This window comes from Choloepus didactylus, chromosome 8, assembly GCF_015220235.1.
Source record: "Choloepus didactylus isolate mChoDid1 chromosome 8, mChoDid1.pri, whole genome shotgun sequence".
Taxonomy (NCBI): Eukaryota; Metazoa; Chordata; class Mammalia; order Pilosa; family Megalonychidae; genus Choloepus; species Choloepus didactylus.
This window is the reverse complement of record NC_051314.1, coordinates 87,143,424-87,215,512: the sequence shown is the minus strand read 5'-3', so window position 1 is coordinate 87,215,512 and position 72,089 is coordinate 87,143,424. Positions and strand designations below refer to the sequence as shown.

Sequence of the window (72,089 nt, the reverse complement as noted above, 5' to 3'; positions counted from 1 at the left end):
AGAAGCCTGTGAAAAAGAGTAGAGATATGGGGCAAGTTTGGATTCCCCTGAAGTTAGGAGGTTTAGATAGAACTGAAGGCATGAGAAGAGAACTGTCCTTGTCTTCCCTTTGACACCAAGGTGCAAGGAATCAGTTTGAGGCTTGGTACTTGGGTTCTCTGCATGCTTCTCTCCTCTGCCCACTTTGATAAGATTCCTAAGGTCATTGTCAGTATCAGGGAGTAAAGAGATACTCCATTTCAAGGTGCCAGGGTTTCAAGTTTGCAATTCACAGCACTCTTTCTGGCACCTTCCCTTCCTCACCTACCTGACTCAGATGAAAGAATCAGAGTGAGTCTTAGAGCTGCCAGACTATGTCTGGAGTCAGGTTCTAGATGTTATAGGTTTGAAGGGCCAGAGTTCCAGAAAGGTAAGGCATCCATAAAACTGCACGGGGTGTTGCAGAGATTTTTTTGTGGGGTTCCTGTTGTTTCTGCACCACTTACAACTACTGATCTGGAAGATCCCGTACTCAAAACTACATTCTCTGTTTCTGGTCATGTCACTGATTTCATAGTCATTCAAGTGCTCTATCACGCAAATCCCTGAGGAGAGAAGCACAAGCATGTAGAATGGGAAAGAGGTTTTTCAGTGTATGGGGAAAGAGGAAGGAAGATGGAGTGATATCTCAGGACAAGAAGAGGCAGGAGAAAAGGAAAAGAGCATCTTTGATTAATGAGTGGAGGAAGGGAAAAATCCAGAAAAGAAAGGAGGCAGCAGAAATAACTGTCAACTGATTAAGGAGAGGGGAGAGGAGACAGTGGCTGAAGAGGACACAGTTATCCAGGGACTCCTGTACTCTGTTGGCCTGCCCAGCTGGCTTCATACCTCTGTGCATTAGGTCATTGGCCAGCTGACAGTTAACATAGAGTTTGGCCTCATGGGCTGAGAGAAAGCAGCTAAGAAGGAAAAGGATCAGAACGTGCTTCATCTCTGCAGCAGGTGGATTAATACTGGCATTCCCAGGTTGGACTGCCTCTTGTATCATGAATTACAATTGTGGTTTCACATCAACAACCTTAATGCAGACACGTGTGTCAGGGGTGGGGAAGTCACGTTTGCCTCATCCCCTGAACTGGCCCAACCAATGAAAACTTCAGCAAAGGTGGGGAGGACACAGAGAGCTTGAAGAGAGAATGGAGATGCTCCCTGCAAGAAACCTTGGTCAGGTGGGGCAGCTTCAGAAAACATCTAGAGAGAGACTGGAGAAGGAAAAGGATCCATGTTTCTTCAAAGATGAAATGAAATCTATATTAACTCATCATAATTGGAAGTTAATTGTGATATAATGTTTTTCAGTTTATACATCCTGTCATATTTGGAGTGACTGTTACGTGCCAGGCACTGTCTTAGGCACTGGAGATACAGCAGAGAGTAAAGACAAAAACCCATACCCTCATATATGTAATATCTTCTTATATACTTATGAAGAGTCAGTGTCATAAATAGTAGCAGTAGATGGCCAGTAAAAAATTGTTGAATGAATAAATGATAAGTACTGGGTAGTTATGGTAAAGGGACAATTGGGATGATGTTTGAGATGTCAGCACTTCACTATAAAATCTTTGGCAAATTGTACTTTGCTTCTCTGAACCTAGTTTTCAACTGGGCCCAGCTGGTTTCATAGTTTTGGCAGGAATCATGTATCAATGAAGTATTCTAACATTCTGTCCTCTGACTTTACTCAAGGACCCTAAATGGTAATTGCTATGAAGTGGAATGTCCTGGTAGTGTTATTAATTGTACTGAAGATGAGGAAATGGGAGTGGTCATGAAAAGAAGCTTCCAGGAATACTATCAGTCCCACTTTGTGACAAATCAGGGATCCCAGGTGCCAGCTGATGTTTCTTCTAATGTATAAGTTGAACTTGAGCCCAAGCTCTTCAGTAATAATGCGTACTTAGAGAGGACAGAGTCCTCATAGTCCCAGGTTTAATGCCCTGCACATATGGGGACTGTTCTAGTTTGCTAATGCTGCCAGAATGCAAAACACCAGAGATGGATCGGCTTTTATCAAAGGGGGTTTATTTGGTTACACAGTTACAGTCTTAAGGCCATAAAGTGTCCAAAGTAACACATCAGCAATTGGGTACCTTCACTGGAGGATGGCCAATGGTGTCTGGAAAACCTCTGTTAGCTGGGAAGGTACGTGGCTGGCGTCTGCTCCAAAGTTCAGGTTTCAAAATGGCTTTCTCCCTGGATGTTCCTCTCTAGGCTGCAGTTCCTCAAAAACGTCACTCCTGGTTGCATTTGGGGTATTTGTCCTCTCTTAGCTTCTCCAGAGCAAGAGTCTGCTTTCAATGGCAGTCTTGAAAATGTCTCTCATCTGCAGCTCCTGTGCTTTCTTCAAAGTGTCCCTCTTGACTATAGCAGCTTGCTTCTGTCTGATCTTATATAGTGCTCCAGTAATTTAATTCAGACCCATCCAATGGGCAGGCCAACACCTCCATGGAAATTATCCAATCAGAGTCATCACCCACAGTTGGGTGGGGCACATCTCCATGGAAACACTCAAAGAATTACAATCTAATTAACACTGATAGGTCTGCCCACACAAGATTACATCAAAGATAATGGCATTTGGGGGGACATAATACATCCAAACTGGCACAGGAACCATCCTTTTAAAGCCCCAAACCAGAGTTTATTGTCTGAGAAAGGTATCTTTTTCCTTTTTTGTAAATTTATTATGTAAAGTCTTACAGGATTAAAAAAATGAAATTATATTTAGTTGTACATTTAACAAATTATTGTTATTGATAAGAACTAATCCACTTGAAATTGAGATTGCCCCAGACAATCCAAAATATGTCTGTATATAATCTATAGTCTTCAGCTGAGGACATTTCTTAAATCTTGACTGTTGGCTTGGAGACTCCAGGAAGGCTGGTGACCCAGTTATTTGTTTCCTGTATTTGGCTTCTCCTAGTGGACTGCTAGGCAGGGGTCTGCTCTGAGATGGGTGTGAATGAAAGTTCTCCAGATGGTCTCTTCTCATGACATCAAGCCTGGGTTTTCTCCATAGAATTCTTACCCAACTGGCTTTGAATGGCAGATATTGCTGGGGTCTCTCCTGTGTATGATGAATGGCTTCATGTATTCACTGCTCTTTACTGGAATTAGTGAGCTGATGCCTAATCTGCCCTACATCCTCTCTGGCTCCTTTGCAGGCCAGTAGTGGTTCTTTGACAGGTAGTAAGCCTTAGCTAATTTCCTGAGGTTCACATCCTGCCTCCCCGTGGGTGTCTTTCTCCTCTGGAGAAAGTACTCTTTTCTGAGACATAGGAATACTTGGAACCTTTTCTCTTTGCGGCCCTAAAAAGGGACTCATCCAAACTTGGCCTCCCATATTCCTGCTGCTTCTTCTCACTGTCCTGTACCTGACTGGGGGGGGGGGGTCAGAAGTTTGAAGTCACACTTGTGCCCTGGGGAGAACATCAGCCTTTCACTGGGGAACTCCAGTTTGGTGTCACTCATTGAGGTCTAGAAATTACAGATTTATAGCATACTATTTCCTATTAGCATGACATTAAGGGAAGTGTGCCATTAGAGGAGTTGAATTTTAAAACACTAAAAATGCTCAGAAGTGCAAAAATAGAAAAACGCCATCAAGAATTGGTTAAGTCACCAGAGGGATTGAAACCACCCCATCATATGTGAAACTTGTTTGTTGCTAGAAATTTTAGGCAAATGCACATTGATACAAATTAGTGATCTGTCTAAAGGAGAATTGATTTGGGCCAATTTACCCAGAGCAATCTACACCTACTGACTGCTACCTGATGCTCTGATAAATTCTCTTCTTCCATAAATGTGTAAAACTAGTGTCAGTGTTAGTACTGGTGGGTGGAAGCTTGACCCAAGGATGTTAATTAAATAGAAAGATAGAAAATAAAGCATTCGTTTCAGACCACCCTGTGAAAGAGTTTAGCATTAAGAGAACTGAAGAGGAAAGTAAGAAAAAGGCTTGACCATAATAATGGATGCAGAGAGAAGGCAGTAGAGAGGAGCAAATTGAAGATAGAGAATTGAGAGCTCCAAACAGAAAAACTGCTGAGGAAGGACAGTAGTTAGCCTGATTGTCAAATGTCCACTCGTGGACTAATCACTATGGCCAGACTTGGATAGTATGACCCTCTGTATTTAGGTCATGGGCCCATCAGTAGACAGAGAGTTGGCTACTGTGATTAGGGTGCAATAAGTCCAGAGGTTGTGAGGTCATCCCTAAACATGACCTCTTTCACCTTCATTGTTTTATCTACTAACTGTCCACTTTCTGTCTCCAATTTGTACTGTACTTTGGGGTTCAGCTCACAGTCTAACTATCATCTCATTTGCTGATATTATAATAGACAATTTCAGCCATTATGTGTCTGAATCATCCAATAACCTGAGCTTAAATTCCTATAGTGACTGATTCCATCCTCTGTTGCTCAAATTGATGACCCTCAATATCAGATCATTCATCTAATTCAACGATCCCCCATCTGTAATCTAATCTCTGATTAACCTTCGATCCTCCAGTGTTCTCAATTTGTTACTCACACTAGACCTCTCTATGACTTACAATTCTTCAGTTCCTCCTTGTATCACTCTATAGTGGATTCATAGTGGCCTCCAAAAACATATGTCCAAATCCTAACCCTAGAACTGGAGAATGTGACATTTGGAAAATGGGTTTTTGCAGATGTAATTAGTAAGAATTACACAATGAAATCTTCCTGGATTTAGGGTTGATGCTAAAGCCAATAGCAGAGTCCTTAGAAAAGAAAGACAGAGGGAGAAGAGGGACACAGATCAAAAGCAGAGAAAATGATGTGAAGAGGGAGGCAGAGATGGAAGTCATGCAAGCCACAAGCAAAGGAGTGCCTGCAGCCACAAGAAACTGGAAGAGGCATGGAAGCATTCTCCCGTAGAGCCTCCAGAGGGAGCACAATCCAGCTGACTCCTGGATTTTAGACTTCTGGCCTCCAGAATTGAGAGGATTAAAACAAACTCCCATTGAAGCAATTTGTCAGTGCAGTCCCAGGAAACTAATACCCACTCTATCACCTCAGCAAAGCTTCATTTTTACCCCTTTTTGCCCTGACCTTATGGTGCCACATTTTGGAAATGCTTATGGCCCTGCATTCAATGTCTTTTTCTTTCCTTACAGTCACAAGCTCCACCAATTTTCTCCATAGCCCTATACAGGATATTAACCTGTATGTGATTTGGTTTATGCTTCAATCATACTTGGACCCATAAAACCATTGCCCTTCTTTCTCCTTAAACTTAGCAAGGAGCAACCACCAGATGATCTTGCTTTATACTTGGCAGAGAATACCTTAATCATTTTCCTCCATACTCAAAATTCTGTCTACATCTGCACATAAATTTACCTCCTTTCTTTCAGCATCACAGAAAAACTCTAACTCTGAAGACTTAGCTCTATGACTGGTTATGTGTGTGTATGAGAGAGAATTTTTTTACCGTCTCCTCATGAGAGAGAATTTTTTTACCGTCTCCTCCTGGGCCTTGCTGCATCAATCCTTCCCATTTTGTCATATGATTTTAACCTTCCTTGCTCTACCGCTCCCTTTTCTATAGGTATAACCATGATCCATTACCTCCCGCCTTCAGAAATAAAATACAAAAGTAAAATTCTTTCAGTTTTGTAGCCCTCCACCTATCTCTCTTCTTCCCTTTAAAGTCTTGCTCAGCCTTTCAGAAAAAATATGCATTCACCACCCAGGCACTGTCCTGGTAAGAAGATGAATAAAGAAAGAATCTCTGCCCTCATGTAGTCTGTCCATGGGGAATGACAGATGTAGGAATAGGTAACCAATCACAATAGCCTAATTTCAATGGCAGGATATTGCAAGAATTCACAGGATGGATAATTACCACAATCTATGTGGGAAATATCAGAAGAAACTGATCTGAAATAAAGAGACAAGAAAGCATTCTCCCTAAGAGCTTTCAGAGGGAGTACAACCCAGCTGACTCCTGGATTTTGGACTTCTGGCCTCCAGAACTGAGAGAATAAAAGAAGCCCCCATTAAAGCAATTTGTTAGAGAAGTCCTAGGAAATGAATACCCACTCTGTCACCTCAGCAAATCTTCATTTTTACCCCTTTTTGTCCTGACCTTGTGGTCTAAAGAATAATCCTTGAACTGGTATTCCCATTGCCTTTGGGCTTTATCTTTTTTGTTGCAGTTTGACATTATCAATGATCATTTTATTTCCCTTTAAACTCTGTTTCTTTGGTCTCCTTCATATCACTCCTGGATCTCAGGCAACTCTGCTTCAGTCTAGACTACCACTTCCACTTCCTCTACCACCTCTTTAAATGACGCACTTTCCCAGAATTCTGTCCTTGGATATTGTCTCTTTCCATCCTACATATCTCTCCTGACATTATTTATTTAACTCCATGGTTTCAATGATCACCCATATGGTCATGACTACCTAATCTATATCTTTAGTCAGAATTAACCTCATGATCATGAACCCACACATCTGCTGAATGTTCCACATGCATCTCAAATGCAACATATTCAACCCTGAGCATATTTATTCATACCTTCATGCAACAAATATTTATTGTAATACCCACCATGAAAAAAGTACTGCATAAAATCTGTTCACCATTATTTCATCCCCATGCATTTTTCACACTAATATATCTAAAACTCTCTTAGTCTTCCTGGTGGCATAAATTAAAAATTTAAAAAGCAAAGGGTTAAACTAGATGAAATGTTTTAAACATATTTTAGCCCTGAATATATTGTTTTAAAAGCACACAAACACATAAACAAATAAAAGTGACTAAAGCAGAGCTGCTCAGGATTAACTGAGAGATGGAGGGTAAGAAAATACCTTTTCCCTGCCTCCCAACAAAGCTACCTGAAACCTCTAATGTTCAAGTGGTCCCTTCCTCAGCAACTACAGCTAGATGGCTTCTGTTGCTCTTCTATCTTTTCCCTTATTTACACCTCATATTTACAAAGGCAATGCCAGTCAATATGCAACATTTATAAAACAAAGCAAAGTCATACCAAATGAACCTTTGTTACAAGGAATAAGGTTTACTTCCTAGAACTGAGAAATGTTTGCTAACACACAATCAGATATTAAGTAATCAATAACAACTGGGTTTAACTCTTCTCAAAGGATGACATTCAAAGGTAATGCCTGTAGACCCGTAGGAGGGCTTAGGTAGAGGAGAAGAAACATGTCTTATTATCTTTGAAGCCCCATCATGTGTCAGTTCCTGGCATTCTGAAGAAATGTTGAGTGAACTAATGTTCTATTGACTTGGGCATGGCTTGAGTTGAATTAGTGGAGAAATATACTCTGTGTTTGTTACTTACATGTAAATTCCAATAATCTGATGACTCTTCTGTGCTTCAAAATATTTTGGCTTTCAACATTTTAAAATCCATTGTTTGAATTATTAAAAATTCATTGTATGTTTGAATTATTAACTCTCTAACAAACTCTTTGAAAATTCACTATATGCTTGAATGTAGAAACCCTAAAAACTCAAGGCCCAATGAATTTCCCAGGCTAGGGTTAATGCCTCTCATTTTATAAAAATGATGGATAGTTTGGAAATTCATAGAGGGAATAGTAGCACATTGTTTTGAGAATAATTAACAATGCTGAATTCTGGGTAAATGTGGTAGGAAAAGGGAGTTTGAGTCATGTATGTCACCAGAAGGAAGCAGGAGGTTAAAACATGGGAATGTATAACACAGTGGCTCTAGTGGTGGACAATGCCTGATTAACTGTACAAATATTTTAAAAAAATTTTCATGAACTAGAACAAATGTACAACACTATTACAAGGAGTTAATAAGGAGGGGCATATGGGACAAAATGTGCATATTGCAGGATGGAAGAAGACGGCAACATGGAGAGGACTGGAAGCTAGTTAGTCCTGCTGGAACAACTAATAAACAACTAGGAACAACTAGCAAATAATCTGGAATAACTGTGGGGGGACAAATGGCTGTCCAATCATCATAAACCAAACGGAATTGGGAGGAATACCTGAGATCGCAGTATCAAATCTGCAAGTAAAAACTGGGGATCCAGCCAGGAGCCCCCCCACCCCACCCATGGCCTGCACTGCAAAGCCTCGCAGTGCTAGAGAGCAGCACTCTCTGAACAAGTGAATATAGCTAAGCTGAGCAACAACTGGGGTTTTAATTAATAAGTGTGGACTGCTAAATACAAGATACAAATCCCCAACAAGCAGACAGAGGCTTTTGGAGACAACTGACCATGGAGAGCCAGAGGGTGGCCACGGACTGGCCCTGAAGGGGGCTTTCTATCCTTTTGTTGGGTCAGTGGACAAAGCCTCAGCCATTTTCAGTTCCCAGTGCTCTGACCCAGACAAGGGTGGAGATAGCACAAGCAGAGAAACTATTGAAATGCAAATGACCTCTCCCTAGGGGGTGTATTTTCCCTAAGAGGAAGAAGGTGGTGCCAAGCTCTACTACCCACCTTCCATTCAGAACCAGACCCCAGAGCCTGGGAGAAAACAGCCACAGGCTACACCTCCTTACACCAGTCTGGAGCTACAGGCTTACAGGTGCCACCTGCTGGGCAGAAAAGCACAGTGACTTGAGGCCTCACAGGGTGTACCAAGCTTCTAAGACATACCCTCAGGGAGGCATGATACTATTGCATCCTTCTGAGACCTGAGCCCGTTTATGTACGGGAAAACCTGATTGGGGTAACCAAGGAAATTAGATGCTTAAACAACAGAAAGCTACAAACTACACTAAGAAAAATGAAGTAATAGCCCAGTCAAAGGAACAAACTTACACTTAACTGAAATACAGGAATTGAAACAACTAATACTAAATTAATTCAAAAAGTTTAGGGAAGATATGGCAAAAGAGATGAAGCATATAATGAAAACACTGGGAGTACATAAGGTAGAAATAGAAAGTTTGAAAAAAACAACTGGCAGAAGCTATGGAAATGAAAGGTGCAACACAAGAGATGAAAGACACAATGGAGACATACAATAGCAGCTCTCAAGAGGCAGAAGAAAACACTCAGGAACTGGAGAACAAGAAACCTGAAAGCCTACACACAAAAGAACAGATAGAGAAAGAATGGAAAAATGTAAGCAACATCTCCAGGAACTTAAGGACAAAACGAAGTGCAGGAGTGTATGTGTCATTGGTGTCCCAGAAGGAGAAGAGAAGGGAAAAGGGGCAAGAGCAATAATAGAGGAAAATCAATGAAAATTTCCCATCTCTTATGAAAGACATAAAATTACAGATTCAAGAAGCATAGCGCACCCCAAACAGAATAGATATGAATAGGCCTATGCCAAGACTCTTAATAGTCAGATTATCAAACATCAAAAATAAAGAGAGAATCCTGAAAGCAGCAAAAGAAAAGCAATCCATCACATACAAAGGAAGCTTGATAAGACTATGTGCAGATTTCTCAGCAGAAATTATGGAGGCAAGAAGGAAGTGGGGTGATATGTTTAAGATACTGAAAGAGAAAAACCACCAACCAAGAATCCTATATCCGCAGGACTGTCCATCAAATATGAGGGAGAGCTTAAAACATTCTCAGACAAACAGACAATGGCAGAGTTTTTGAACAAGATACCTGCTCTACAGGCAACACTAAAGGAAGCACTGCAGACATAAAGGAAAAAGCAGGAGTGACAGGTATGGAACACAATTTTGAGAGATAGTAACACAGCAGTGTAAGTACACTGAACAAAGATGACTGTGAGTATAGTTGAAAGAGAAAGGTTAGGAGCTTGTGGGACTGTATAACTCAGTGAAACCTAGAATGTTCAACAATTGTGATAAAAGGTACAAATATGTTTTTACATGAGGGAGAACAAATGAATGTCAACATTGCAAAGTGTTAAAAATAGAGTGGGATTTGGGGGAAAATACAATCAATGCAAACTAGAGACTCTAATTAACAGAAACAATGTATTATGCTTCCTTTAATTAAACAAAGACAGTATACCGAAGCTAAATGTATATGGGGGTGGGGAGGGGACATTGGGAAAGAGTATTGGACTCCTAGCATTGGTGACTCTTTATTCTACTTTAGTTTAATGCTGTCTTTCCTTTTGGTGCTTTCTAGCTGTCATGTTCTTTTCTCTATATATTTTTTCTTTGTCTTTCATCTCTCTACCTTCTTTGACTCTTCCTACTTCTTTGAGGAAGAAATGGAGATGTCCTTATATAGATAGTGGTGATGGTGCTGAACACATAAATACATGACTATACAGGGAACTAACGACTGTTTACTTAGAATGTAATGTATGGTGTGTGAACAAAACCATCTTAAAAAAACATGGGTTGATGAAGAAACCTTGAGGGCACTATATTGAGTGAAATAAGACAGACACATAAGGACAAATATTGCAGGGTCTCACTGATATGAACTAATTATAATATGTAAACTCACAGACATGAAATATTACCAGGATATAGAACGAGGCTAAAGAGTGGGGAGTAGATGCTTATTATGAATAGAATGTTCAACTAGGTTGAACTTAAGTGTTTGAAAATGGACAGAGGTGGTGGTAGCACTTTGAGAATAACAAACAGTGCTGAATGGTGTGTGAATGTGGTGAAAAGGGGAAACTTCAGAGTCACATATATCACCAGAAGGGAAGTTAGAGGTTAAAAGATAGGAATGTGGAAAACAGTGAATCCTGTGGTGGGCAATGTCCGTGATTAACTATACAAATGTTAGAAATACCTCTCATGAATTAGAACAAACATATGACACTATAACCAGAAGGCAATAATAGAGGGGCATATAGGAAAATAAAATATACCTACTGCAAACTATATACTACAGTTAGTAGTATTTTAACATTCTTTCTCCAGCACTAACAAATGTACTATACCAAAACTATGAATCAGTAATGGAGGGGGGTGGTTAGGAGTATGGGAGGATTGGATTTTCCTTTTTTTGTCTTTATTTCTTTTCTGGAGTAATGAAAATGTTCTAAAAATTCAAAACAAAAATTAATTGTGGTGATGGATGCACAGCTGTATGATGGTACCATAGGCAACTGATTGTATACTTTGGACCCTTGGATAGTTGTATGGTATGTGAACAATCTCAATAAAAAATAAACAAATAAAAAAAATTTTTTAAATGTGCATATTGCAAACTATGGGCTATAGTTAACAGTAATAGCTTAATATTCCTTCAGCAACACAAATGTACCACACCAACACTATGGGTCAATAATCGGGGGTAGGCAGAGAACCTAAGATGGCGGCTAGGTGAGACAGGGCAAAAAAACACCTCCATGAAAAATACTAGATAAAAACCAGAAAGTGACCCAGAACACCACTTCCAGCGTAGCACAAGCCAGACAAGGTCTGCTAAATCCACAGGGAATGTGCATTTGGTGAAACCAGGAACCTGCATTCTGAAACGAGTGAGTGAGTCGGCTGAAAGTCCGGCGGCCACACTGCAGTGTGGGGAAACAGTGGGCTGGTGTTTGGAGATGGACTAGCTCTTTAAAAAAAAATAAACCTGGGAGTGGCTGCAGGTATGACAGGGAGAGCCACGCATTGAAGCACAGCGGGAGCGGGCTGGGTTAACGCCTCGGTGTCTGGCTAGAGGATACCCCTTCCCACACCTGCTGCTGATTGTCTCAAGACCAGGGGAGCAGAGGGGAGCCAAAAGGAGAAAAAAACCACATTCCTTGCAGCCATCCCCCCAGCGGGTAAGGGACGCTTCTGCCCAGGGCCGGACCCACAGCCCAGAGCCGCGCCAAGAAGCCAGTGTGATGAGGAGTCTTTTTCCGCACCACTGCACACACACCACAATATCAGCCATGTACAATGGCCTTTAGTGCACCCACAGTTGACTGTCCCGGAGCTGAGAGAGCAGAGTTGTGCAAAAAGGGGGAAGTTAACCCATCCCATTCAACCATCTTTGAAGGCTGGGAACGCCCCTGCACAGCCCGGCGACCCAGGGCTTCCATGGAGGCCGGCGTGCACTTGTGACATGGCACAGCCCTCCCTCAGCAGAGGTCCTGGAAGAGCACAGCTGGGAAAGGGGACCCGCTCGGAAACCCCAGGGACCCTACGTAAATACCAAGGACTTGTGGGTCAGGGCAGAGACAGTCTGTGGAAAGACTGAAATGAAGGCTTAGGCTCCTGCAACAGCCTCAAATCTCTGGGAACACCTGGGAGGTTTGATTATTAAAGCTGCCCTGTCTCCCTAACCACCCAGCCACATGTCTCACACTCAGGGCAGACAGCACCAACAACACTCCCAAACTTGGTGCACCAATTGGACCCCACAAGAATCAGACCCCCACATACCACAAAGACAAAGTCAGGGAGAACTGACTTGAGGGGAATAGGTGACTCATGGACGCCACCTGCTGGTTAGTTAGAGAAAATGTTTGCTACCAAGCTGCAGTTCTGATGAATTAGGGATCAAGTAAAGCAAATGCCAAGAGGCCAAAAACAACAGAAATTCTTAAAGCATATGATAAAACCAGATGATATGGAGAACCCAAACCCAAACACCCAAATCAAAAGATCAGAAGACACACAGTATTTGGCACAATTAATCAAAGAACTACAGACAGGCAACAAGAGCATGGCACAGGATATAAAGGACATGAAAAAGACTCTAGAAGAGCATAAAGAAGACATTGCAAGAGTAAATAAAAAAAATAGAAGATCTTACGGAAATAAAAGAAACTGTAGGCCAAATTAAAAAGACTCTGGATACTCATAATACAAAATTAGAGGAAGTTGAACAACAACTCAGCCTCCTCCAGGACCACAGAACAGAAAATGAAAGAACAAAAGAAAGAATGGGAAAAAAAATCGAAAAAATTGAAATGGATCTCAGGGATATGATAGATAAAATAAAACATCCAAATTTAAGACTCATTGGTGTCCCAGAAGGGGAAGAGAAGGGTAAAGGTCTAGTAAGAGTATTCAAAGAAATTGTTGGGGAAAACTTCCCAAACCTTCTACACAATATAAATACACAAAGGATAAATGCCCAGTAAACGCCAAATAGAATAAATCCAAATAAACCCACTCCAAGACATATTCTGATCAGACTGTCAAATACTGAAGAGAAGGAGCAAGTTCTGAAAGCAGCAAGAGAAAAGCAATTCACCACATACAAAGGAAACAACATAAGACTAAGTAGTGACTACTCAGTGGCCACCATGGAGGTGAGAAGGCAGTGGCATGACATATTTAAAATCCTGAGAGAAAAAAATTTCCAACCAAGAATACTTTATCCAGCAAAACTCTCCTTCAGATTTGAAGGAGAGCTTAAATTTTTCACAGACAAACAAATGCTGAGAGATTTTGCTAATAAAAGATCTGCCCTACTTCAGATACTAAAGCGAGCCCTACAACAGAGAAACAAAGAAAGGATAGAGAGATACAGAGAATTTTAACAGACATATATAGAACATTACATCCCAGGTCACTGGGACACACATTCTTCTCTAGTGATCACGGATCTTTCTCCAGAATGGACCATATGCTGGGACATAAAAACAAAACTCAATAAATTAAAAAAAAAAAAAAAAACAATTTGTTCAAAGCACATTCTCTGAACACAATGGAAAACAAATAGAAGTCAATAACCATCAGAGACTTGGAGAAATCACAAACACCTGGAGGGTAAAAATGAGGGGGAGATGAAAACATTCCCAGATAATCAAAAGCTGAGGAACTTCACCACCAGTAGATCAGTCCTATAAAAAAAGCTAAAGGGAGTTGAGCAGGCTGAAAGGAAGGGACACTAAACAATTGACTGAAACTACATGAAGAAATAAAGATTACTGGTAAAGATCACATGGTAAATATAAATACCAATACTACTGTATTTTTTATTTGTAACTCCACCATTTACTTCCTACAGGATCTAAAATACATAAACTGTGATGATTAATCAGTGGTTTTGGACTCAATGTAAAATATGTAATTTTTGATGAGAACTACATAAAGGTGGGGGAATGAGGGAATAAAGGAACACAGTTTATGTGTCACATTGAAGTTAAGTTGGTATCAAAGAAAAACAAGATTGTTATAGATTTAAGATGCTAAATGTAAGCCCCACGGTAAATACAAAGAAAGTATCAGAGAATACGACCATAGAGATGAAAAGAAGAGTAGGGGTTCCAAGAAGTGGGGGAAGGGGCAATGGGGATTTAAGAAATGAGTGAAGGGTTTCTGTTTGGGGTGAAGGAAAACTTCTAGAAATGGATGGTGGGAACATGATAGTATTGCAACTTTCTAAATGTGATTAATCCCACTAATGGAATGCAAGGGAGGGGGTGGAATAGGAAGATTTAGGTTGTGCATATGTTTCCACAACTGAAAAAAAAAAAGACAGTCTAAATAGATGACAATTAAATGCCAAGGATGATCCTGGATGGGATCTGAGGATTGAGGAGAGGAGGCTGAAAGGGACACAGATGGGACATAAGGAAGGAAAAAAAAAAGGAAATATAGAATGTAAGCTTTGTATCAATGTTGAATTTCTTGAACTTCTTAGCTGTGCTTAATGGGATTGCATAAAAGAATGTTCTTGTCAGTGGGAAAGGTATATGTGAATTATAGTGTTTGTTCAAAGATGTGTACAGCTTGCTCTCATATGTTCAGAGGACAGAGCAATAGATGATGGATGACAGATAGGCAGGGAAAGAGGGAGGGAAAGAAAGAAACGGTGGTGTGACAGGATGTTAAAGGTGATGGATTGGGGTATCAGGGGAGGGGGGGTTGGGGTATGCTGGGGTTCTATGTATCGGGTTTGTACTATTTTTGCAACTGTTCCTGTAAGTTTGAATTTATTTCAAAACAAAGTTGCTTAAAATAAAAAAATAATAATAAGGGGGGATCACCCTTGCTCTCTCGTATGGTTTGCTCCTTTCACTAGTGGTTCCACCACCCCTGTAGGCCAATATTCCAATATGGAGCATGACTTTACTGCATTGGAAGCCTGCTTCCCACTGGGAATTTGAAGTCCTGCCTTTTGATTCTGAATCAGTCTTTGGACGACATTTTGTCATTTTTGGAGCAAAGCTCTTTTAAAAGCCTGTATTGATGGAGGTGTCAACTGCTTATATGATACCACTGAAGGAGAGCAGGAAAGCTTTTTACCTGAATTCATCAATGGAGATTTTGATTCTATTAGGCCTTAAGTCAGAGAGTACTACAGTATTAAGAGTTGTGCGCTGTTTTCAACACCTGATCAAGACCACACTGACTTTACCAAGTGCCTCCAAGTGCTCCAAAAGAAGATAGAACAAAAACACCTACAGGTTGATATGATTGTGACACTGGGGGGACTTGGTGGACATTTTGACCAGACTGTGGCATCTGTGAGCTCCCTTTTTCAAACAACTGATATCACTTCTTTGTCAATTATAATAATTCATGAGAAATCTCTCACCTACCTGTTCCAACCAGGAAGCACAAGTTGCATGTAAACACTGGAGCGGAAGGTTATTGGTGTGGCCTTATACCTGTTGGATAGCCTTGCAATCAGGTTGCCACAACAGGCTTAAAGTGGAACCTCACCAGTCATATGCTTGGTTTTGGAATACTGGTCAGTACTTCTAATACCAACAATGGATCTGGGTAGTCACTGGGGAAACTGATCAGCGGCTCCTCTGGACCACGGCCATCAAAGACTAACCTATCAACCAGCATCCCTAGGTGTGCCTCTACCCTACCTCATTGCCAATGATTCATTGCTCAATAAGAACAGTTCACCTGGGTTTATTAGAAACTACAATTCCCCAGGAAGTCTGCTAGTTCAGATAATCCAGGGAACATTATAAATGACAGATCTGAATTTTACAGTGAAGGCAAAATTGTTATTTGTTAGGAAAGTAAATAAACTCTATTGTTTTCAGTTGGAAAGTTAGGTGAATCATTCTATTATAAAATTCAGTGCTGATTATTCTTCATTGTGTTATTAATCATTCCTTTTATCTTAGAAAATTGTTTGTAATTTTGAAGCCGATTAAACTCCTTGGACTCCCCCTGCTGGCCACCCTTAAACACTTTTAACAACAAGGGCTACTTCTGAAGTTTTTTAATATTATATTTCCCCATGTAATTTATATCACCTTTTACTGGAAAAAAAATTCCTTCCTGATTGGGATGTTAAAACTACACTAGTTTATTCTGGCCAATTACTGTATCTGGTATTGTCTTTTAAAAAATTAATCAAGTCATTGACCTAACTATTAAACTTGAGAACAGGTAATTGTGTAAGTTATAAGTGAAAAGAGAAATGGCATGAAAGATAAATAATTCTTGAAGCCCATCCCACTCACAAATTAATCCCCAAACTCAACTTGAAGCAAATGCCCTAAACTTTAGTGGAATGACTGATCAATATTGTCTCCATGTTAATTAAAACATAGACTGTAAAAGTTGTGCAGAAGAAACTTAAGCACAAAAATTCATTTCTTCTGGCAACTCAGACTGAAAAAAATTTGGCTTATAGAGCGCAATTTTATTCAAATAGTTTCACAGTCTATGGGGATAAATGAAGATAGTATAATAAAGAGCCTAGTGCTGAGAGCCTGTGTTTTTGTTCCAGTCTTGCCATTCACCTATGTTCCTGAACCCCTTTCCTCATCTGTAAAATGGAAGGGAATGGGGTTGGACTGATGAATCTGAGGTGCCTTCCCACACTCAAATTGTAAATTCTGGCACTTTACAGTTGTAAAGCAGGTAATGCACCTGCTTACTGACACTACCAGGTGAAACAACCTGGCCCATTGAATATACTCAAGTTTCTTTTCTAATGGGACCTTTTTCATTACATATATATACTTAATAAATCAAATGTTGCCATAGAAATAATTATTTAAACATGAACCTGCCCAACAGTTTTAGGGACACACAATCCTTAAGTTCCTAAGGAAAAGGAACAATGGCTGTTTCCTCCTTGGTGCTAACAACTCTGCCTATGAAAGGACAGTGTGAGGCTAAGATTATAACTTAAAAATGCAGAGGTGATCAGTGGAACTAACATTCAGTTCTGAACAGTTACTCATTAGAAAAAAATTAATTTTATGCAAATACATGTGAGATGTCAGATAAAAATATTTAATTATCCAAAATAATAATGATAAGGGGGCATAAAGGATGTGGGAATTTCTGAGCTTACTTTATTATTTTATTTCTTTTTATGGAGTAATGAAAATGTTCTAACCTTAATCATGGTGATGAATGCACAACTATGTGATGATACTGTGAGACATTGATTATATACTTTGGATTTTTTGCATGGTGTGTGAATACATAAGAATAAATTCACATTAAAAATATATGATGGTTAATCCTGTTGTGAATATGAGGAACACTTGTACATACACAAGAAAATGACCTGTGAATCGGTAGAGAGCCTCCGCGCAGCTCCCTGAAGAATTACTAAAGGCCATGCTCAGAATCATTGTGCCATGAGGAAAACGCCCGTATCTGATAGAACAAATTCTTTAAAATCCCTTTCTTATTACCCTCTTTTCATTCCCCACAAGCTTAATAATAGTTCTCTTCCAGGTATAAATAATTGCCTTAATTCAGAAACTTCAAATACTGCCCTGCACAGAATCCCCATGGGCCTTCTACTAAGTTTAACTTTCTAGTTAACTTGAAAGTGTGTAGTTAGTGAGTCCAGGGTTTCACTTCAGCCTGAGGCTTGGGGGAATACAGGGCATTGGCGCAGCTTCCCTTGAGGACTGGACCCAGCCCCAGGCAGCCCAAGCACAGGGAGGGTCTGAGTGGTTCCAGTAGAGAGTTCTTCCTGCAGGTGATGCTCTCAGCACCGTGTTCAGACTCGCAGGAAATAAATGAACACAGGCCAGGTTACTGGACCTGAGAGCACATAAGGAAGATTCAACAAAATGCATGCAGGTGTTCCAAAAGTGATTTCCTTTAGAGACACTGCTCTTCTCTATTCATGTAGTGACATGCATTGCAGAATTCCACTTTGGTTAAGGTACTGAAGAGAATAATCTCAACTTGGTGGTGATTATACAGCTTCTAGAACGTGATCTATGCTAATGTTCTGCACTTATGAACAAGAGAAAAGGCTGTCTGCTATATTGAGAGTAAATTGCCTGTGACACCAGTTCTCTTACGGGGGGATTTTACCTATGATGTGTCCACCCATGATGGGAAACCCAGAACACTCAAGGGCCACCTCCTCCAGCAAAAGCCAGGAACAGGTAATATCTTCTCTAATTCTCTTATTTCCCCCCTATTTTTCTTCCTGGTAAGTGCTCTATCTGTTTTAATTTTGCTGCCCTTTGTCTCTCTCACCCACACCCCTACCACTTCAAGATCCATTCCACTTCTTCCTAAGTCTGAGGCCCCCCTCCACCCTCTTCTCTCAGCTGGAGATGAAACCTTCCTGCACCTTGGCAGACTTTCTCTTCCACAGCATTGGTCCCTGACATTCCTTTTCCCCCAAATGGTGCATTTGTCCCAGCAGCCTTGGAAAGCATCTCAAAGTTGTCGCTTCCCCTTTGTGTAACAACGAGGACATGAGTATCTCACAGGTTGGCATAAATCTGCTCCAGCTTCAGCATCCCTAAACATTACAAAAAGTGCAACCAGGAATGAAATGAGGATGTCAGAGAGAGATACTGGAGTTTTGGAGCCACTTATTTCCCCTGGTTGCCCAGAACTCCAGGCAGGAGAACTGCCATTAAATGTCTTCAGTTACTGAACGACCTCATATCTAGGCACAACTAAGGCAGTGTGAATCCTGTGAGAGTGCACAGGAGCAGAGAGCTCTGAGAATAATTTCAAGGAATGAGCTTACCCTTGTTCCCCTCCTGCTTCCAGCATTGCAATCCTTCTCCCCAGTGAGTTTCCTTCCCATGTACTGAGCATCTAAATGTGGTACCTCAGCCCCCAGGCTCCTTCAAGCCCACTTGTTGAAGCTGACTTTCCACACACACCCTTCCCTCATTTCTTCATGCCAGAATTAGTTCAAATACCAATATTAGAAGGCACTTCGCTGGGTACCTAAATAATATCTCATGTGAAGTTCACCCACTTTCAAGTAGCTGATCTTTTGGGCAAGAAAAGGCAACTAAGTATCATCTCTCCCAATGTTAATTCTTGTTGACTTTGGATGGATCATTAAGGCAATGAAATGAGTGTGTAAATTTCTGTATGAAAGGTTGAGTAGAAAGATGCTTATTTTAATGAATCTTCTTGAAACCTATAAAATAGATATACTCAATATCAAGCTTTATCTCTTTGTAGGAGAAATTCATCAAATCACCAGGGAAACCGTGGGTATGAAATGTCTGTGCTAGAATAATGGTGAGACAGGACTGTCTAAATTCCATCTGAAATCTTCTTTGAATCTTCTACCTGTCTTGGTGATCAATCTTCCTATTTTTCCCTTTATGCTCTTAATGCTCTAATACCATTTTCTAAAGCTGGCATCTATTTCTTATATCTCAGATGAAATGAAGCCGGTATTTCCCTTCTATAGAGTATCCAAGCTTCCATTTATTTTCATGTTTAATTGATCAACATTTTAAATTCAAAGATTTGTCTCTCGTCAGTAAAGAAATCTTAGGTATCAGTTTGATTATATCATCCTCACAAAAGGTAGATATAAAGCAGGACAGAAAATGCTTCTCCAGAAATTCTACTATGTTCTTAATATGAGAGCTTGATGCCCTACAGGATACAAGGCCAGCCCCCACGAGTCAAATGCAAACATGGAAACAATTTTCAGAATAGCCTCACCCACTAAATTATTGGGAAGAATGTCTTCAATTTATCATTTTACTTTGCTTGCGTTTATTTCAGATAAAAGGTTAGCTTTAAACAGTATATTCAATGTTATCTTGCAGATCTTCAATAGTAACTTCCACAGCCGGTCATTCTTCATCATCACTGGAGCTCAGCACACAAAGGTGAATACTGCCCTGTCTGTCCCAGCTCACAGGTAACCCAGACTTGCATCTATGATGGGCTTAAGCTTGGGTTCGTTGTTACTAGGTCTAAGAGTTAAGTTTCTCATGATGGGAGAGCACCTGGTCTTAGCCTGATGGCAAGACAGTAGAAGCCAGAAGTAAGTTCTCTGAAACTGCACGATTAAACTTTGTGTGAATCCAGAAGGCTGCCTGGGCAGTTTGTGAACTGCCAAACAAATGCAGAATACTGGTAAATTAGCCTAAAAAAAGTCCAGTCCCAGCAAGAGTCATCAGACAGGACAGTGACTTACTACATGGCTGCATAATTATGGCTCAAATGATTCCAAATTGCCATCACCTCTAAAACAAACTGCCCATCGTCATGGTCCTATTAGATGCACACCTAACATCTAGGGCAAGATGATGCAAGAAAAGCTTAGGAAAAACAAAGAGATATTTTCACTCTACCCTTCATAGGACAATAAAAAAAATAAGATGTACACAACACAAATGCAAGCAGTTTCTTGCAAAAATGGCAAGAGTGTTTAGGGCTTCTACAAAATTGAGAGCCCATCAGAGATGTCACAGTGACATAAGAGGACATGGTCCATGCAGAGACCAGCATCCTTGAAATTCAGCACCTTCAGTTACGTGCATCATAGGTAGGAATCATGACAACATTTTTAGGAACACGACTATCAGCAAAACTGCTGCCTAACATGAGTGCTATTTGGGTCAATGGAAGGAAAGCAGAATATCAGGCTTGGAGTACTGAAGTGGTCTTGTATGAGGCAAACATGAATCATGTCTCAGAATAATCTGAGCGGTATAGTCTGAAGCTAACATAGAATGCATATGCCAGAGACACAGAAATGTTGATTTGTGCTGGTTACTTTTAAGATGTGGTCCATGAGCTAAAGGAGCTCACAGATCAGAGACAGAAACTGAGATACCTGATTAAGTGAATAAAAAAAGTAAAATTCAGGCTATGACATAAGGCACCTGAGAGCAAGGAACCACTTGAGTTGAACAGAGAGCTGGAGGTTGAGAGGAGGGAACAGTTAGAAGAGGCTGCAAGGAAAGAGCAGGATTTCCATGAAGCTGGATTTGCATGAAGGGCCACAGGAATTTCGATCTGAGCATCAAAGAGGTAAATACTTGAAAGAAAAACAGTGTGAGCAAAGGCACAAAAACAAATAGACTTGACTGCATGAGAAGCAGCCCAAGTGGCTGAAAGGTAGGTTAACAGCAGATGAGGAAGAAATGTGAAGAACTAACAAGGGTAGGAAACGTGGTCTTCATTCCCATGGACAAAGCCTACGCACTGGGCCAATAATTAGAAAACAAATGGAATTGATTTCCAGGTTCTTCTACTTGTTTTCAGCATATTACAAAATCATCCTGAATATCAGATTTCTCATGGATAAAATGGGGATAAGATTGCCTAACCTAGGAATCAGAATTGCCTGGATATTCTCTCAGATTTGTCGTGAGAACCAGTTGAGATAGTGGTTGGGATAGTGCTCTGTACAAAAATAAGTCCTATTAATATTAAATACACTGTTTAGGAAATAAGGAGACGAGCCAAAACATGACTTTCATGGACCCTAGAAAGAGTTTCCTTCCTGAGCCCCTTCTTTGAATAAATAATATTTAAAATTATTCTTGATGATTGCATTGCTATAAAGACAAACATGGTCGAGGCTGGAATATGTTCACTTTTTACTTCTGGCCTTAAAAGAGATGAAAAAATTTTCATGATTCCTGGAAAAATTATGAATTCTAGGCTCTGGGCCTCTTGTTCCCAATGGATAAGCCAGTTAGTGCAGGAACAATTGAACTATTTTGAGGGGGAAAAAAAAGAATGATTTGGAAATTGAGGAAAGAAGAGTAGGTTTAGAATATCACTACATGGATGTGCTAGAACTTTAAGGACTTCAGTACTGTAGGAAGAGTCCAGTGGAAGCTAAACACCCCGAATGGGGAAGTGGGCCCTTATTTTTTCAATAAATCCTCATTGAACAGACATAAGAATCTCTGAGGGATGTGAAGACCATTATACAAGATGGGCCATAGACAAGACAGGATAACATCTCTTACTTAGATACAGTGAGGGCAGCTTTCGATGTTTGAGCAGAGTCCAGGCAATGTAGGAAGGGGTATATAAGAAAAAGGGTGATATCCTGAAGGAGAAAGGAATAGTCAGTGGAGATCTTACCCCATCTTCCTACTTTATTCCAAGGAAATGTCTCTAAATGGCCTTGAGGAACCACAGCACAGTCACCGAGTTTATTCTCATGGGGCTGTCTGCCAACCCCCACATCGAGGCCCTGCTTTTCGTGCTCTTCCTGGTGATTTACCTCCTGACCCTGACGGGGAACCTGATGCTGCTGCTGGTGATCAGAGCTGATTCCCACCTCCACACCCCCATGTACTTCTTCTTGAGTAATCTATCATTCCTGGACCTCTGCTTCTCCTCTGTCACGGTGCCCAAGCTGCTGGTGGACCTCCTGTCTGAAAAGAAAACCATCTCAGTAGACGGCTGCCTAGCACAGGTCTTCTTTGTGGTCATCACTGCAGGGACTGAAGCATTTCTGCTCTCAGTGATGGCCTATGACCGCTATGCTGCCATCTGCCACCCACTGCTCTATGCACAGCTGATGAGCCACCATCTCTGTGTGAGGCTGGTGTTGGTCTCATGGGGCCTGGCCGGTCTCAATTCAGTTGCCATTGTGCTCCTGGCTGTTAGTCTCAACTTCTGTAAGGACCAAGTAATACACCACTACATCTGTGAGCTGCCCTCTCTCTTCCCTCTGTCTTGCTCTGATATCTCCATCAACACTGATATCCTGATCTGCATCATCTTACTCCATGGGTTTGGAACATCCCTCCCCATCTCCTTCTCTTATGCCCACATTATCTCCACAATTTTCACCATAAGTTCTACTACAGGCAGAAGCAAGGCCTTCAACACCTGCTCCTCCCACCTCATTGCAGTGATCCTGTTTTTTAGCTCAGGTTTGATTCACTACCTAAATCCTACCTCTAGTTCCAACCTGGATTTCCTTTTCTCTGTACAGTACAGTGTGGTCACACCCATGGTGAATCACCTCATCTACAGCCTAAAGAATAAGGAGGTGAAAACAACTGTGAAAAACACATTGGAGAAATATCTTTAATATTTTAAGTTAGTGAACAAGGATACAGAATGTTAGGGAATGAGTTTGTGTGGCCAGGGCTTATGGTGCAATTCCAGAACAGTAACTTGAAGGGACCCAAGAACCACGCACTCCCTGGTTATTATTGACAATGAAAAATAAAGCATATGCATCTCCACTCTGTTTTGTATCTATAGAACATAGTCTCTATGTACTTTTGTTCTCTCTTCCTACTCCACCACAACTTTCTTTCTAGTACTAATAGTTAGATGTTGGATCTCCTGAATTGATCATTTATGTATCTTACTTTTCACGCTTATGATTTTTTGTTTTATTGACTACTTTTTTTAAGATTGTATTCAATTTATTTTCTCCAGCAACTTTAAACCATTCTTGCTTCTTCCACTTTATATAAGTCCTTAGCCTTTCTTTATTAATTGCCTCTGCCATTTGGTGTCCGCTGGTTCTTCTCTCCTAGGTTTCATTGCCTTTAGCTTCTGTCTTTTTTCTCACACCTTCTGGGGCTTTTTCAGGGTCTCTCTGTGCTTTCATAGTCTTTCAAAGGACCCTAGTAAGAGGATAACACACACCATGAGTGAGGTGGGTCATATTTAAATTCTACTTACCAAAAAATCCTATTTGCAGTGGGTCCACAAAGGTATGATAAGTTTTAGAACATGATTTTCTGGGGTCCATAAGAATTTCAAACCATCACACCCACCATTAATAAAGCACTCCATAAAATCTATTCTCCATTATGTCATCCACACCCTTTTCACACTAATATATACGAAACTCTCTTAGTCTTTCTTCTGGCTGGTGGCATAAATTAAATAGTGAATATCAAAAATATCTATTGCATGACAACCATGCTCTGCCATCAACTGTTTCATCTCGTACAAGTCACTTTCATTTTCTCATTTAATAAACAAAGGATTAAACCAGATGTGATGGTTTAAATACATTTTACCCAGAATACATTGTTTTAAAAAAATCTTACATAGAAACATAGGCAAATAAAACTGATTAAAGCAGAGCTGCTCAGGATTAACTGAGAGATGGAGAGTATGAGAATACCTTTTACCAGCCTCCCAATAAATCTACCTGAAACCCTTAATGCCCGATAGGTTCCCTTCCTCAGCAACTACAGCTAGATGATTTCTATTGCTCCTCAAATAGTGTTAAGTCCTGAAGTGCCAGGCATGGTGTGCTGGTTTGTATATATTATGTCCCCCAGAAAAAGCCATGTTCTTTGATGCAATCTTGTGGGGCAGGCGTATCAGTGTGGATTAGGTTGGAACCTATTGGTTCAGCATTTCTATGGAGGTGTGGCCCCACCCATTCAGTATGGGCCTTGATTACTTCACTGGAGCTCTATAAAAGCTCAGACAGAAGGAGCTCACAGCTAGTTGTAGCTGAGACAGACATTTTGAAGATGGCCATTGGAAGCTGATGAAGACATTTTGGAGAATGCCATTTTGAAACGCAACCTGGGAGCAAGCAGATGCCAGCCATGTGCCTTCCCAGCCAACAGAGGTTTTCCAGATTCCAGTGGCCTTTCTCCAGTGAAGGTACCCTTTGTTGATGAACACTTTATGACCTTAAGACTGTAACTTTGTAATCAAATAAATCCCTTTTATAAAAGCCAATCCATTTCTGGTGTTTTGCATTCCAGCAGCATTAGCAAACCAGAATACACAATAAAGGTTTTTCCCTTATTTACACCTCATATTTACAGAGGCAGTGCCACTCAATGAGCAACATTTACCAAGCAAAGCAAAGTCATACCAAATTGGCCTCTGTTACAAGGGATAAAAGTTTACTTCTGAGAACTGAGAAATGTTGGCTAACATGAAATCAGATATTAAGTAATCAATAACAACTAGGTTTAATATTTCTCAAAGGATGACTTTAAAATATAATGCCTATAGGAGGAGAAGATGGCAGCATAGAGAGGAGTGGAAGCTAGTTAGTCCCCCTGGAACAACTAATAAACAACAAGGAACAACTAGTAAATAATCTGGAATAACTGCTGGTGGACAAATGTGACTGTCCACACATCATACACCAGCCTGGATTGGGAGGAATGCCTGAGATTACAGCATAAAATCTATAAGCAAAAACTGCAGACCTGAACCAAGAGCCCCTCTCCCATGGCAGCCCAAACTGCAAAGCCTCCCTGTGCTAGAGAACAGCACTCTCTGAACAAGTGAATATAGCACAGCCCAGCACCAACTGAGGGTTTAATTAACAAATGTTGACTCTTCAATACAAGCTATGAATCCCCAAAAAGCAGACAGAGGCTTTTGTGTTGACGACTGACCTTGGAGAGCCAGAGGACCTCTCTGGGAGTGAAGGGAAGCCCAGAGGACTAGGTGCTGTCTCTGGTCAATGGGTGAAACTGAGGGTGGCCATTGACAGGCCCTGAAGGGGGGCTTTCTGTCCCTTTTTCTGCTCAATGGAGAAAGGTTCAGCCATCTTCAGTACCCAGCACTTTGACACATACAAGGGTGGAGGTAGCAGAGGCAAAGAGACTACTCAAAAGCAAATGATATCTCCCCAGGGGGTGTAATTTCCCTAAGAGGAAAGAGGTGGTGCCAAGCTCTACTAACCGCCTTCCATTCAGAACTAGATCCCAGAGCCTGGGGGAAAACAGCCACAGGCCACACCTCCTTACACCAGTCTGGAGCTACAGGCTTATAGGTGCCACCTGCTGGGTGGAAAAACACAGTGACTTGAGGCCTCACAGGGTGTATTAATCTTCTAAGACTCACCCTCAGGGAGATGTGACACTATTGCCTTTTTCTGAGACCCGAGCCTGTTCTGGTCTGGGAAAACCTGATTGGGGTAACCAAGGAAACCAGATGCCTAGACAACAGAAAACTACACCCTACACTAAGAAAAATGAAGTTATGGCCCAGTCAAAGGAACAAACTTACACTTCAACTGAGATACAGGAATTGAAACAACAAATGCTAAATCAATTCAAAAAGCTTAGGGAAAATGTGGCAAAAAAGATGAAGCATATAATGAAAACACTGGGTGTACATAAGGTAGAAATCAAAAGTTCGAAAAAACAACTGGCAGAATCTATGGAAATGAAAGGCACAACACAAGAGATGAGACATACAACAGCAGCTCTCAAGAGGCAGAAAAAAACATTCAGGAACTGGAGAGCAAGACACCTGAAAGCCTACACACAAAAGAAAAGATAGAGAAAGAATGGAAAAATATGAGCAACATCTCCAGGAACTTAAGGACAAAACAAAATGCAGGAGTGTACATGTCATTGGTGTCCCAGAAGGAGAAGAGAAGGGAAAAGGGGCAGAAGCAATAATAGAGGAAAATCAATGAAAATTTCCTATCTCTTATGAAAGACATAAAATTATAGATCCAAGAAGCACAGCATACCCCAAACAGAACAGATCTGAATAGGCCTATGCCAAGACACTTAATAATCAGATTATCAAACATCAAAGATTAAAAAAAGAATCCTGAATGCAGCAAGAGAAAAGTGATCCATCACATACAAAGGAAACTTGATAAGACTATGTGCAGATTTCTCAATAGAAACCATGAAGGTAAGAAGGAAGTAGGGTGATATATTTTAGGTACTGAAAGAGAAAAACCACCAACCAAGAATCCCATATCTGGCAAAACTGTCCTTCAAATATGAGAGAGAGCTTAAAATATTCTCAGACAGACAATGACACAGTTTGTGAATAAGATGCCTGCTCTACAGGAAAGACTAAAGGGAGCACTACAGACAGAAAGGAAAAGACAGGAGTGAGAGGTTTGGAACACAATTTTGGGAGATAGTAGCACAGCAATGTAAGTACACTGAACAAAGATGACTGTGAGTATGGTTGAAAGAGGAAGGTTGGGAGCATGTGGGACACCACAAGGAAAGAAGACTGGGACTTTATAACTCAGTGAAAACTAGGGTGCTCAACAATTGTGACAAAAGGTACAGATATGTTTTTACATGAGGTAGAACAAATGAATGTCAAAATTGCAAGGTGTTAAAAATAGGGTGGGATTGGGGGAAAAATACAATCAGTGAAAATTAGAGATTATAATTAACAGAAATATTGTATTATGCTTCCTTCAATGTAACAAAGGCAATATACCAAAGCTAAATGCATATGGAGGGGACACAGGGAACGGGTATGGGACTCTTGGCATTGGAGATGTTGTCTGACTCTTTATTCTACTTTACTTTAATGCTGTCTTTCCTTTTACAACTTCCTAGCTGTCATGTGTTTTTTTCTTTCTTTCTTTCTTTTTTCTTTCATCTCTCTACCTTCTTTGACTCTTCCTCCTTCTTTGTGGAAGAAGTGAAGATGTCCTTATGTAGATAGTGGTGATGGTGGTGAATACATAAATACATGACTATACAGGAACTATCAATTGTTTACTTTGGAGGGAATGTATTGTGTGTGAACAAAACTGTCTTTAAAAAATGGGTTGATGAAGAAACCTTGAGGACACTATATTGAGTGAAATAAGACAGACACATAAGGACAAATATTGCAGGGTCTCACTGACATGAACTAGATATAATATGTAAACTCATAGACATGAAATATAGTTACCAGGATATAGAACAGGGCTAAAGAATGGGAAGAAGTTGCTTATTATGAGCACAATGTTCAACTAGGGTGAACTTAAATGTTTGGAAGTAGACAGAGGTGATGGTAGCACATTGTGAGAATGACTAACAGTGCTGAATGTAGTGGAAAGGGTAAGCTCAGAGTCATGTATGTCACCAGAAGGAAAGTTGGAGGTTAAAGATGGGAATGTATAAAACAGTGACTCTTGTGGTTGACAATGTCCATGATTAACTATACAAACATTAAAAATCTCTCTCATGAACTAGAGCAAATGTATGACATTATAACTAGAAGTTAATAATAGAGGGGCATATAGGAAAATAAAATATACCTATTGCAAACTATATACTACAGTTAGTAGTATTTTAACATTCTTTCTCCAACAGTACCAAAGGTACCAAACCAAAACAATGAATCAATAATGGAGGTGGGTGTGGTTAGGAGTATGGGAGCATTTGAGTTTCCTTATTTTGTCTTTATTTCTTTTCTGGAGTAATGAAAATGATCTAAAAATTGAAAAAAAATTAATTGTGTTGATGGATGGACAGCTCTATGGTGGTACCGTGGGCAATTGATTGTACACTTTGGATCTTTGGATAATTGTATGGTTCGTAAACAATCTCAATAAAAAAAATACAAGCTGAAAAAATATATATATATTATGCCTATATACCCCTATGAGGGCTTAGGTAGATGAGAAGGAACATGTCTTATTATCTTTGAAGACCGTTCTTATGTCTAAACTTGGTATTCTGCGGAAATGTTAAATAAACTAACATTCTGTTGACTTTGGCATGGCCTCAATTGAATTAATGGAGAATTGTACTCTGTTATTTGTATGTCAATTCCAATAATATGTTGATGACTCTTTTGTGCTAAACATAAGAAATAAAATACTTTTACTTTTGACCTTCTAAACCCATTGCTTCAATTATTAATTCACTGTATGTTCAATTTATTAACTTGTAACTGAAAATTCATTACATGCTTGTAATATAGAAACTCTAGAAACACGAGAACAGTGAATTTCCCAGTCTGGGGTTATTGTCTCTCATTTAATAAATATGAAGGAAAATCCTACTGTGAATCTGAGAAAAACTTGTATGCACAAAAGAAAATGACCAGTGACTTGGTAGTGTGCCACAGCACAGCTCCACTGAGAATTCCTAAAGGCCATGCTCAGCCCCATTGTGCCATGAGGGAAACGTCCGTTGACCAGAGGAATATATTCTTTAAAATCCTCTTTTCATTCCCCACAAGCTTAATAATGAATCTTTTCTAGGTTTTAAACAATTGCCTTAATTCAGTAACTTCAAATACTGCCCTGCACAGAATCCCCATGTGCCTTCTACTAAGTTTAACTTTCTAGTTAACTAGAAACTGTGTAGTTACTGAGTCCAGAGCTTGACTTCACCCCGAGGCTTCGGGGAATACAGGGCACAGAACCAGCATCCCCTGAGGACTGGACCCAGCCCCTGCAGCCCAAGCACAGGGAGGGTCGGAGTGGTCCCAGTAGAGAGTTCTTCCTGCAGGTGATGCTCTCAGCACCATGTTCAGACTCACAGGAAATAAATGGAGACAGGCCAGGTTACTGGACCTGAGGACACAGAAGGAAGACTCAATGGAATGCATGCCAGGTGTTCCAAAAGTGATCTTCTTTAGAGATATGGCTCTTCTCAATTCATGTAGTGACCTGCATTGCAGAATATCACTCTAGGTTAAGGTACTGAAGAAAATAATCATGACTCGGTGGTGATTCTAGTGGTTCTAGAACCTGATCTTTGCTAATGTTCTGAACCTATGAACAAGAGAAAAGGCTGTCTACTATGTTGAGAGTCAGTAACCTGTGAACCCAGTTCTTGTACGGGGAGATTTTACCTATGATGTGTCCACCCAGGATATGGGAAACGCAGAACACTGAAGGGCCACCCCCTCCAGAAAAAGCCAGGAACAGGTAATATCTTCTCTAATTCTCTGATTTCTCCCCTGTTTTTCTTCCTGGTAAATGTTCTATCTGTTTTAATTTTGCTGCCCATTGTTTCCCTCACACATACCCTTACCACTTCAAGATCCATTCCACTTCTTCCTAAGTCTGAGGCCCCCCTCCACCCTCTTCTCTCAGCTGGAGATGAAAACTTCCTGCACCTTGGCAGACATTCTCCTCCACAGCATTGAGCCCTGAGATTCCTGCTCCCCCAAATGGTGCATTTGTCCCAGCAGCCTTGAAAAGCATCTCAAAGTTCTCCCTTCCCTCCCTGAGGACACAGGTAACTCACAGGCTGGCGTAAATCTGCTCCTGCATCAGGAGCAACCAGGAATGAAATGAGGATGTCAGAGAGAGATACTAGAGTTTTAGAACTCCTCATTCCTCTGCTTATCCAGAACTCCAGTCAGGAGAACTGCCATACGTGTCTTCAGTTATTGAATGACCTGATATCTAGGCACAACTAAGGCAGTGTGAATCCTGTGAGAGTGCACAGGAGCACAGAGCTCTGAGAATAATTTCAAGGAATGAGCTTACCCTTGGACCCTTCCTGCTTACAGCATTGGGATCCTTCTCCCCAGTCAGTTTCCTCCCCATGTACCCAACATCTGAATGTGGCGCCTCAGCCCCCAGGCTCCCTCACGCTTCATTGTTGAAGCTGACCTTCCACACACACCCTTCCCTCATTTCTTCATGCCAGAATTAGTTGAAACACCAATATGAAAGGGAAAAGTGAAATGAAACAAAATAAATTTTCAATGGCTGAGAGGCTTCAAATGGAGTTGAGAGGTCATTCTGGAGGTCATTCTTCTGCACTATATAGATATCCCTCTGTAGTTTTTAGTTTATTGAAATACACTAGAAGGAAATACCTGTAACTGTAAAACTGCAACCCAGTAGCCTTGATTCTTGAAGACAGTTGTTTAACTAGGTATCTTACATGGTGTGACTGTGTGATTGTGAAAACCTTGCAGTTCACACTCCCTTTATCGAGTATACGGACAGATAAGCAGCAAAATGGGAACAAAAATTAATTGATAAATAGAGTGGGATGGGGAGCATGGGATGTTTTAGGTGTTCTTTTTTACTTTTTTTTTGGATTAATGGAAGTGAGCAAAAATTGTGGTGATGAAGCACAAGTATATGACAGTATTTTGAACAATTGATTGTACACTGTGGATGATGGTGTGGTATGTGAATATATCTCAATAAAACTTTATTTTAAAATAAAAACCAATATCAGAAGGCACTTTGCTGGGTACCTAAATAGTATCTCATGTGTTGTCAACCCTCTTTCAACTATTGACCCTTTGGGCAAGATCAGGTACCATCTCTCTCATAATAGTTTCTTGTTAACTTTTAATAGATTTTTAATTAATGTGTAAATTTCTGTATTAAAGATTGACTAGGAAGATGCTTATTTTAGTGAAACTTCTTGAAACCTGTAAAATAAATGTACTCAGTTTTGAGCTATATCTCTTTATAGGAGAAATTCACCAAATAACCATGGTAGCCATGGATATGAAGTGTCTGGGCTAAGATAATGGTAAGACAGGACTTGTCCAAAATCATTCTGAAATCTTCTTTGCATCTTCTACCTCTCTCCATGATCAAACTCCCTATCTTTTTCCCTTTAGGTTTTCAATGCTCTCATCCCATGTTCTGGAGCAGGCATCTGTCTTTTATATTTCAGATGAAATTAAGTCAATATTTCCATTCTATAGAGTACCAAAGCTTCCATTCATTTTCATGATTAATTAATCTAGGCCTTAATTTCAAAGATTTGTCTGTGGTCATTAAAGAAACCTCAAGTGTCAGTTTGATTACATCATCCTGACAAAAGGTAGATATAAAGCAGGACAGAAAATGGTTTTCCAGAAATTCTACTATGTTCTTAGCATGAGAGCTTGGAGCTCTTTGGGACACTAGGCCAGTCCCCTCATGAGTCAAATGGAAGAACAGGAACAATTTTCAGAATATCTCTATCCACAAATACTTTGAAATGTCTGAATTATTGGGGATAATGGCTTCAATTTATCAGTTTATTTTGCTTGTGTACATTCCAGATAAAATGTTGATTTAAACAGTATATTCAGTTTCATTCACACAGAATCCTTAAAAGTAACTTCCACAGCTGGACATTCTTCATCATCACAGGATCTCAGGCAACAAAGGTGAACCCTGCCCTGCTTGCCCCAGCTCAAAGGTAGCCCAGACCTGAATCTACTAGGTCCAGGAATGACATTTCTTATGATGAGATAGCATCTGGTCTTAGATTGTGGGCAAGGCAGGAAGAGCCAGAAGTAAGCTCTCTGAATATTCAGGATTAAAGTTTTTGTGAATCCAGAAGGCTGCTCGGGCACTGTGTGAACTGCTAAATAAAAGCAGAATACTGGTAAGTTAGCCCAAAAATTTCCAGTCCTGGCAGGAATCTTCACACAGGACAACTTAATACATGGCTACATAATTTATGGTTTAAATGATTCTAAATTGCCATCACCTCTACATAAACTGCCCATCATCATGGTCCTACTGGAAGCATACCTGAAACCCAAGGCAAAATCATGCAAAAAAAAAAGCACAGGGAAAACTATATTTTCACTCTACCCTTCATGGACAATAAAAAAATAAGACATACACAACACAAATGCAAGCAGCTTCTTGCAAAATGGCAAGAGAGCTTGCGGCTTCTACAAAACTGAGAGCACATCAGAGGTGTTATAGTGACATAAGAGGACATGGTCCATGCAGGGAACAGCTTTCTTGAAATTCAGCACTTGCGGTCATGAGCATCAAAGGTAGGAATCATGACAACTTTTTTTTAGCAGTACTATCAACAACACTGCCGACTGAAATTAGTGCTATTTGGGGCAATGGAATGAAAGGAGACTATTAGGCTTGGAATACTGAAGTGATCTTGTATGAGGCAAACATGAATCATGTCTCAGAATAATCAGAGGTATAGTCTGATGCTAACGTAGAATGAGTATGCACAGAGCCAGAGAAATGCTGATTTGTGCTGGTTATTTTTAAGATGTGGTCCATGAGCTGAAGGAGCTCACAGTCCAGAAAGGGAAACTGAGATACCTGCTTAACCTTAATGAATGAAATAGTAAATTCAGGCTACGACATAAGGTACCTGAGAGCAAGGAGCCACTTGAGTTGAACAGAGAGCTATGAGTTGAGAGGAGGGAGCAGTTAGAAGAGGCTGCAAGGAAAGAGCAGGATTTCCATGAAGCTGAATTTGCATGAACAGCCACAAAGTTTGGATCTGTGCATCAAAGGTGTAAATATTTGAAAGGAAAACAACGTGAGCAAAGACACAGAAACAAATAGACCTGTCTGCATGAAAAGCAACCCAAGTGGCTGAAAAGTAGGTTAAGGGCAGATGAGGAAGAAGTCTGGAGAACTAACCAGGGTAGGAAACGTGGCCTTCAACCCTGTGGACCAAGCCTCTGCCCTGGGCCAATAATTAGCAAACACATGGATTTGATTTCCTGATTTTCTACCTGTTATCAGCATATTACAAAATCACTCTGAATATCAGATTTCTCATGGATAAAATAGAGAATTGTCATGAGAATCAATTGAGATAGTGGTTGGGATAGTTCTCTGAATACAATAAAGTCCTATTAAAATTAAATCCACCATTTAAGAAAGGAGAAGCAGAGCAAAATCTTGCCTCCTACATCCACAGAAACATTTGCCTTGCATGCCCTTTCTTCAAATTAAATAATACTGAAAATTATACTTGTTGACTGCATGCTATAAAGATAAATATAATCCAAGCTGGAATATTTTCACATTTTCTTCAGACCTTAAAAGAAATGAAAACATAATTATGGACCAGGACAAATTATGAGTTCTAGACTTTGTTTCTATTGTTCATGACAGATAAGTCAGCCTAGAAGAGGAGGCATTAAATTATTTTCAGAGAAAAAAAAATAATTTGGAAATTGTTTGGAGAAGAATAGGTTTAGGAAATTACAGTAAAGGCTGCTTTAATTGTTTGAGTACAAAGTTCAGGGAACAACAAAAAGGGTATATACGAATAAGAGGTGATATCCTGAAGGAGAAAGGAAAAATCAGTGGAGATCTCACCCCATCTTCCTACTTTATTCCAAGGAAATATCTGTAAATGGCCTTGAGGAACCACAGCACAGTCACCGAGTTTATTCTCATGGGGCTGTCTGCCGACCCCCACATCGAGGCCCTGCTCTTCGTGCTCTTCCTGGTGATTTACCTCCTGACCCTGATGGGGAACCTGATGCTGCTGCTGGTGATCAGAGCTGATTCCCACCTCCACACACCCATGTACTTCTTCTTGAGTAATCTATCATTCCTGGACCTCTGCTTCTCCTCTGTCACGGTGCCCAAGCTGCTGGTGGACCTCCTGTCTGAAAAGAAAACCATCTCGGTAGATGGCTGCCTGACCCAGGTCTTCTTTGTGTTCATTACTCCAGGGACTGAAGCCTGTCTGCTCTCAGTGATGGCCTATGACCGCTATGCTGCCATCTGCCACCCGCTGCTCTATGCACAGGTGATGAGCCACCAGCTCTGTGTGAGGCTGGTGTTGGTCTCCTGGGGACTGACCGGTCTCAATTCAGTTGTCATTGTGCTCCTGGCTGTTAGTCTGGACTTCTGTGAGGACCAAATCATACACCACTACAGCTGTGAGCTGCCCTCTCTCTTCCCTCTGTCGTGCTCTGATATCTCCATTGATACCTATATCCTGATCTGGTCCACCTTACTGCATGGGCTTGGAACATCCCTCCCCATCTTCTTCTCTTATGCCCGCATTATCTCCACTATCTTGACCATCAGTTCTACAACAGGCAGAAGCAAGGCCTTCAAAACCTGCTCCTCCCACCTCATTTCAGTGATACTGTACTTTGGCTCAGGTATGATTCGCTATCTCAATCCCACCTCTGATTCCTCCCTGGATTTGCTTTTCTCCTTGCAGTATGGTGTGGTCACACCCATGGTGAATCCCCTAATCTACAGCCTAAAGAACAAGGAAGTGAAAGCAGCTGTGAAAAAGACATTGGAGAAATATCTTTAATATTTTAGTTAGTGAACAAGGACACAGAACGTTAGGAAATGAGTTTGTGTGGCCGAGGGCTTGAATTTAAGGTAGAATTCCATTATAGGAACTTGAAGGGACCCAAGAACCACCCATTCCTTGGTTATTATTGACAATGAAAAATAAAACATATGAAATTCTATCTTGTTTTATATCTATAGAACATCATCTATATTTACTTTTGTTCTCTCTTCCTCCACCACCACCTCCTTTCAAGAAGTCATGCTTAGATGTTGGATCTCCTGAATTGGTCATTTACATATCTTACCTTTTCAATCTTATGATTTTTTCTGTTTAATTGACTACTTTGTTGAAGATTGTGTTCAATTTATTTTCTCCAACAATTTTAAACCATTCTTATTTCTTCCACTTTCTATAGGTCCTTAGCCTTTCTTTATGAATTCCCTCTGCCATATGGCGTCCACTGGTTCTACTCTCCAGGTTTCATTCCCTTCAACTTCTGGCTTTTTTCTCTAACACTCTAGGGCTTTTTCATGGTCTCTCTGTGCTTTCATAGTCTTTTTAAGGACTAGTAAGAGAATAACACACACCCTGAATGAGGTGGGTCATATTTAAATTAAGATCCTACTCACCAAAACATCCTACTTGCAGTGGGTCCACAAAGGTAAGATTAGCCTTAGAACATGATTTTCTGGGGTCCATAAGAACTTCAAACCATCACACCCACCATGAACAAAGCACTCCATAAAGTCTATTCTCCATTATGTCATCCCCACACACTTTTCACACTAATAAATATGAAACTCTCTTTATCTTTCTTCTGGCTGGTGGCATAAATTAAATAGTGAATATCAAAAATATCTATTGCATGAGAATCATGCTCTGCCACCAACTATTTCATCTTGTAAAAGTCACTTTCATTTTCTCATTTAATAAACAAAGGATTAAACCAGATGAGATGGTGTAAATGTATTTTAGTCCTGAATACATTGCTTTTTAAAAAAACTTATATAAAAATGTAAGCAAATAAAAGTGATCAAAGCAGAGCTGCTCAGGATTAACTGAGAGATGGAGAGTAAGAGAATACTTTGTACCAGCCTCCCAATAAATCTATTGAAACCCTAATGCCCAATGGGTTCCCTTCCTCCACAACTACAGCTAGAGGTTTCTATTGCTTCTCAAATAGTGTTGCATCCTAAAGTGCCAGGCGTGGTAAAGTCCTTTCCCTTATTTATACCTCATATTTACAGAGGCAATGCCACTCAATGAGCAACATTTACCAAGCAAAGTCATACCAAATTGGCCTATGTTACAAGGGATAAGGTTTACTTCTGAGAACTGAAAAATCTTTGCAAACATGCAATCAGATATTAAGTAATCAGTAACAACTGGGTTTAACATTTCTCAAAGGATGATTTTAAAATATAATGCCTGTATACCCCTAGAAGGGCTTAGGTAAATGAGAAGGAACATGTCTTATTATCTTTGAAGCCCAGTGCTATGTCTATACTTGGCATTCTGTGGAAATGTTAAATGAACTAGCATTCTGTTGACTTGGGCATGGCTTCAATTGAATTAATGGAGAAATGTACTGTTATTTATATGTCAATTCCAATAATATGTTGACGACTCTTTTTGCTTCAAGTAAGAAATAAAATACTTTGGCTTCTGACCTTTTAAAACCCATTGTTTGAATTTTTAAGTAATTCATTGTTTATGTTCAAATTATTAACTCTTTAACAAACTTTGAAAATTCATTATATGCTTGCAACATAGAAATTCTAGAAAGCCAAGGCCCAGTGAATTTCCCAGGCTGAGGTTATTGTCTTTCATTTAATAAATATGATGGATAATCCTATTGTGAATATGAGAAAAACTTGTATGCAAACAAGAAAATGACCAGTGACTTGGTAGTGCACCACAGCACAGCTCCATTGAGAATTCCTAAAGGCCATGCTCAGCCCCATCAAGCCATGAGGGAAATGTCCATTGTCCAGAGGAATATATTCTCTAAAATTCTCTTTTCATTCCCCACAATCTTAATAATATTTCTTTTCTATACAAATAATAATTGCCTTAGTTTGGGAGCTTCAAATACTGCCCTGCAGAGAATCCCCATGTGCCTTCTACTAAGTTGAACTTTCTAGTTAACTATAAACTGTGTAGTTAGCAAGTCCAGAGCTTGACTTCACCCCAAGGCTTCAGGGAATACAGGGCATTGGTCCAGCTTCCCCTGAGGACTGGACCCAGCCCCTGCAGCCCAAGTACAGGGAGGTTCTGAGTGGTCCCAGTAGAGAGTTCTTCCTGCAGGTGATGCTCTCAGCACCATGTTCAGACTCACAGGAAATAAATAAAGACAGGCCAGGTTACTGGACCTGAGAGCACATAAGGAAGATTCAATGAAATGCATGTCAGTTGTTCCAAAAGTGATCTTCTTTAGAGACACTGCTCTTCTCTATTATGTAGTGTCCAGCCTTGCATAATATCACTTTAGTTAAGGTACTGAAGAGAATAATCATGACTCGGTGGTGATTCTAGTGGTTCTAGAACCTGAACTGTGCTAATGCTCTGCACTTACAAACAACAAGAGAAAAGGCTGTCTGCTATGTTGAGAGTCAGTCACCTGTGACACCAGTTCTCTTATACGGAGATTTTATCTATGATGTGTCCACCTATTATGGGAAACCCAGAACACTCAAGGGTCACCTCCTCCAGGAAAAGCCAGGAACAGGTAATATCTTCTCTAATTCTCTGATTTCTCTCCTATTTTTCTTCCTGGTAAGTGCTCTATCTCTTTTAATTTTGCTGCCCATTGTTTCCCTCACTCATACCCCTGCCACTTAAAGATCCATTCCATTTCTTCCTAAGTCTGAGTCTCCCCCTCCACCCTCTCCTCTCAGCTGTAGATGAAAACTTGTTGCACCTTGGCAGACATTCTCCTCCCCAACATTCGGCCCTAAGATTCCTGTTCCCCCAAATGGTGCATTTGTCCCAGCAGCCTTGGAAAGCATCTCAAAGTTCAGGCTTTCCTCCCTGTGTAACAATGAGGACATGAGTATCTCACAGACTGGCATAAATCTGCTTCTGCCTCAGCATCCCTAAACATTACAAAAAGTGCAACCAGGAATGAAGCAAGGATGTCAGATAGAGATACTGGAGTTTTGGAGCTAATTATTCCCCCTGCCTTCCCAGAACACCAGTCAGGAGAACTGCCGTTAAGTGTCTTCAATTATTGAACGACCTCATATCTAGGCATGACTAAGGCAGTGTGAATCGTGTGAGAGTGCACAGGAGCACAGAGCTCTGAAAATAATTTCAAGGAATGAGTTTACCCTTGGACCCCTCCTGCTTCCAGCATTGGGATCTTTCTCCCCAGGAAGTTCCCTCCCCATGCACTGAGCATCTGAATGTGGCACCTCAGCCCTCAGTCTCCCTCAAGCCACCTTGTCCAAGCTGACCTTCCACAAAGACCCATCTCTCATTTCTTCATGCCAAAAGTAATTCAAACACCAATATGGAAGGAGGGAACAAAATGAAACAGTATAAAGTTTCAGTGGCAGATAGATTTCAAATGGAGTCGAGAGGTCATTCTGGAGGTTATCTTATGCATTGTATAGATATCCCTTTGTGGTTTTTAGTGTATTTGAAAAGCTAGAAGGAAATACCTGAAACATTTGAACTGCAACCCAGTAGCCTTGATTCTTGAAGACAATTGTATAATTATGTATCATACACAGTGTGACTGTGTGATTTTGAAAACCTTGCAGCTCACACTCCCTTTATCCATTATATGGACAGATGAGTAGGAAAATGGGGACAAAAATTAATTGAAAAATAGCGTAGGATGGGGGGGTGGGATGGGATGTTTTAGGTGTTCTTTTTTCCTTTTACTTTTTGGGGATTAATGAAAATGATCAAAAATTGATTGTGGTTATGAAGCACAACTATATGATATATTTTGAACAATTGATTGTACACTGCGAATGATGATATGGTATGTGAATATATCTCAGTAAAACGGAAATTTTAAAAAAAATACCAATATTGGAAGGCACTTTGCAGGTTACCTAAATGATATCTCATGTGATGTCAACCCACTTTCAAATAGCTGACCCTTTGGGAAAGATCAGGTAACTAAGTATCATCTCTCTGAGAGCAGTTTCCTGTAAACTTTGAATGAATCTTTTAGTCAATGAAATGAATGTGTAAATTTCTGTATTAAAGGTTGACTAGAAAATGCTTATTTTAGTGAAATTTCTTGAAACCTGTAAAATAAATGTGCTCAATGTTGACCTTTATCTCTTTAGACAAGAAATTCATCACATTGCCAGGGTAACCATGGATATGAAGTGTCTGTGATAGAATAATGGTGAGATAGGACTTGTCTAAAATCTTCTGAAAACTTCTTTGTATTTTCTACCTCTCTCCATGATCAACCTCCCTATCTTTTTCCCTGTAGTCTTTTAAGGCTCTCATCCCATATTCTAAAGCTGACATTTATCTTTTATATCTCAGATGAAATAAAGCCATTATTTCCCTTTTTTAGAGCACCCAAGCTTCCATTTATTCTCATGCTTAATTAATCTAGGATTTAAATTCAAAGATTTGTTTCTGGACTTTAAAGAAACCTCAAATGTCAGTTTGATTACATCACCCTCACAAAAGGTAGACATAAAGCAGGACAGAAAATGGTTCTCCAGAAATTCTACACTGTTCCTAATAAAAGAGCTTGGAACCCTTTGAGACACTAGGCCAGCTCCCTATGAGTGAAACAGAAGAATGGAAACAATTTTGAGAATAGCCCTATCCACAAATACTTTGAAACATCTAAATTATTGGGGAGAATTGCTTCAATGTACCATTTTATTTTGTTGTGTATATTCCAGATAAAATGTTGATTTCAACAGTATATTCAATTTTATCTATACAGAATCGTTAAAAGTAACTTCCACAGTTGGACATTCTTCATCATCACTGGATTTCAGCCAACAAAGTTGAATACTGCCCTGTTTCTCCTGGCTCAAATGTAGCCCGGACCTGGATTTATGATGGCTTAACATTGGGCTTTTTTGCTACTGGGACCTGGAGTGACACTTCTCATGACAAGATAGTATCTGGTCTCAGATTGCTGGCAAGGCGGGAAGGGCCAGAAGTAAGCTCTCTGAATCTGCAGGATTAAAGTTTTCGTGAATCCAGAAGGCTGTCTGGGCAGTCTGTGAACGGCCAAACAAAAGCAGAATACTGGTAAGTTAGCCTTAAATATTCAGTCCCAGCAAGAGTCTCCAGACAGGACAATGACTTACTACATGGCTGCATAATTTATGCTTCAAATGATTCTAACTTGGCATCACCTCTACATAAACTGTCCATCATCATGGTCCTCTGGGTCACAAACCTGAGACAAGGGATAGATCATGCAAGAAAAGTTTAGGGAAAACTATAAGATATTTTCACTTTACCCTTCATGGGACAATAAAAAAATAAGACATACACAACACAAATGCAAGCAGCTTCTTGCAAAATGGCAAGAGTGCTTGGGGCTTCTACAAAAATGAGAGCACATGAGAGGTGTCACAGTGACATATGAAGACATGGCTCATGCAGAGAATGGCATCCTTGAAATGCAGCACTTGCACTCTTGGGCATCATAGCTAGGAATCATGACAATTTTTTTTTTTGAACAGTACTATCTGCAACACTGCTGCCTGACATTAGTGCTATTTGGGGCAATGGAATGAAAGCAGAATATTAGACTTGGAGTACTGAAGTGGTCTTGTATGAGGCAAACAAGAATCATGTCTCACAATAATCGGAGAGGTATAGTCTGATGTTAACATAGAATGAGTATGCACAGAGCCAGAGAAATGCTCATTTGTGCTGGTTACTTTTAAGATGTGGTCCATGAGCTTAAGGAGCTCACAGTTCAGAGAGGGAAACTGAGATACCTGCTTAATCTTAAGTGAATAAAAGTAAAATTCAGGCTATGACATAGGCACCTGAGAGCAAGGAACCACTTGAGTTGAACACAGAGCTCTAGGCTGAGAGGAGGGAACAGTTAGAACAGGCTGCAAGGAAAGAGCAGGATTTCCATGAAGCTGATTTGCATGATGGGCCACAAGAATTTGGAACTGTTCATCAAAGGAGATGAATATTTGAAAAGGAAAACAATATGAGCAAAGACACAGAAACAGACCTGTTGGGCATCAGAATCAGCCCAAATGGCTGAAAGGTAGGTTAAGAGCAGATGAGGAAGAATTCTGAAGAACTAATCAGGGTAGTAATGTGGTCTTCATTCCTTTGGCCAAGCCTGTGCAGTGGGCCAATAATCAGGAAACAAATGGAATTTCTTTTCCTGGTTCTTCTACTTATTATGAGCATATTACAAAATCACCCCAAATGTCAGATTTCTCATGGATAGAATGGGGATAAGACTGCCTAAGCTTAAGAATCAGAATTGTCTGGAAATTCTCTCAGATTTGCCATGAGAATCAACTGAAATAGTGGTTGGGAAGGTGCTATGAATACAATTAAGTCTCATTAAAATTAAATCTGCCCTTTAGGAAAGGAGAAGCAGAGCAAAATCTTGACTCTTAAGTCCACAGAAACATTTGCCTTGCATGCCCCTTCTTCAGATTAAAAAATATTGAAAATTATACTTGATGAGTGTGTTGATATAAAGATAAACATAATCCAGGCTGGAATATTTTCACTTTTTTCTCCGGAACTTAAAAGAAAAGAAAATATAATCATGGAAAAATATGAGTTCCAGACTTTGTTTCTATAGTTGGTGGTGGATAAGTCAGCCTAGAAGAGGAAGCATTAAATTATTTTGAGAGAAAAAAAAAATCATTTTGAAATTGAGGAAAGAAGGAAAGATTTAGGAAATCACAGTGAAGACTGCTTTACATGTTTGAGCAGACTCCAGGAAACAAGGAAAACAGTGTATAAGAAGGGGTACTATCCAGAAGGAGAGGGAACAATCAGTGGAGATCTCACCCCATCTTCCTACTTTATTCCAAGGAAATGTCTCTAAATGGCCTTGAGGAACCACAGCACAGTCACCAAGTTTATTCTCATGGGAATGTCTGCCGACCCCCACATCGAGGCCCTGCTCTTCGTGCTCTTCCTGGTGATTTATCTTCTGACCCTGATGGGGAACCTGACGCTGCTGCTGGTGATCAGAGCTGATTCCCACCTCCACACCCCCATGTACTTCTTCTTGAGTAACCTGGCATTCCTGGACCTCTGCTTCTCCTCTGTCACAGTGCCCAAGCTGCTGGTGGACCTCCTGTCTGAAAAGAAAACCATCTCAGTACAGGGCTGCCTGGCTCAGGTCTTCTTTGTGTCCATCACTGCAGGGACTGAAGCCTGTTTGCTCTCAGTGATGGCCTATGACCGCTATGCTGCCATCTGCCACCCACTGCTCTATGCACAGGTGATGAGCCACGAGCTCTGTGTGAGGCTGGTGTTGGTCTCCTGGGGACTGACCGGTCTCAATTCAGTTGTCATTGTGCTCCTGGCTGTTAATCTGGACTTCTGTGAGGACCAAATCATACACCACTATAGCTGCGAGCTGCCCTCTCTCCTCCCTCTGTCTTGCTCTGATATCTCCATCAATTTCGACATCTTGATCTTCTCCACCTTACTGCAGGGGCTTGGAACATCCCCGTCCATCTTTTTCTCCTATGCATGCATTATCTCCTCAATCTTGACCATCAGTTCTACAACAGGCAGAAGCAAGGGCTTCAACACATGCTCCTCTCACCTCATTGCAGTGATCCTGTACTTTGGCTCAGGAATGATTCGCTATCTCATGCCCACCTCTGGTTCCTCCCTGGATTTGCTTTTCTCCTTGCAGTACAGTGTGGTCACACCCATGGTGAATCCCCTCATCTACAGCCTGAAGAACAAGGAGGTGAAAGCAGCTGTGAAAAGAACATTGGAGAAATATCTTTAATATTTTAGTTAGTGAACAAGGACACAGAACATTAGGAAATGAGTTTGTGTGGCCAAGGGCTTGAATTTAAGGTAGAATTCCATCATAATAACTTGAAGGGACCCAAGAAGCACCCACTTCTTGGTTATTATTGACAATGAAAAACAAAATATATGAAATTATATCTTATTTTATATCTATAGAACATAGTCTATGTTTACTTTTGTTCTCTCTTCCACCTCCAACACCACCACTCTTTCTAAAACTCATATTTAGATGTTGGATCTCCTGAATTGGTCATTCATATATCTTACCTTTTCACCCTTATGATTTTTGCTGTTTTATTGACTACTTTGTTGAAGATTGTATTCATTTATTTTCTCCCACAACTTTAGAACTATTCTTATTTCTTCCACTTTATATAGGTCTTTAACTTACATTTATGAAAACCTCTGCCACATGGCATCTGGTAGTCCTTCTCTCCCAGGTTTCACTGCCTTCAGCTTCTGGCTTCTCACTCTCAGCTTCACTGGGGCTTTTTCAGTGTCTTCTCTCTATCTTTTATCCTCTTATAAAGGACCCTAGTAAGAGGATAACATCCAACCTGAATGAGGTGGGTCATATCATAAGTTAAAATTGTACTCACCAAAACATCCTGCTTACAGTTTGTCCACATGCAAAGGAATAGATTTGCTTTAAGAACATGATTTTCTTGGGTACATAATAGCTTCAAACCATCACACCCACCAAGAAAAAGCACTTCATAAAATCTATTCTCCATTATGTCATCCCCACACATTTTTCATTCTAATAAATGTGAAATTCTCGTAGCGTTTTTTGGTGACTGGTGACATAAATTAAATACTGAATGTTAAAAATATCTATTGCTTAATCATGCTCTGCCACCACCTGTTTCATCTTATACAAGTCACTTTTATTTTCTCATTTAGTAAACAAAGAGTTAAACCAGATGAGATGGCTAAAATATATTTTAGCCCTGAATACATTGTTTTAAAAAATGTACATAAAAACATAAGCAAATAAAAGTGATTAAAGCAGAGCTGCTCGGTTTTAACTGAGAAAATGAGAGTAAGAAAACTTTTCCCTGCCTCCCAACAAAGCCACCTGAAACCTCTAATTCTTGATTGGTCCTTTCCCCAGCAACTGATGGTTTCTACTGCTCCTCAAATAGTGTTAAATCCGGAAGTGCTAGGCATGGTAAAGGCTTTTCCCTTATTTATCTCATATTTACAGAGGCAATGCCAGTCAATGAGCAACATTTACCAAGCAAAGCAAAGTCATACCAAATTGGCCTTTGTTACAAGGAATAAAGTTTACTTCCTAGAACTGAGAAATGTTTGCTAACATGCAATCAGATATTAAGTAAACAGTAACAACTGGGTTTAACTTTTCTCAAACAATGACATTTAAAGATAATGCCTATATACCCCTAGGAGGGCTTAGGTAGACAAGAAGAAACATGTCTTACTCTTTGAAGCCCTGTCACATGTCAATACATGGCATTCTGAAGAAATGTTGAATAAACTAATGTTCTATTAACTTTGGCATGTCTTCAATTAAATTAATGGAGAAATGTACTCTGTATTGTTACTTATAGGCCAATCCCAATAATATGTTGATGACTCTTCTGTCCTTCAAATAAGAAATAAAATATTTTGAGTTTTGACATTTTAAAACCCATTGTCTGAATTATTAATAATTCATTGTATGTTCAAATTATTAACTCTTTAACAAACTCTTTGAAAATGCATTACAATTGAAGGCCCAATGAATTTCCCAAGCTGGGGTTATCTCCTCTCATTTAATAAATAAGTCCATCATATTTTTGATATGAGAAAATCCTGTATGCACACAAGAAAATGAGTTGTGACTTGGTAGTTTCCCAAAGCCAACTCGCTTGAAAATTACTAAAGTCCATTCTCGGCGCCATTGTGCCATGAGGAAAATAACTGTTTTCCAGTGGACTACATTCTTTGAAATCCTTTTTTCAGTCCCCTCAGGCCTAGTAATATCTCTTTTCAAGGCATAAATAATTGCCTTAATTCAGAAACTTTAAATACTGCTCAGCAGAGAATCCCCATCTGCCTCCTACTACATTTAACTTTCTAGTTAGCTAGAAACTGTGTAGTTAGTGAGTCCAGAGCTTAACTTCACCCCGAGGCTTCAGGGAATACAGGGCATTGGCGCAGCCTCCCCTGAGGACTGGACCCAGCCCCTGCAGCCCAAGCACAGGGAGGGTCTGAGTGGTTCCCAGTAGAGAGTTCTTCCTGCAGGTGATGCTCTCAGCACTGTGTTCAGACTCACAGGAAATAAATGAAGAGATGCCAGGTTACTGGACCTGAGAGCACTTAAGGAAGATCCAGTGAAATGAAAAATGCCAGCTGTTCCAAAAGTGATCTTCTTTAGAGACATTGCTCTTCTCTATTCATGTAGTGACCTGCATTGCAGAATAGCACTCTAGGTTAAGGTACTGAAGAGAATAATCATGACTTGGTGGTGATTCTAGTGCTTCTAGAACCTGAACTATGCTAATGTTCTGCACTTATGAACAGCAAGAGACAAGGTTTTCTGCTGTGCTGAGAGTCAGTCACCTGTGACAACAGTTCTCTTATGGGGAGATTTTACCTATGATGTGTCCACCCATGATATGGGAAACGCAGAACCTTCAAGGGCCACCTCATCCAGCAAAAGCCAGGAATACGATATCATCCCAAATTCCCTGATTCAATGCCTATTTTTCTTCCTGGTAAGTGCTCTATCGGTTTTAATTTTGCTGCCCATTCTCTCCATCACCCACACCCCTGCCACTTCAAGATCCATTCCATTTCTTCCTAAGTCTAAGGCTCCCCCTCTACCCTTTTCTCTCAGCTGGAGATGAAAGCTTCCTGCACCTTGGAAGACATTCTCCTCCCCAGCATTCAGCTGAGATTTCTGTTCCCCCAAATGGTGCATTTGTCCCAGCAGCCTTGGAAAACTCAAAGTTCTTGCCTCCCTCTCTGTGTAACAATGAGGACATGGAAATGCCACAGCCTAGACATAAATCTGCTCAGCTTCAGCATCCCTAACATTACAGAGAGTGTGACCAGGAATGAAATGAGGATGTCAGAGAGAGATAGTGGAGTTTTGGAGCTACTTATCCCCCACTTGCCCAGAACTCCAGTCAGGAGAACTGCCATTAAATGTCTTCAGTTATTGAACAACCTCATGTCTAGGCACAACTAAGGCAGTGTGAATCATGTGAGAGTGCACAGGAGCAGAGAGCTCTGAGAATAATTTCAATGAATGAGTTTACCCTTGGACCCCTCCTGCTTCCAGCGTTGGGATCCTTCTCCCCAGTCAGTTTCCTCCCCATGCACTCAGCATCTGAATGTGGTTCCTTAGCCCCCAGGCTCCCTCAAGCCACCTTCTCCAAACTGACCTTCCACACATAGCCTTCCCACATTTCTTCATGCCAGGATTAGTTTAAACACCAATATGGGAAGGCACGTTGCCAGATACCTGTATAATATCTCATGTTATATCAACCCACTTTCAAGATCAGGGCAAGATCAGGTAACTAAGTACCATCTCTCTTAGAGATGATTCTTATTAACTTCAGATGGATCTTTAAGTAACCTAATTGAATGTGTAAATTTCTGTATTAAAGGCAGACTGGGAAGAACTTTATGTTAGTGAACCTTCTTGAAACCTATAAAATAAATATGCTCAATATCAAGCTTTATCTCTTTGTAGGAGAAATTTATCAAATCACCAAAGAAATCAATGGATGTGAAGTTTCTGTGCATGAATAATGGTGAGCAAGACTTGTCTAAAATCCTTCTGAAATCTTCTTTGCATCTTCTATCTCTCTCTGTGATCAACCTCCCTATCTTTTCCCCTTTAGTCTTGTAATGCTCTCATCCCATGTTCTAAAGCTGGCATCTATCTTTTATAGCTCAGATGAAATGAAGCCAATATTTCTCTTCTATAGAGTACCCAGGCTTCCATTTACTTTCATGCTTAATTAATCTAGTCTTTAAATTCAAATATTTGTCACTGATCATTAAAAAAAAACCTCAAATGTCAGTTTGATTACATCATCCTCACAAAAGGTAGATATAAAGCAGGACAGAAAATGGTTCTCCAGAAATTCTACACTGTTCTTAATATAAGAGCTTGGAGCCCTTTGACACACTAGGCCAGCCCCCTTTTGAGTGAAATGAAAGAATGGAAACAATTTTGAGAATAGCTCTAACCACAAATAATTTGAAACTTCTAAATTATTGGGGAGAATGGTTTCAATGTATCATTTTATTTTGCTTGTGTATATTCCAGATAAAATGTTGATTTCAACAGTATATTCAATTTTATCTATACAGAATTCTTAAAAGTAACTTCCACAGCTAGACATTCTTCATCATCACTGGATCTCAAACAACAAAGTTGAACCCTGCCCTGTTTGTCCCAGCTCAAAGGTAGTCCGGATCTGGATCTATGATGTCTTAAGATAGGGCTTTTTTGGTACTAGTTTCAGGAATGACGTTTCTCATGACAAAAAGCGTCTGGTCTTAGATTGCTGGCAAGGCTGGAAGGGCCAGAAGTAAGCTCTCTGAATCTGCAGAATTAAACTTTTCCTGAATCCAGGAGGCTCTCTGGGCAGTTTTTGAACTGCCAAACAAAAGCAGAATACTGACAAGTTAGCCTTAAAATATCCAGTTCTGGCAAGAATCTTCACACAAGACAACAACTTACTACATGGATACATAATTTAGGGTTCAAATGATTCTAAATTGGCATCACCTCTACATAAACTGCCCATCTTCATGGTCCTATTGGAAGCACACCTGAGATCCAGGGCAAAATGATGCAAGAAATTTTGAAGGAAAACTATAAGATATTTTCACTCTACACATCATGGGACAATAAAAGAATAAGACGTACACAAAACAAATGCAAGCCACTTCTTGCAAAATGGCAAGAGTGCTTGGGGCTTCTACAAAACTGAGAGCACATCAGAAGTGTCACAGTGACATAAGAGGACATGGTCCATGCATAAAACAGCTTCCTTGAAATTCAGCACTTGCAGTCATGTTCATCATAGGTAGGAATCATGACAACTTTTTTGAACAGTACTATCAGCAACACTGCTGCCTGACATTAGTGCTATTTGGGGCAATGGAATGAAAGCAGAAGATTAGGCTAGGAGTACTGAAGTGATCTTGTATAAGGCAAACATGAATCATGTCTCAGAATAATCTGAGCGGTATAGTCTGATGCTAACATAGAATGAGGGTACACAGAGCCAGAGAAATGCTGATTTGTGCTGGTTACTTTTAAGTATGTGGTCCATGACCTAAGGGAGCTCACAGTCCAGAGGGAAACTGAGATACCTGTTTAACCTTAAGTGAATAAAAAAGTAAAATCCAGGCTATGACATAGGCACCTGAGATCAAGGAACCACTTGATTTGAACAGAGAGCTGTAGGTTGAGAGGAGGGAGCAGTTAAAACAGGTTACAAGGAAAGAACAGGATTTGCATGAAGCTGGATGAGCCACAAGAGTTTGGATCTGTGCATCAAAGGAGGTGAATATTGAAAGGGAAAACAATGTGAGCAAAGACACAGAAACAAATAGACCTGTCTGGCATCAGAAGCAGCCAAAGTGGCTGAAAGGTAGGTTAAGGGCAGATGAGGAAGAAGTCTGAAGAACTAATCAGGGTAGGAATGTGGTCTTCACTCCTTTGAACCAAGCCTATGAAGTGGGCCAATAATCAGGAAACAAACAGGATTTGTTTCCTGGTTCTTCTACTTGCTATGAGCATATTACAAAATCACCCCAAATGTCAGATTTCTCATGGATAGAATGGGGATAAAATTGCCTAACCTAGGAATCAGAATTGCCTGGAAATTCTCTCAGACTTGTCATGAGAATAACTGAGATAGTGGTTGGTATAATGCTCTGAATACAATAAAGTCTTATTAAAAATAAATACAGTCTTTAGGAAATGACAAACAGAGCAAAATCATGACTTTCATGGACCACAGAACAGTTGCCTTCAGGGTCCCCTTCTTCAAATAAAAAATATTAAAAATTAAACTTGATGATTGCATTATTATCAAAACAAATACATATTCACTTTTTTCTTCTGATTTAAAAAAAAAAAAAATTTCCATGGGCCCTGAAAGAATGATGAGTTCTAGGCTCTGTGCCTATTGTTCCTTATGGATAAATCAGCCTACATAAGGAGCCACTGAAGTATCTTTAGGGCAAAAAACTGAATCATTTGTAAATTGAGGAAAGAAGAGAAGGTTTAGGAAACAACTACATGTATGGGCTAGAACCTTTAAGGATTTCAGAACTATAGGAAGAGTCCAGTGGAAGCTAAACATCACGAATGTGGAAGTGTGCCTTTTTATTTCAACAGGTCCCTGTTGAACAGGAATAAGAATCGCTGAAGTATGTGAAGACCATCATACAAGATGGGCCATAGACAAGACAGGATAACATCTCTTACTGAGATACAATGCGGGCAGCTTTAGATGTTTGGCCACAGAGTCCAGGCAAAGAAGGAAGGGGTAGGTAAGAAGAAGGAGTGTTATCCTGAAAGTAAATGGAACAATCAGAGGAGATTTCACCCCATCTTCCTACTTTATTCCCAGGAACTGTCTCTAAATGGCCTTGAGGAACCACAGCACAGTCACCAAGTTTATTCTCATGGGGCTGTCTGCCAACCCCCACATCGAGGCCCTGCTCTTCGTGCTCTTCCTGGTGATTTACCTCCTGACCCTGATGGGGAACCTGATGCTGCTGCTGCTGATCAGAGCTGATTCCCACCTCCACACCCCCATGTACTTCTTCCTGAGTAATCTATCATTCCTGGACCTCTGCTTCTCCTCTGTCACGGTGCCCAAGCTGCTGGTGGACCTCCTGTCTGAAAAGAAAACCATCTCTGTAGAGGGCTGCCTGGCCCAGGTCTTCTTTGTGTTCTTCACTGCAGGGACTGAAGCATTTCTGCTCTCAGTGATGGCCTATGACCGCTATGCTGCCATCTGCCACCCACTGCTCTATGCACAGGTGATGAGCCACCAGCTCTGTGTGAGGCTGGTGTTGGCCTCGTGGGGCCTGGCCGGTCTCAATTCAGTTGCCGCTGTGCTCCTGGCTGTCAATCTAGACTTCTGTGAGGACCAAATCATACACCACTACATCTGTGAGCTGCCCTCTCTCCTCCCTCTGTCTTGCTCTGATATCTCCATCGATATCTATATCCTGATCTGCTCCTCCTTACTGCATGGGCTTGGAACATCCCTCCCCATATTCTTCTCTTATGCCCGCATTATCTCCTTGATCCTGACCATCAGTTCTACAACAGGCAGAAGCAAGGCCTTCAACACCTGCTCCTCCCACCTCATTGCAGTGATCCTGTTCTTTGGCTCTGGTTTCTCTCGCTATCTCACACCCACTTCTGGTTCCTCCTTGGATTTGCTTTTCTCCTTGCAATACAGTGTGGTCACACCCATGGTAAATCCCCTCATCTACAGCCTAAAGAATAAGGAAGTGAAAGCAGCTGTGAAAAGGACATTGGAGAAATATCTTTAATATTTTAGTTAGTGAACAAAGACACAGAATGGTAGGAAATGAGTTTTCATTGTCAAGGGCTTGAATTTAAGGTAGAATTCCATAACAGTAACTTGAAGGGACCCAAGAGCCACCCACTCCTTGGTTATTACTGAAAATGAAAAATAAAATATATGAAATGTATCTCATTTTATATCTGTAGATCTTTAGTCTATATTTACTTTTTCTATCCTCTTCCACATCCACCACCACTTTCTAGAGCACATAATTAGATGTTGGTTCTCCTGAATTTATCATTTCTGTATCTTTCATTTTCAATCTTATGATTTTTTTGTTTTATTGATCTACTGTGATCTACCAATTTATTTTCTCCAAAACTTTTAAACTATTTTTATTTCTTACACTTTATATGAGTATTTAACTTATATTTATGAATTTTAATTTTTAAAATTAAATATGTTAAGCACCCTCTCTTTGCCACTTCAACTCCTGCCTCCCTTTCTGCGACACTCTTGGATTCTGTCTCAGGATATCATTAAAAATTATCTTCATATTATGTAAATTTGAATAAATTAAATTCTAATTTGAACAAAGTAAATTCTAATTTTTCTAGTTCTTTGGGCTTCATTCTCTGTTTAAACTTATTTAATATCTACTGGCAGGCTTCTGGAAGATGAAGGTTAGGAGAGACAGGGCAAAAAAACTTCCCCGTGAAAAATACTAGGTAAAAGACAGAAAGCGACCCAGAACATCAGTTCCAGCGATGCACCAGCTGGACAAGGTCTACTAAATCCACAGGGACCATGCACTTGGTGAAACCGAGAGTCTGCTTTCTGTAATGAGTGAGTAAGCCTGCTGGATAACTGGCAGCCATGCTGCGGTCTGGGGAAACTGGGGGTTGGCATTTGGAGTTGCACTAGTTTTAAAACCCAAAAGCACCTGTGGATATGGCAGCGAGAACTGCACAGTGAAGCATGGCGGGAACTGCGTCCCCATACCTCAATATCTGGGGTGGATGATAGCCTTTCGCGCACCCACTGCTAATTGTCTTAGAGCTAGGAAGGCAGACGTAAGTGAAAAGGGGAAAATAACAGCACCTCATACAGCCATCTTCCCCGGAGGGCTGGGAACACCCCTGCTGGACACTGGCGCTGCAGCCCAGAGCTGCACCAAACAACCCAGTGCAACAGGAAGTGTTTCCAGCAACATGCACACACGCCACAATATCTGGCATGGATGGTAGCCTTTCATGCACCCGCAGCTAATTGTCCCAGAGCTAGAAAGGTGGAGGTGTGTGAAAAGGGGGAAATTAACATGCCCCATACAGCCATCCTTTCAGCATGCTGGGAATGCCCCTACACTGCCCTGCGGCCCAAAACTTCCCTCGGGGGATGGCACTCACTTGTAACATAGCAGCCTTCCCTCAGCAGAGGCCCTAGGAGGGCATGGCTTGGAAGAGGGACCCACTTGGGAGTCCCACGAACCATACACCAATACCAAGGACTTGTGGGTCAGCAGGAGAGACAAACTGCAGTGAGTCTGAACTGAAGGTTTAGATTCTTGCAACAGCCTTAAATCTCCAGGAACACCTGGGAGGTTTGATTATGAAAGCCACCCTCCCTCCCTAAGTGCTCAGACACATGCCCCACATTAAGGGCAGGCAGCACCAACTACACACAAAAACTTGGTGCACCAATTGGACCCCACAAGATTCAGATCCCCACTCACCACAAAGACAAAGTGGGGGAGAACTGACTTGAGGGGAATAGGTGGCTCGTGGATGTCACATGCTGGTTAGTTAGAGAAAGTGCATGCCATCAAGCTGTAGATCTGACAAATTAGAGATAGGTGTCTGAATCAGTCTACATATCCTAAAAGAACGCTATCAAGTTAAGCAAATGCCAAGAGGCCAAAAACAACAGAAAATTTTAAAGCATATGAAGAAACCAGATGATATGAATAACCCAAAACCAAACACCCAAATCAAAAGATCAGAGGAGACACAGTACTTGGAGCAATTAATCAAAGAACTAAAGACAAACAAAAAGAGCATGGCACAGGATATAAAGGACATGAAGAATACCCTAGAAGAGCATAAAGAAGAAATTTCAAGAGTAAATAAAAAAATAGATGACCTTATGGAAATAAAAGAAACTGTTGACCAAATTAAAAAGATACTGGATACTCACAGTACAAGACTAGAGGAAGCGGAACAGTGAATCAGCAACCTTGAATAAGACAGAACAGAAAGAGAAAGAACAAAAGAAATAATGGGGAAAAAATCAAAATGTACCTCAGGATATGACAGATAATATAAAACATCCAAATATAAGAGTCATTGGTGTTCCAGAAGGGGAAGAGAAGAGTAAAGGTCTAGGAAAAGTATTCAAAGAAATTGCTGGGGACAACTTCCCAAACCTTCTAAACAACATAAATACACAAAAATCAAAAATGCCCAGAGAACTCCAAATAGAATAAATGCAAATAAACCCACTCCAAGACATATTCTGATCAGATTGTCAAATACTGAAGAGAAAGAGCAAGTTCTGAAAGGAGCAAGAGAAAAGCAATTCACCACTTACAAAGGAAACAGCATAAGACTAAGTAGTGACTACTCAGCAGCCACCATGGAGTTGAGAAGGTGGTGGTATGACATATTTAAAATTCTGAGAGAGAAAAATTGCCACCCAAGAATTCTTTATATAGCAAAGCTCTCCTTCAAATTTGAGGGAGAACTTGAATTTTTCACAGACAAATGAATGCTGAGAGAATTTGCTAACAAGAGACCTGCCCTACTGGAGATACTAAAGAGAGACTTGCCGACAGAGAAACAAAGAAAGGAGAGAGAGAGATGGAAACAGGTTCAGTACTAAAGAGATTCAGTATGGGTAAGTTAAAGGACATTAGAGAGAGGGAAAAAACATATCTGACAAACATAAACCAAAGGATAGGATGGCTGATTCAAGAAATGCCTTCACAGTAATAACATTGAATATAAATGGATTAAACTCCCCAATTAAAAGATATAGATTGGCAGAATGGATCAAAAAATATGAACCATCAATATGTTGCACACAGCAACTCATTTCAGACACAGGGACACAAAGAAACTGATAGTGAAAAGATGGAAAAAAATAATTCATGCAAGCTACAGCCAAAAGAAAGCAGGAGTAGCAATATTAATCTCAGATAAAATAGACTTTAAATGCAAGGATGTTATGAAAGACAAAGAAGGCCACTACATACAAGTAAAAGGGGCAATTCAACATGAAGAAATAACAATCATAAATGTTTATGCACCCAATCAAGGTGCCATAAAATACATGTGACAAACACTGGCAAAACTAAAGGAAGCAATGGATGTTTCCACAGTAATTGTGGGAGACTTTAACACATCACTATCTCCTATAGATAGGTCAACCAGACAGAATACCAATAAGTAAATTGAAAACCTAAACAATCTGATAAATGAATTGGATTTAACAGACATATATAGAACATTACATCCCAAATCACCAGGATACACATTCTTCTCTAGTGCTCATGAAACTTTCTCCAGAATAGATCATATACTAAGACACAAAACAAGCCTCAATAAATTTTAAAAAATTGAAATTATTCAATGCACATTCTCTGATTACAATGGAATATAATTAGAAGTCAATAACCATCAGTGACTTAGAAAATTCACAAATACCTGGAGGTAAAACACACTCCTAAACAATCAGTGGATTAAAGAAGAAATGGCAAGAGAAATTGCTAAATATACAGAGATGAATGAAAATGAGAACCCAACATATCAAAACCTATGGGATGCAGCAATAGTACTGAGCAAGAAATTTATAGCAATAAATGCATACATCAAAAAGGAAGAAAGAGCTAAAATCAAAGAACTAATGGAGCAACTGAAGAAGCTAGAAAATGAACAGCAAACTAATCCTAAGGCAAGTAGAAGAAAAGAAATAACAAGGATTAAAGCAGAAATAAATGACATAGAGAACAAAAAAACAGAGAGAATAAATAACAACAAAAGTTACTTATTTGAGAAGATCAACAAGATTGACAAGCCCCTAGCTAAACTGACAAAATAAAGAGAGAAGACCCAAATAAACAAAATAATGAATGAGAAAGGCGACATTACTGCAGATCCCAAAGAAATTTAAAAAACTGTAAGAGGATACTATAAACAACTGTATACCAACAAACTGGATAATGTAGAGGAAATGGACAATTTTCCTGGAAACACATTGTTCTAGTTTGCTAATGCTGCGGAATGCAAAACACCGGAGATGGATTGGCTTTTATAAAAAGGGGGTTATTTGGCTACACAGTTACAGTCTTAAGGCCGTAAAGTGTCCAAGGTAACACATCAGTAATCGGGTACCTTCACTGGAGGGTGGCCAATGGCATCCAGAAAACCTCTGTTAGCTGGGAAGGCACGTGGCTGGCATCTGCTCCAAAGTTCTGGTTTCAAAACGGCTTTCTCCCAGGACGTTCCTCTCTAGCAAGCTTGCTCCTCTTCAAAACGTCACTCATAGCTGCACTGAGTTCCTTCTCTTTGAGTCAGCTCATTTATATGGCTCCACTGATCAAGGCCCACCCTGAATGGGTGGGGCCATGCCTCCATGGGAATATCTCATCAGAGTCATCACCCATAGCTGGGTGCGGCACATTCCAAGCAAATCTAATCAGCACCAAAACATCTGCCCCACAAGACTACATCAAAGATAATGGCGTTTGGGGGACACAATACATTCAAACTGGCACACATATGAACAACCCAGACTGAACAGAGAAGAAATAGAAAACCTCAAGCAACCAGTCACAAGCAAAGAGATTCAATCAGTCATCAAAAAACTTCCCACAAATAAATGCCCAGGCCCAGATGGCTTCACAGGGGAATTCTACCAAACTTTCCAAAAAGAACTGACACCAATCTTATTTAAACTCTTTCAAAACATTGAAGAAAATGGAACACTACCTAACACATTTTATGAAGCAAACATCAACCTAATACCAAAACCAGGCAAAGACACCACAAAAAAAGGAAAACAACAGGCCATTCTCCCTCATGAATATAGATGCAAAAATTCTCAACAGAATACTTGCAAATCAAATCCAAAGACACATTAAAAAAAAATCATACACCATGATCAAGTGGGGTTCATTCCAGGCATGCAAGAATGCTTCAACATAAGAAAACCAATCAATGTATTACAACACATTAAAAAATCAAAAGAGAAAAAACAAATGATTATCTCAAAAGATGCTGAAAAAGCATTTGACAAAATCCAACATCCCTTCTTGATAAAAACACTTCAAAAGGTAGGAATTAAAGGAAACTTCCTCAATATGATAAAGAGCATATATGAAAAACCCACAGCCAGCATAGTACTCAATGGTGAGAGACTGAAAGCCTTCCCTCTAAGATCAGGAATGAGACAAGGATGCCCACTGTCACCACTGTTATTCAACATTGTGCTAGAAGTGCTAGCCAGGGCAATCTGGCAAGACAAAGAAATGAAAGGCATCCAAATTGGAAAGGAAGAATTAAAACCATCATTATTTGCAGATGATATGATCTTATATCCGGAAAATGCTGAGAAATCAATGATGCAGCTACTAGAGCTGATAAACAAATCTGGCAAAGTATCAGGATACAAGATTAATGAACATAAGTCAGTAATGTTTCTACACACTAGAAATGAATGAAGTGAAGAGACACTCAAGAAAAAGATACCATTTCCAATAGCAACTAAAAAAATCAAGTACCTAGGAATAAATTTAACCAAAGATGTAAAAGACCTATACAAAGAAAACTACATAACTCTACTAAAAGAAATAGAAAGGGACCTTAAAAAATGGAAACGTATTCCATGTTCATGGATAGGAAGGCTAAATGTCATTGAGATGTCAATTTTACCCAACATCATCTATAGATTCAATGCAATCCCAATCAAAATTCCAAAAACTTACTGTGTAGACTTGGAAAAGCTAGCAATCAAATTTATTTGGAAAGAAAAGATGCCTTAAACTGCTAAAAACACTATAAAAAAGAAAAATGAAGTGAGAGGGCTTACACTCCCTGACTTTGAAGCTTATTATAAAGCCACAGTAGTCAAAACATCATGGTACTGGCACAAAGATAGATATATTAATCAATGGAATTGAATTGAGATTTCAGAGATAGACCCCCAGATCTATGGCTGACTGATCTCTGATAAGGCCCCCAAAGCCACTGAATTGGGACATAACAGTCTTTTCAACAAATGGGGCTGGAAGAGTTGGATAGTCATATCCAAAAGAAAGAAAGAGGACCCCCACCTCACACCGTACACAAAAATTAACTCAAAGTGGGTCAAAAACCTCAGTATAAAAGACAATACCATAAAACTCCTAGAAGACAATATAGGGAAACATCTTCAAGACCCTGTATTCGGCAGTCACTTCCTAGACCTTACACCCAATGAACAAGCAACAAAAGAAAAAACAGATAAATAGGAACTCCTCAAACTTAGAAGTTTCTGTACCTCAAAGAAATTTGTCAAAAAGGTGAAGAGACAGCCAATTCAATGGGAAAAAAATTTTGGAAACCATGTATCAGACAAAAAACTGACATCTTGCATATATAAAGAAATCCTACAACTCAATAGTACAGACAGCCCAATTACAAAATGGGCAAAAGGTATGAAAAGACAGTTCTCTGAAGAAGAAATACAAATGGCCAAGAAACACATGAAAAAATGTTCAGCTTCACTAGCTATTAGAGAGATGCAAATTAAGACCACAATGAGACATCATCTCACACCAATCAGAATGGCTGCCATTAAACAAACGTAACTACAAATGTTGGAGAGGATGTGGAGAAATTGGAACTCTTATTCATTGTTGGTGGGACTGTATAATGGCTCAGCCACTCTGGAAGTCAGTCTGGCAGTTCCTTAGAAAACTCGATATAGAGTTACCCTTTGATCCAGCAATTGCACTTCTTGGTATATACCCAGAAGACCTGAATGCAGTGACATGAACAGATATCTGCACGCCAATGTTCACAGCAGCATTATTCACAGTTGCCAAGGGATGGAAACAACCCAAATGTCCTTCAACAGATGAGTGGATAAATAAAATGTGGTATATACACACGATGGAATACTACATGGCAGTAAGAAGGAACGATGTCATGACACATATGACAACATGGATGAAACTTGAAGATATAATGCTAAGCAAAATAAGCCAGGCACAAAAAGAGAAATATTATATGCTACCACTAATGTGAACATTGAAAAATGTAAAATAAATGGTTTATAATGTAGAATGTAGGGGACTTAGTGATAGAGAACAATTAGTGAAGGGGGAACAATAACCTAGTAAGAACAGATAAGTTATCGTGGGTAAATTTAACATTCTGGTAATGCCCAGAAATGACTATGGTTTGTTAATTTCTGGTGAGCATGGTAGGAACAAGTTCAAAAAAATGTTGCTATCTTAGGTTATCTTTCTTATTCCTTTGCTGGGTTATAGTCTGTATGTTTTCTTGGGGTAGAGTAGGAACATGTTGGAAGTAAAGTAGTTATTTTAGGTTAGTTGTCTTTTTCTTATTCCCTTGTTTTGGTTTGTTTGAAATGCCTTTTTATTGTATGTTTTTTTTTAATTTTTTTATATAGTTAATAGTTAATTTAAAAAAAAAAAACAATGAAAAAATATGCAAAGCCCCCCTGAGGAGCTGGGAGAGAATGCAGAGGTGTTGGGCTTCCCCACCTCGATGGTTGCTGATGTGCTCGCAGAAATTGGGGACTGGTGGTTTGATGTGCCAAACCCTCTATCACGGGACTTGCCCTTGGGAAGACTGTTACTGCTAAGGAGAGTCTAGGCCTCCCTATAATTGTGCCTAAGAGTCTTCTCCTGGATGCCTCTTTGTTGCTCAGGTGTGGCCCTCTTTCTCTACCTAAGCCAACTTGGCAGGTGAAATCACTGCCCTCCCCCTACATGGGATCTGACACCCAGGTGTGTAAACCTCCCTCGCAACGTGGAATATGACTCCCAGGGAGGAATCCAGACCCAACATTGTGGGATGGAGAACATCTTCTTGACCAAAAGGGGAACGTGAAAGGAAATGAAATAAGTTTCAGTGGCTGAGAGATTCCAAATAGAGCCAAGAGGTCACTCTGGTGGGCATTCTTACACACAATATAGATAACCCTTTTCAGGTTTTAATGAACTGGAATAGCTAGCAGTAAATACCTGAAACTATCAAACTACAACCCAGAACCCTTGAATTTTGAAGACGATTGTATAACAATGACGCTTATGAGGGGTGACAAATTGATTGGGAAAGCCATGTGGATCACACTCCCCTTTGTCCAGTGCATGGATGGATGAGTAGAAAAATGGGGGCAAAAAAAAAAAAAAAAACTAAAGGAAGAATGGGGGGGACAATTTGGGTGTTCTGTTTTTACTCTTGTTTTTTTTTATTCTTGCTTTCACTTTTTCTGACACAAGGAAAATGTTAAAAAAAAATAGATCAGGGTGATGAATAAACAACTATGTGATGGTAAAGTGATCAATGGATTATATACTTTGGATGATTGTATGGTATGTGAATAAATCTTAATAAAAAAAATACCTACTGGCATTCCTTTCACAGCACATTTCCCCATTTTTATTTTCCCTTTTCCACAATAGATTATCATAGTTAGATGCATCGTTTCTAGAGCACCAGTTGCTTGTTTTCACACCTGACTCTGCCCATATACACTGTACAACCCTGGTAAGTTACTTAGTTTCTCCATGCTTCAGTTTCCTACATAAAATATTAGGATAATAATAGTATCCAGTGCATGGATGGATTATTGTGATTAAATGAAGTGGTATGTATAGAGCACTAAGAACACTAACAGCATCATTTGAGCATTAACCTCATTATTCACAAGTTATTCATTGTTCTCCTTTGATCTTGTTCAATTATGTACTTATTTAGATTTTTAAGGAAATGAACATTATGAAATATTCCAAGTATTTGCATATCTGATAATTTCATTATTTTGATTCCACATATGAATGAAAACTTGACCAGGTTTAAAATTTGGAGTTCCCATCTTTTTTCCCTATATATATATTGTATATTCTCACCTGGCATCTGCTGTTCTTCAGAAGAAGTATAATTACAGCATGACTTTTTGCTACAAGCAAAGATAGACTAAATAGCACCAAGAGAGATTTCCATCACGTGGCTCCCATTTCAGGCCACCTTCAGCTGTGTGCTTCCACAGTGCCAACAGCAACACGGACCGAAAAGGTAAAACAAGAAGAAACCTTTAGCATCAGTGACTCACAAATCAGCAACACAGAATTTCTACAAGTAACTGAAACCCATAACCATCAGCTCTGTTCAAAATTTTTTAGTTTTTATGACTATGGAAGCAAAGTTAATGAAGAGAGTTTGGACAGGATTCTTAAAGATCAGAGAAAGAAAATTACTGGGTAGTACAGACTTCAGCGACACAAGCAGAAGCAGATGTGTTACCGAGAGCAGGTCATCCACAAGCAGCTCACCCGGATCTTCATTATCCCTGACCTCACCTTCCTTCCCTTCAGCTTCATCTCCTCCATCAATAATTCTACTCATGCTTTAGAATATGGTCTCTTTAGACCAAATAGAAGGTATAATCAAAGGATATCACTTGCTAGTCCCAATCTAGGCAATACCAGCCAGCAGGAATAGAAAGTGCCTTCAATGCCAGATACTTCTCAGAGTTATGCCAAAGTTAAAGAATATAGTACAACTCTTTTGACAAGAATGGAGTAATAAAAGATATCGGGGCAATTTATCAAGTTTATAATGCACTTCAGGAGAAAGTGCACGCAGTAGAATGTAGATGTGCAGATGTAGAAGAGAGTGAGCAAGTTGTTGAATCTTGTCAGGCAGAAGTGAACAAATAAAAAAGACAAAGCACTCAGAAGAAAAATGAAAAGGAACAGGACAGAAGATGGCAGCAGATGATGTTAAGCAAACAGAAGCCACCTAAAAGTTTGGAAGGTGTTCAGTCCTCAGAAGCCTTATTCCGGGTTTGCAGCCAAAGGTAGAAGTACACTTGGAGATGCAGAGACTGCTGATCACCTGCAGTGTGCAGGTTCACTATAGAAACATTAAAATAATCAAATCGTACTAATTCTGGTGTGATGCATGGATGTACTAGTAAATTTAGACAAAGTGAAATATATTAACGTAGTGTCTGCTCTGTAAAATAAATTGGAAATTAGAGACTAAGCACAATTAGTCTGTAAGTGTTCTATAATTCAGAAACTTGCCTCTTGCACTATTGTGCCTTGAAACATACTTTTTCAAAGGAAAGCAAGTTTAGCAGCATCCTTCAAAGAACCTTCTTTCTATGATGAGTCAAATTCATCTTTCACAGAAAAGAAATTTTGACAATTCCAAGAGGTCTGATTGGAACACATTGAGTACACCCTCTCTTGTCTGCGTGACTTTGTAAAATTGAAAGAGAGGGCTTTGTTTCAACTTTTTTCCACTAGCCTGCTATGTACTGTCACTTAAAATGGCTGCCTTTTTAAAAATGTAGAAATACTAATCACCAGTAAGTAATCATCCAAATAAGTATGTCATAAATGCAAAAACTACAGTGACTACTGTGTTGCACTAGTCACAATTAAGGACTCTTCTGGAGTCTCAAATGAAGAACACGCATCAGGGAGTAACAGAAAGGACTTGTTAGGTACCATTTCTGAGTTTATGATGAACAGATTCCAGACAGTGGATTTAGCTGAGTTGACACATAAGATATAACTCATTTAGATCTTCTGAGAAATCCTAGTGTTAGTTTTACTTGTGAGGAAAGTGATTTAATAAATTTTGGGGGAATTTAAAATATATATATTTTAAATCTTATATATATATATCTCAAAAAGCACAAAAATAGTAATAAAAAACTAAAAACAAAATAACACCATGAAAAATACAGAAAGCAAATATATTATAATAATAATGGAAATATTATAAGCTTACCTGTAAAAGGAAGAGACTAATTTCTGGTCAAAAAATCTATATGATATATACAACAGAAAGATTTCAAAGTGATAGACGAAGGTTGAAAGTTTCTTTAAAAATTGTGCAAAGATAGAAATTAGAAAATGCAAACAAAAATAAAGGAGTTGTTAAGGTATTATTATCAGTCAAAACTGAATTCAAAGCAAAAATAAAAATAATTTAACACTGTGACCAACCATATAGTAGGTGCTCAATAGATATTTGCTGGCTGAATATCACTTTCAAAATTTAAAGTCTACAATCCACATGTTGCCTACAAGCCACAAAGGAGATTTAGGAACAGTGAACCTTTACTGCTCAAATCAGAGAATAAAATACTGCAGGAAATAGTAATGGCAGTGAACAAATTTAGAATAATTGTGGAAGAATTCCACATGCATTTTATATTCCTTAAAGAATTAAATAGACCAAACCAAATTAATAACAAGTATAAACAGGATAACATAATTAACAATGGTGTTTTCTCATGAAATATATCTAACTGTATACCTGCAAACTGATAACCATAGAACATTTACAAAAATTGACCAAATAAAAACCCTCATAGAGTTACGAAAAGGTAGGAAATGCAACCAATTAAATTTGATTCATAATGTAATAAAATAGCAAATACATAACAGATGTACATAGAATGAGCAAAACAAAAAGAAACACACTTGTTTAGAAACTTTTTAATATTCTTCTAAAAATATTTGAATCTAAAGGACCTCAAAACTGAAAGTGAAACTAACTAGAAATAAAAATAATGAAATATTGCATGTTAAAATATGATATGACCAAAACTGAACTGAACTTAAGGTGCATAGTTGTAACTACTCACATTACCAACAGGAAATAAGCAAAATGAAGTAATAATAAATAAATTACTTCAATTGACAAGGTTAACAAAATCAACCTAAGCAGAAGGACAGAAACCATAACTTCAAAAGCCAAATTTAATTAGGAAACATAATAACAGAATTGTCAAATAAACCATGTAGTTCAAGATCAGTGTGTACCTGTGTGTGAGTGTATGTGAGAGGTAATTTCATCTTTCTATTCAGCAAATAAAAATCTACAGCTTTGGTGCTACTTTGCTCTCCTGTATTCCCCTTATTCTAGTCAGCAAAATTGCAAAGACTGCATTTCTTTGTATTTGTTTCTCTGTCCTCACTCTTCCCACTCCAGTGTCAAAGGGCGTGCATGAAAGATTCCAGTGCTTGTTGACAGCCCAATCTTGTTATACTAAGCAAAGTGTTAGTGATTTTGTTCCTCGTTTCAGAAAGTCTGTACTCAGCTCATTGGAAGAGAAAGTACAATATTCCAAGAAGTAGATCAACAAAAAAAAAAAAAAAAAAAAAGAAAGCAGCATTATTTAACTATGAAGAGTTCTGGGAAAAAGAACTGAGAAACAGGGAAGAATTTTTCCAAAAATCATAGGAATTTCCTAAGAAAAGACAAAGGTCATAATATTCATTGAAAGGGTCAATTAATTACCACTCTATGATGGCAAGATTCACATCTAGATACAGCATTGTGAAATGTCAGAAGCTCTAAGTTGAAAGTGTTCAAAGGTACAGAACCAGAGGAGTATCAAATGGGCTACTGAAAGAAATGAAATAAACTTTTTTAAAATGCTTTTCAACATAAAATTCTATAAGCAATCAAACTATCAACCTAATGTGAGGGAAGATTAAATATACTTTCAGAAAATGGATCTACTGTGCAGCTTTTCTTGAGAATTAACTTAAAGTTGTTCTTGACCTAAAAGAAGAAAACATAAGATCAAACTTAGGAGACCAGTGAAGTGACGACACTCCTAGGATGACAATTGAGCAATTATCCCAGAGACAAATCTATCCAAATTAGGAAGGAAAGTAGATGGCTCAGAGAGGGAAGTGCCTGGGAAAAGAAGAGAAATACAAGCCAAATGGCATTACTTAGAACCAAAACCCTGAGGGTATATTCAAAGCAACTGATAGAATGAAAAAAGGGATACTTCACTTTAACTTACTAAGAACATTCTTCTTAATTGGCATTAAATATGTAAACAACAAAATATAATCCTACTTGGCTCTAAATTTTTAAAAAGTACAAAGTTGTAATAATGTAAATATTATTTATCTGTTTTTAACTTTAGGAAACAATCTAGAGAAAAATTGTAAGATTTTCTCATGGTTACAGAACATGCTATCAACCCATGAACTGCTGGGGTCTAACAGTAGAGAGGAGTTGTAGGAAACAGTGATAGTGCTAAAGTAGTCCTAATAGCTTCCTTAGAAATGGAGAGTCATGGAGTTGAGTCTATGGTTGCTAAATCAAGAAATGGAGTGTTACATAGGCTGCACGAAGTCACAGTGGTGGCCACTGGAGCAATGGAGAACACTGACATAACCATGGGGTGGGGGATAAGTAATGCACTGAATATCCTTTTCTATCAAAGCAAGGAGAATAAATTGACTTGCTTATGGTTGATCAGTTATGAAAGAAGGGTATTGTATTAGTTAGGGTTCTCTAGGGAAATAGAATCAATAAGAGATATCTGTAAATATAAGCTTTTATAAAAGTGTCTCACATAACTGTGGGTATGCACAAGTCCAAATTCCATAGGGCGGGCAGCAAACTGGCAACTCCAATGAACATGTTCAATGAACTCCTTAGGAAATGAACTGGCAACTTCAATGAACTCCTCAGGAAACACTTTGCTGGTTAGCCAAAGAAGAAGTGAAGGTCCTCTGTCCATCTCACTTAAAATTTTTCATCTGATTGGATTAAGTCCAGCTGATTGCATTCTCTCATTGTGAAAGACATGCCCTTCATTGATGTAATCCATCACAGCTGCAGCCAACTGACTGAGGATTTAATAAACCAGCCACAAATGTCCTTGCAATTATGGTTAGGCCAGTGCTTGCTTGACCAGACACCTGAGTACTATTACCTGGCCAAGTTGACATTTGAACCTAAACATCACAGATATAAAGATATTATTTATAGATATGAAAGTAACTATCAGTACAACCAAAAATATTTCTATCTAGAGAGCAGGAAGAGGAAACTTAATTTTGAATATAAGCTCATTATAAGCCTCACTTTATTCTTTGATTTTTTTATCCATGTGCATGTATTACTCCAACAAAAATTATAATTACTAATAGATAGAAAGCAAAATACAAAATTGACAGAAACAGAATATTTCTGAAATATTTTAACCCTATGATAAATAAATAGGCAAATTATATACATAAAAGAATGGAGTAATTTAATGAATAAGATTGAATTAATATCTAGCTCTAGAATTTTCTAACTAACAAATAGAGAACACACAATTTTTCACATCTATGAAACATTTATAAAAATGAATACTACATTAGACCACAAAGAAATTCCAATGAACTGTAAAATACAAAACCGTACAGACAAAACTCCAACCACAGAGCAATAACATTATCAATTACTAAATGGAAGTTAACTTTTTTCAAATCCAATGACACAAATTTTTAAAGAAACAATTGCCTAAAAACATTGCTACATAAACATAAAAAGAAAAATTATGTATGTGATATTATGAAAATTAGAATGCTATATACTAAAATTGTAAAATATTGCTTAAACATGTTCATTAATAAATGAAAAACTTTTAAGTTTCTCAGTGCTCAAAGCCAAGAGTTAAAAAGTTAGCAAAATTGACGTAAAAAAGATGAGGCAAAATAATTAAGTAAAACCATAAATAAATGAATTAGAAAAGAAAGGAACACAATCAATAAATAAAATCCAAGATCCAGGGAGTGGGGCAAGATAGCAAAGTACTGGGGAGTGAAATTTAGCCTTTCCTCTATGGCAGCTGGTAATTAGCCAGGAATTATATGAAACAGTGTTTTTAGGGTCTCCAGTGACTAGTCACATGTTGTACACAAGTCTGGATTGTGTGGAAAAGCTGAGGAAAAGCTGAGATCTCAGCAAAATCTGTAAGTTCCCCCGACCAAGGTTCTGGCACCCTTCACCACCCAGACTTCTAGACTGTCTCACACATGACCCCCTGAAAGGAAAAAACAATCTGCTGGGAGCAAGAAGGGGGCTCAACCAAGTCTCAACTGCAAAAGGGCTGGTCTCTGGGAAGGAAGGGCACATATAAGGGTGCACCCATTCCCTGCATCCAAAAAGGCTGTTTATTTTTCCCCTACATTTTTCCCCTCCTCCTTTCTTGCTCTCTGACTCCTTATCTTTTTACACTTCAGTAGCCCCCTGGCAAGGTCAGAATTAAAGCTGTTGGAGAGTAATTATCCAGATAATAGCCCAAAGGGCATCTTTATATTCTCAACACTGACAAAACTTCCAGGTTGGGAAAGGCTTTAAAAAGGGACTTCTTTTTCTCCTTTCTTTTTTCTTTCTTTCTTTTTTAAATAACTATTATAAATAGCTCTTTTCAGATATATGCAACTGGCTTCTGAAATAGGTCTGACAGACAAAGCACTGAGCCTAGTGGGGGAGACAATTGCCTGAAGGGCATTTAACTTCCCCAAGAAGAGTGGAGCATGGTCCAGCTCAAGACAGCACTCCATCAAGGAGCTCAGACCCCAGGGACTGTAAATCAGACACCAGCTTCAGTCATTCAGGCCCCCAACAGGATCAGAGTCAGCAGAAAAACTAAAGACAACCCACCTCCACACACTGTTGAGGGAGCTGTGGCCTGGCAAGCACCACCTGTTTGAAGAATAGGAAAAGCACTTGGACTAGAGGCCTCACAGGAGGGTCTCATTCATAGGGAAACTCCAAATTCCCCTCCTGAGATGGCCCTCTCTGGGCTGGGAAAACCTGATTGGGGTTGACCATATCTGAGGAAACCCTCACACAAAAAAGGCTACATAGAGGCAGGGCAAGAAACAGAAAAACAAGAGTTGAAAAATTCTGATCAACTAAATAGAACCCAAGTTAGAGGCTAATATAAGTTAAACAGAACACCAAAGGATACAGAACAAAGCCAAACAAAAAGAAAACCCTAGACAAAAGAGTGAAAATGAGCTCCAGAATAAACTAATCAAGAAAATCAGATACCTAGACAGCTTAAGATAATAAGCCATACTAGGAAATATGAAAATACGGACCAGCAAAAGGAACAAACACTTCAACTAAGATACAGGAACTGAAACAAATAATTAATAATCAAAGAGATCTCCTAAATCAATTCAAAAATCAAATCAGTGAGCTGAGGGAAGATATGACAAAAGAGAGGAAGGATATAAAGAAGATACTGGATGACCACAAAGAAGAATTTGTAAACTTGAAAAAACAAATGGCAGAACTTATGGGAATGAAGGGTACAATGGAGGAGATGAAAAACACAATAGAGGGAAACAACAGTAGATTTAACAAGGCAGAAGAAAGGATCAGTGATCTGAAAGATAAGACATTTGAATTCATACACACACAAGAACAGATGGTGAAAAAAAATGGAAAAATATGAGCAGGTTTTAGGGAGCTGAGTGACAATATGAAGCACATGAACATACATGTTATGGATATCCCAGAAGGAGAAGAGAGGGGAAAAGGGGCAGAAAGAATAGAAGAAATATTCACTGAAAATTTCACAACTCTTATGGAAGGCAGAAGATTACAAATTCAAGAAGTACAGCATACCCCAAACAGAATAGATCCCAAAAGACCTATTCCAAGACACTTACTGATCAGATTGTCCAATGTAAGGACAAAGAGAGAATTCTGAAAGCAGCAAGAGAAAAGCAATCCATCACATAAAGGGAAGCTTGATAAGACCATGCACAGATTTCTCCACAGAAACCATGGAGGTGAGAAGACAGTGGCATGATATATTTTAGATACTGAAAGAGAAATGCTGCCAACCAAGAATTCTATATCATGCAAAACTGTACTTCAAAAATGAGGGAGAGATTAAAATATTTTCAGACAGACACTGAGAGAGTTTGTGAATAAGAGACTGGTGCTACAAGAAATAGTAAAGGGAGTACTACAGGCTGATAGGAAAAGACAGGAGAGAGAGGTTTGGAGAAGAGTGTAGAAATGAAGATTATCAGGAAGGGTAAAAGGAGAGAGTGGGAAAAATAAGATATGACATATAAAATCCAAAAGACAAAATGGTAGACGAAAGTACTGACCTTACAGTAATAACACTAAACATTAATGGATTAAACATTTAATCCAATAAGAAGACATAGACTGGGGAAGGAAAGAAAATGGAGGCATAGAGAGGAGTGGAAGTTAAGTAGTCCCCCTGGAACAACTAATATACAACCAGGAACAATTAGTAAATAATCTGGAATAGCTGCTGGAGGACAAACATGACTGTCCACACATTATACACCAACCTGGATTGGGAGGAATGCCAGAGATCACAGCATAAAATCTGTAAGTAAAGACTACAGATTTGTGCCGAGAGCACCCCCCCACATGGCAGCCTGAACTACAAAACCTCACTGTGATAGAAAACAGCACTCTTTGAACAAGTGAATATTCTTCAGTTCAGCTCCAATTGGGATTTTGATTAACAAACATGGACTGCTCAATACAAGCTACAAATCCCCAACAAGCAGAGGATTTTAGTGATGACTGACCTTAAAGAGCTGGCAGACTTCTCTGTGCTGGGAGAGGGAGCCCAGAGGACTGGGTGCTATCTCTGGCTGGTGGGTGAAACTGGGGGGACCATGGACTGCTCCTGAAGTGGAGCTTTCTGTCCCTTTTTCTCTCTCTTAACTTGGGCAGCTCAGTGAAGAAAGCTGCAGCCATTTTCAGCTCAGAGCTCTCTGACCCAGACAAGACTGGAGATAGCAGAGTCAGAGAGACAAAAAGCCTATTTAAATGCAAATGAAAACTCTCTAGAGGGTGTATTTTCCCTAAGAAGAAAGAGGTGGTAGTCCAGCCCTACTACCAGCATCCCCTTCAGAACCAGACCCCAGAGCCTGGGGGAAAACAGCGAAAACAGAAACTAAGGACTAAGGGGACCACACCTCCTTACACCACTCAGGAGCTACAGGCTGACAGGTGCCACCAGCTGGGCATGTTAGGGAAAGCACAGCAGCTTGAGGCCTCACAGGGGGTATCAATGTTCTAAGGCACATCCTCAGGGAGATCTTATAATGAATACTTCCCTCATCTGGGACCTGAGCCCATTCTAGTCTGGGAAAACTTGATTGGGGTAACCAAGGAAACCAGATGCCTAGACAACAGAAAACTACAACCTACACTAAGAAAAATGAAGTTATGGCCCAGTCAAAGGAACAAACTCACATTTCAACTGAGACACAGAAACTGAAACAGCTAATGCTAAATCAATTCAAAAAGTTTAGGGAAGATATGGCAAAAGACATGACATCTATAATGAAAACACTGGGCAAAAATAGGGTAGAAATCAAAAGTTTGAAAAAACAATTGGCAGGATCTATGGCAATGAAAGGCATAACAAAAGAGATGAAAGACACAATGGAGGCATACAACAGCAGATCTCAAGAGGCAGAAGAAAACATGCAGGAACTGGAGAACAAGACACCTGAAATCCTACACACAAAAGAACAGAAAGGGAAAAGAATGGAAAAATATGAGCAATGTCTCAGGGAATTGAAAAACAACATGAAATGCAGGAATGTACATGTCATGGGTGTCCCAGAAGAAGAAGAGAAGGAAAAAGCAGCAGAAGCCATACCAGTATAAATAATCAATGAAAATTTCCCATCTCTTATGAAAGATACAAAATTACAGATCCAAGAAGCACAGCATACCCCAAACAGAAGAGATCTGAATAGGCCTATGCCAAGACACTTAATAATCAGATTATCAAACATCAAAGACAAAGAGAGAATCCTGAAAGCAGCAAGAGAAAAGCAATCCATCACAAACAAAGGAAGCTTGATAAGACTATGTGTGTATTTCTCAGCAGAAACCACGGAGGCAAGAAGGCAGTGGCATGATATATTTAAGATACTGAAAGAGAAAAACTGCCAACCAAGAATCCTATATCCAGCAAAACTGTCCTTCAAATATGAGGGAGAGTTTAAAATATTTTCTGACAAGCAGACAATGACAGAGTTTGTGAACAAGATACCTGTGCTATAGGAAATACTAAAGGGAGCACTATAGACAGATAAGAAGAGACAGAAGTGAGAGGTTTGGAACACAATATTGGGTGATGGTAGCATAGCAATGTAAGTACACTGAACAAAGATGACTGTGAGTATGGTTGGAAGAGGAAAGTTAGGAGCATGTGAGACACCAGAAGGAAAGAGGAAATATAATGACTGGATGTATAACTCAGTGAAACCTAGAGTGCTCAACAATTGTGATAAAATGCACAAATATGTTTTTATATGAGGTAAAACAAATGAAATATGTTTTTACATGAGGTAGAACAGGCAGCACCTGTCAGCCTGTAGCAACCTTTCAAGGTGTTAAAAATAGAGTGGTATTGGGGGAAAAATACAATCAATGCAAACTAGAGACTATAATTAACAGAAATATTGTGTTCTAGTTTGCTAATGCTGCCAGATTGCAAAACACCAGAGACAGATTGGCTTTTTTTTTTTTTTCCTCTTCTCCAACACTTGCATCTTTCTGTTTATTTTTAAAAAGTTTTATTCACACACCTACAATCCATTCTAAGTGAACAATCAATAGCTCCTAGTATAATCACAGTTATGATTTCATCATCCCAATCTATATGGAACATTTCCATTTCTTTCATCAATAAGGAGAAAAAAAAGAAAAAAGGATAAAGAATAAAAAAAAATAGATTGTAAGCTCTTACAGCAGTCATCTATTCCTGAGTTTTCACTATTACTTAAGAGCTGTTTATTTGGTACAAAATTTATATTCTCTGTAGCACATTTTCCAATTTAACCCGTATGGTCAGTTTATTTAAACAACATAATTACAGGGAATGTAGAATAGGGAATGAGATCTTGTAACTCTGTACAGGATAATGTAATACCCTGATACACTCCGGAGTATTTTGGGCAGAAAATAAAAAAGTTATCTGCCAAGTCCCCTTGAGGGACCAGAGAGAAATGTGGAAATACTAAGCTTCCTCACCTGGGGAATTCCTGATATTCTCACAAAATTGAGGACTACCAGTTTAGTAAGCCAGGCCCTCGATCTTGGGTCTTGCCCTAACAAAGCCTGTTACTGCAAAGAGGCTAAGCCTACTCATAATTGTGCCTGAGAGTCACCCCCAGAGAACCTCTTTTGTTGCTCAGATGTGGCCTCTCTCTCTAAGCCACCTCTGCAGGTGAACTCGCTGCCCTCCCCACTACATGGGGCATGACTCCCAGGGGTGTAAGTCTCCCTGGCAACGTGGGACATGACTTCCAAGGATGAGCCTGGCCCTGCATCATGGGATTGAGAATATCTTCTTGACCAAAAGGGAGAAAAGAAATGAAACAAAATAAAGTTTCAGTGGCTAAGAGATTTCAAAGGCTGGAAGTTATTCTTATGCATTATACAGATATTCCTTTTTAGTTTCTAGGGTATTAGGATAGCTAGAAGGAAATACCTGAAAATGCTGAACTGCAACTCAGTAGCCTTGATTCTTGAAGACAGTTGTATAACTATATAGCTTATGTGTTGCAACCGTGTGGTTGTGAAAACCTTGTGATTGACACTCCCTGGATGCAGTGTATGGGCAGGTCAGTAATAAAATAAAGATAAAACATACATAACTAATATGGGGCAATAAGGGGTAGGGGATGTTTGGGTGTTCTTTTCATTTTTATTTTTTTCTTTATTTTGGACTAATGGAAATGTTCTAAAATTGATTTTGGTGATGAATGCACAACTATATGATGATATTGTGAGCCACTGATTGCATACTTTGCATGGATTATCTGGTGTGTGACTATATCTCAATATAATTGCATTTAAAAAAAAACAAAACATAAAACCAAAATCTGTCCACATCCATCCCCTCCCTGTCGGCTTCCAGATGCCCTTCTCTCAAGAGAACTCTCTCTGCTCCTTCCCGTCGTGTCCCTGGTCCCACGAGGACGGTGGCAAGGGCCTGCCTCCTGCCCTGACAGAATCCCAAGGAGGTCAGGAGTCTGGATGAGTGCGTGCAAATCCTTTCCCTCGACAGGTAAAAAGTGAGTTCTGTGGGCGCTGAGCTGGGTGGCCGGGGGCTCCATCTTGGGTCTGCACAAGCTGTTCCCTAACTTGCAGTGTGACCTTCAACACGTGCCTCGCCCACTCTGGGCCGAGCGCTTTGGGCTGGATGCCGGTGACGGGCCGTCGGAGCTCTGAGTTTCCATGAGACCCCTCGCTTGAGGCCTCCCGACAGGAGGTCAGGAGTCACGGATGCGGCACTCACCCCAGCCCGAGGATCCGGAGACGGAGCAGGCCGGGAGCCCCAGTGCCGCCATCTTGACCTGGGCTTCCAGATTGGCTTTTATAAAAGGGGGTTTATTTGGTTACACAGTCACCATCTTAAGACCACAAAGTGTCCAAGATAACACATCAGCAATTGGGTACCTTCACTGGAGGATGGCCAATGGTGTCCAGAAAACCTCTGTAAACTGGGAAGGCACATGGCTGGCGTCTGCTCCAAAGTTCTGGGTTCAAAATGGCTTTCTCCCAGGATGTTCCTCTCTAGGCTGCAGTTCCTCAAAAATGTCACTCTCAGTTGCCCTTGGGGTGTTTGTCCACTCTTAGCTTCTCTGTAGCAAAAGTCTGCTTTCAACAGCCATCTTCAAACTGTCTCTCATCTGCAGCTACTCTCTCAGCTTCTGTGCATT

General features: G+C 39.7%; 4 protein-coding genes and 2 pseudogenes across 4 annotated transcripts; all 6 read left to right on the top strand.

The window, feature by feature from the left end:
* The first annotated feature begins 14,999 nt into the window (after window positions 1-14,999).
* LOC119543294 lies at window positions 15,000-15,726 on the top strand (annotated as a pseudogene).
* Window positions 15,727-22,243: 6,517 nt separating this feature from the next.
* LOC119541254 (olfactory receptor 8S1-like) lies at window positions 22,244-23,167 on the top strand. Its single transcript, XM_037845004.1, has one exon. It carries the CDS (start codon window positions 22,244-22,246, stop codon window positions 23,165-23,167), a length of 924 nt encoding a protein of 307 aa, XP_037700932.1.
* Window positions 23,168-33,881: 10,714 nt separating this feature from the next.
* Window positions 33,882-34,805, top strand: LOC119543365 (olfactory receptor 8S1-like). The gene has a single exon (XM_037848171.1). The coding sequence runs from the start codon at window positions 33,882-33,884 to the stop codon at window positions 34,803-34,805; it is 924 nt and encodes a 307-aa protein (XP_037704099.1).
* A 7,015-nt stretch (window positions 34,806-41,820) lies between these two features.
* Window positions 41,821-42,744, top strand: LOC119543488 (olfactory receptor 8S1-like). Its single transcript, XM_037848342.1, has one exon. The coding sequence runs from the start codon at window positions 41,821-41,823 to the stop codon at window positions 42,742-42,744; it is 924 nt and encodes a 307-aa protein (XP_037704270.1).
* A 2,253-nt stretch (window positions 42,745-44,997) lies between these two features.
* On the top strand, window positions 44,998-50,318 carry LOC119543402 (olfactory receptor 8S1-like). Its single transcript, XM_037848216.1, has 2 exons — window positions 44,998-45,017; window positions 49,382-50,318. The coding sequence occupies exon 2, from the start codon at window positions 49,395-49,397 to the stop codon at window positions 50,316-50,318; it is 924 nt and encodes a 307-aa protein (XP_037704144.1). The 5' UTR covers window positions 44,998-45,017; window positions 49,382-49,394.
* An 8,841-nt stretch (window positions 50,319-59,159) lies between these two features.
* Window positions 59,160-60,441, top strand: LOC119542796 (annotated as a pseudogene).
* Window positions 60,442-72,089: the final 11,648 nt, after the last annotated feature.

What these genes read in the sequence shown, in the direction of transcription:
- LOC119541254 (XM_037845004.1), top strand. Translation starts at nt 22,244, where the DNA reads ATGGCCTTGAGGAACCACAGCACAGTCACCGAGTTTATTCTCATGGGG.
- LOC119543365 (XM_037848171.1), top strand. Translation starts at nt 33,882, where the DNA reads ATGGCCTTGAGGAACCACAGCACAGTCACCGAGTTTATTCTCATGGGG.
- LOC119543488 (XM_037848342.1), top strand. Translation starts at nt 41,821, where the DNA reads ATGGCCTTGAGGAACCACAGCACAGTCACCAAGTTTATTCTCATGGGA.
- LOC119543402 (XM_037848216.1), top strand. Translation starts at nt 49,395, where the DNA reads ATGGCCTTGAGGAACCACAGCACAGTCACCAAGTTTATTCTCATGGGG.